This window comes from Rhinatrema bivittatum, chromosome 5 (genome assembly GCF_901001135.1).
Source record: "Rhinatrema bivittatum chromosome 5, aRhiBiv1.1, whole genome shotgun sequence".
Lineage (NCBI taxonomy): Eukaryota > Metazoa > Chordata > Amphibia > Gymnophiona > Rhinatrematidae > Rhinatrema > Rhinatrema bivittatum.
Window position 1 is genome coordinate 56,445,784 of NC_042619.1, and position 72,089 is coordinate 56,517,872.

Genomic DNA, 72,089 nt, shown 5'->3' on the forward strand with positions numbered 1-72,089 from the left:
CTCTGCTCCACAAGTCTCTACAGAACCTGATTTATCCCTCCAGGTAAGAGAGGTCCTCGACGTCCGTCGGCGTCAAGGGAAATGGGAGTACCTCCTAGCCTGGGAGGGTTATGGGGCTGAGAAGAATTCGTGGGAACCTTCCCACAACATCCTTGATAAGGAACTCCTGAAAACCTTTCATAGGACTCACCCTGACAAACCACGGCCGCATAGGGGGAGGCCTAGATGGGGGGATACTATTACGCACAGGCCTGCTCACCTCTCTGGTTCCATGGCAGGTTCCGGGTCGGCCTCCCTAGCGGCAGCTGCAAGCTCTTCCAGGCCTCAGCGTCCTGTGGCGGCAGTCGCCGGGCCTTCCACTGTGCACCAGGCCTCATGCCGGAGCTCGGTGTCCTCGGTGGTGTTGACCACACCCCTACGTGCTCCTCTCCTGTCTGTGGGCACGCCTGACTTCCATCTTTCCAGGAGACCCTGCGAGGCCCACCTAAGTCCAAGTGGCTCACGTCTCTACGGGCTCCTTCTGGGGGGACCTTGGGCTTCCAGTGGTGAAGCTCATCCTAGCCTCTGTCTCCTCCAGTGCTCCGCCCCCTGGGGACAGGTGCTTCCTGGTCCCTACCAGGGAGCCGTTCTCCACTGCTCCAGGACAAGGGTCCACCCTCGAGCGCAACAATATCAGAATTGGGGGGAGATATGATGGCTTTTATATACTGTTTAGAGATGCAAGATGGAATAAATAGGTGAGCAGAAGTGACTTGAAAATAAAAGTTATAACTGAATGCACAGAAATTGGTTCCAACAAAATGACTAGAGTAATGTAAATGAATGAATCATGAGGTAGCATTTGGCATAAGAGAGGTCAAGATCAAGTAATAAGAATGACAATCAAGTATGTGTGATGTAATATAGGAAAAAATAAATGATAGTCTGAAGGCAGCAAGGTGCAGATCAGAGAAGTATGGAGAAAGTGAGATTCTTTTCTTTGTAAATTGAATTGTGTGATGGGAAGCAATTGATTAAATGCATGTAAAGTTGAGGCTGTGGGATTGAACCATGGTGCCAGCAGTATTAGACACAAAACAAAGTATTGTGAAGTACAACATAGTGTAGACTAAGCTCATCGCAATCTTTTTATATATTCTGGTGCAGTGGGGTGATGCCTTATTTTATATTCCTCCATGGTACTCTAGGGATCCATTTTCTATTTCTGCTGGTACTCCTTCATGTAGTCTGCAAGATTTTTCAGGGGCGCAAATTGTGCCATTACAAATTGTGTCACTGCAAAAGCTTCATATATCATTTCCAAATTGTAGCACCTCTATTTTCAAGGAAGTATTAAAATGTTCTCTTTTTTTTTTTTCCTTTTTACAGTCTTCAGTCTTAGTGTAGTAGAGGCAACGTGAGAAGTTTAGAAATGACAGATGACATTAAGTAAGCGGTAAGCTAAAAGTAAATATGAGCAGCCAAAGAGGAAAATGTAATTCTCTGTCTGTGGCTCAGTGGGAGAAAATGACTACAGCACAGTTTAAATGGGTAATAGGGCATGTTTCAGAAGTGCAATGTGAAAGTGTTTATTGAAATGCTGAACTCTGCCTCCCCTCATTAAGTTGATTCATTGAGTCCGTGAACTGGCAGGTGCTCAGCTCCTGACAAGCAGGCACATGCCGCAGATTCATCATTTACAATTTTTGGAATAGAAATTTCTGCCTACCTAGCCTATCATCGCAAAGCTCATTCCATGTTCTCCTTTATGCTAAACTCTTTTCACTACCTGTTTACTCACTTCAGCACAGCGCCATCCACAGCATCCAAGGCTTATTTCATGAAAATGAAAAAAATATATATAAACACACCAAAATATCCCTCTTCGAATGTGCCAAAAACAATTACTTTCTGCTTTGTTAGGGGTGAGGAATGATACATGCTCTGCAGTAAGCATGAAAATGCATTATTAGTGGGTAATATTTTCCTCACATACTGCTGCTATGGTTAATTAGACACTTAAAGACAGGATGTTTCAGTTTTTTACTAGAAGAGTAGCTGAGGAAATTGGGTTTGACTGATTAATGTAGTGAGCTAGCATGGTTCTATCATGACTACAAAAACTGCATCTATTTAATGAGGCCAGGAGCATATATGTTTTATCAGGTAACACTGAACTTTTGAGTTCCCTGTATATTCCTCTTTGCATATATAAAAATCATGTGTGTGTGCGTATGTGTGTATGTATTTTTTAGGTCAATCTTATGCAATGTCAGGAAAGAAGTATATCAGAATAAGAAATACAATGTTAAAATGCCACCAGTTGCAATGTACTGCATAATCTATATCTGACATATACACTTCATAGACCAAATTGTTGGGCAAGTAATGCAAATATGATGTACATTTACTAAAGATGCTTCCTCAAGTAGTCATATTAGCAAAACATATTTTTAGATAATTCAGCTAGAGTTCAGTTCATCCTCAACATCTGCTTGAGGGTCTTGTGAAAGTGTTCCATCAGCTTATCAGTTTGTGGATGATATCATGATAAACTGAGGTCCAAAGAGTTTTTACATCCAGTAAGGCACAAACTTCTTTATCATCATAAATGGAATCCCTTGGACAGTTAATATCTCCTTGGGTAGCCCAAACCAGAAGAAGATCTCCATCAAGGCTGCCTTCATATTCCACAGGGGTACAGCCTCTGGATACCTGGAAGTACAGTCCAGGATAACTCTAAATATTTATTTCCTTGGTCAGATCTTTCCAGGAGTCCTACCAGATCCATGGCAATTCTCTCAAAGTGAGTCTCTATGATGGGCATTGATACCAGGGGAACTGCTCGAACCCGAGCAGGCTGGTCAGCTGAAGTGTAGGGCAGGACTGACAATAATCTTTGTATAAACCAGGCCAGTAGAACTGGGTTAAGATTTTTATCTCAAGTTTTCTTCTCCTAGGTGTCCCCTAGGAGGTAACTGAGTTACCTGCAGCACTTTTTGGTGGTAAGGCCGGTGTACCAAGAGTTGTTCAAAGGTTTTGTTCTCGAGATTCCCTTTTGCTACTTGGTAGTATACTAAGTCATAAGAACATAAGACTTGCCACACTGGGTCAGACCAGAGATCCATCAAGCCCAGTATCCTCTTTCCAACAGTGGCCAATCCAGGTCACAAGTACCTGGCAGGATCCCAAGAGGTAGATAGATTCCAAGCTGCTTAGCTCAAGAATAAGCAGTGGAGTTCTTTAATCCTGCATTAATAATGATTAATGGACTTTTCTTCCAGGAGCTTGTCTAAACCATTTTTAAACACAGCTACACTAATAGTTTTCACCACATTCTCTAGCAACAAATTCCAGAGCTTAATTATGCATTGAGTAAAAAATATTTTCTCTTATTAGTTTTAAATGTATTACCTAGTAACCTCATTGTGTGTCCCCAAATCTTTGTACTTTTCAAAAGAGTAAACAACTGATTAACTTTTACTCATTCCATTCCACTCATTATTTTATAGACTATCATATCTCTCTTCAGTCCTCTTTTCTCCAAGCTGAATAGTCCTAGCCATTCTTCATAAGGGAATTATTCCATCCCCATTATCATTTTGCTCACCTTTCTCTGTACCTTTTCTAATTCTGCTATATATTTTTTGAGATGTGATGACCAGAATTGCACACAATACTGAAGATGAGTTTCCACAATGGAATGATGCAGAGGCATTATGATATTCTATGTTTTATTCTCCATTCGTTTCCTACTAATCCCTAGCATTCTATTTGCTTTCTTGCCTGCTGCTGCACACTGAGCAGAAGATTTTGATGTATTTTCAATGATGATACCTAGATCCTTTTCCTGAGTGGTGACACCTTCTGTGGAACCTTGCATTGTATAACCACAATTTGGGTTACTCTTCCTTAAGTGCATCACTTTGCACTTCATTTTGAAGAAGGGGATGTTGGGTTACTGCCTTGAGTCCCACAGACTAACCCTCCATCTACCATTTGTATACAGTCTCAGGAAAACTTAAGGGTTTCGTTTTCTCTTTGGGCTCATCTAAAGTTACTGGGGTTCCCTTCCCCCTCCCACTCTGGGGGACAAGTATGAGATCCTAATGGGTTTGGTGACTTTCTTCTGACTCAGAGCCCCCCACCCATGGCAGCCACCATGTGCTGAAAATAGTTACTTTTCTCCTGTCAGCATTTTCTATGGGGTTTTGGTACTTTCAAATCTCTAATGAATAAGTCTGTGTTTTCTAATGGGAAGACCTCTGGGAACCTTTGTCATTGTCAGGGCTAGCCAGACCAGTCATAAACTGGCTGCACAGTCCAAAAATCTGCAGTACAATGGGGTAGGGGAGCCAGGGTTTACTCCAACTATTATCTTAATTTGCCCAGCTGGAGTTTTCAACCAGACCTGGCTAGCTGATTGGATAATATTGCTAGGCTCCATCAATACAGGCGAGGGTTACAGCTTTCTCATAATCAATCTGTATTCTTTTGAATAATTCTCTCTGAATTAGCGTTTTTACAATTTCTGAGTCTGCCAAGGCCTGGGTCAGAAAGCCATCCAGCTCTTCTGGAACCACAAAGGTTAAAAACTCTGAGCACAAAATGTCTACAGAATTGCAAAAATGTGGGGTTATCAGATTTATATTCATTGGTTGATCCCCCATGTGGTGACAATTCTGGGCAAAGTGACCTCTTTCTCCACAAATAAAGCAGTGTAATAAGTAATCAGGCCTATCCTGCTCTGAGGACCACCACAAGGGTCCTGCATTCATTACAGTTGTATTGTAAGTTAGACTACAGGTGGTTAACAGATTTAACTTATAACCTTTGATATGAATTCAATAGTTTTTAAGGGAGTACAAGGTTAAACTTTTTATGAGGTAGTCAATCAGTTTTATTTTAGCAGCACAAACATGCAAGATTTAATACAGTAAATCTAGTTTTGTTTTTAAATTTATAAGTTTTATTTATTTATTTATTTATTTATTTTTAATTCTTTTATATACCGGAATTCCTGTATGCAATACAAATCAATCCGGTTTACAAGTAACGAAAAGGTTGCCCTGGTCTGGGAGGTTAGACCTGGATTTTTTTTACATAGAACATTGAACACTGAACAATAAAAATCAACCATTGAACATTATTACAAGGAACATTGAAAGTAACAATAATATTTAACAAATTTAACAAATAACAAATAACCTTATTCATGTATTGAATAGTATGTGTGTGATTTATAGAACAAATCAGTGTCATGGAAAATAAACTCATGCATTATCTCCAAGTCAACCTGCACTTGACAAATGCACAATGCCAAACTAACTGAAAGATTAATTAAGCCAGTTTATCTCACCTTTATTTATTTTATTTTATTTAAAACAATATTATAACCCACAATTCCAACATAGTTCAATGTGGAGAACATATTACACACTCATAATAAAATATGATATGTGATCAAATAAATTTATAACAATTGATTCCTAAATGCCTTATTAAAATACAGAGCTTTCAGCTGTTTTCTAAAAGTTTTAATATTCTTCTCTGCATGGAGTTCTGCTGGCAAGCCATTCCACAAAGTCGGAGCAACAGAAGCAAATGCTCTAGATCTTGTACCATTAAGCTTGTAATTTAATGATAGTAGAAGCCAGTGAACATGGATATTCAGTATTTAGTAACTTAAACACAATAACTAGGATTTTAATCTGAGCACGCCACTTCATAGGGAGCCAGTGGAGACCATACAACACTGGTGTTATATGCTCAGTACGCTTAATGTCAGATAAAATTCTCACAGTGGCATTATGTAACATCTGTAACACCTTTATATGCTTTTGGGGGTAAGCCAACCAATAGACTGATACAATAATCGGTCTGTCAAAGACTATCGATTGAAGGATGGATTGAAACAACTCCTGAGACGGCCAATAAGTTTGGAAAACCCCATTTTCACTGATCTTTTAACATGCATTTTGAAAGTCAACCTCAAATCCAACATAATCCCTAGGTTCCTGGCTTCTCTAACCAAACACAGTGAGATCCCACCATATTTTAAATCAGATACATTTTGTGCAACTTTTTTCTCTTTCCACGGTATGGATGTGTTGCTGATATTCAAAGCTAGAAAATTATCCTTCATCCATAAGGAAATAATATCCATGCAATTGTTAAATTTACTCAAAGGAACTCATTGTTCACACTGGTAAGATAAAACTGTACATCATCAGCATAAAGAAAGAATATTACTCCCGAAGTACTAAGAACATCACACAATGGTCTTAAATAAATATTAAAGAGCACTGATGACAAGGCTGAGCCCTGGGGTATGCCCTTTGTTACTGATCTCCAAGTGGATGATCTACCCCCCCCCCCCAATTGAATGCATTGTTTGTGACCCTTAGCCATTGGTGGGTCACAATCCTGCAGAGGTCCAGGAACTGTCTCATAGCACAGCATGGGGAAATCCAGCAACCCCCTGGCAAACAAATGACAGCTTACATCAGCAGTCTTAAGGAAAATAGAACTCAGGTCTCACAGATGTCTCTGTGAGTGTGTCAGCATGAACAGGATAAAGAAGGGATTGGCTTTCCAATGTTCCAGTAGGGGTAACATTGGCAAGTATGACAAGGCAGCTTCTCCAAGATTAAAGGAGCAGGCTATGCTGAGCAGAGAACTCAGTCTTAAAGCTTGCTAGTTGACAGGCTTCATGAACTGCAACAGTTAAAATTCTGGGCTTGAACAGTTGCTTGCTGTTTCCTTAGAACCCACAGGCTTGAATGACAAAATAGAGTGGTTTACTTTGATTTAAAATCCATTGACCATCATTCCTTCCGCGAGAACTCCAGATTCCTGACGTCATTCAGCTGTCATCATTTGACACGAAGGAATTCCCTTTAAATATGGCGCCGCTGTCAGCGTTTCTCGCGCCCGTTAAAGGTATATCAGTTACTTTACCGTTGTGCGCTGCTCTTCAGTCTGCAGTAAGTATCCTTGGCTTCATACAACGTCACATTGACAATTAGTTTCTGTTAAATATTTTGTTCTACAAGTTAAAACATTTCCTTTCAGCGTCAATGAGTGATTCTATCACCGTTGCCCGAAGCATCCCCAACTGGGAACACATTGGGTCTCTCAGAAAAAGCACCTAACTACAGTGCACAATGCATCAGCTACAGTTTACTTGGAGAAAAACTTCCACTACAGAGCAGTGTTAGCTGCCATGCCACGTAGCAAGTATGTATCAGTCTCCACTCTATGTTTAGCAATAGTTAAGTGTTTTCAATAACTAAGAGGACATTTTCCTTTGCCTCGCATAGATCCACAGTTAACAGAGCCGTGTTATAGAGCTGCTTTTCGCAGCCGGACACCCTGGCAGTCTCAAACCCGTGAAGAAGGAGCGTTTGGTCTCCGAAACGTCTAGATGTCGGCTCCATGATTTTCGCCAGAGTTCACCTCATTTAGTTGAGACCATCGGACAATATAAGATAAGTGGCATACAGTGATACATGAAAAATCATTTTCTCTGCATCATGTGAGTGCAAGCAGATAAGTCAAAATCAATAGTCATATGAGTGAAAAAGTCACCATTTATAAATGATCAAGGTACCTAATGATTTTTGAAGCCTCAGAGTAATTGGCTCACAGACACGATAGCTACAAAATTTTTTTCAGCTACGTATGAAGGTACATACTTGATCTCAGTCAGGATTCTCCTACATAACACGTCTTTTTTCTTGCTTTTTATTTTAGGCACATACAAACTCCAAATAATTATCTACTTTATGCTTGCTTTTTATTTCAGGCACACACAACACCAATTACCTACCTTATGCTTGTGTCATGGTTTTGCCTGCCATGCAACCTCACCATGCCCTGATCCAGCGTACTGTGACTCCTCCCCATCAGCATAGGCCTCCAGTGAGCTCTGTTTTGAGTTCCCCAAGCCATCTACTCACCAACCACCTGACTCAGCCTGTGGTGCAGCCTCCTCTCCACCAGGGCTCTCAGTAAGCCTCACCTCCAGCCTTGCTAAACTCTCCTTATTGCCTGCACCACATCCAAGCTCCAGTCCCATTTAACCCCGCCTTACCAGAACCTAGACACTGTTTCATGGAGGCACTCTTGTCTCTCTGACCTGACTTTTCTCACCTTGCTCTTTGCCTTGTGGCCTATCTAGGCCTTACCTTGCTTTGTGGCTTTGGACCTTCTTGCTCCTTGTCTAGTAGACTTTGGCCCTTCTTGCTCCTTGCCTTGTGACCTTTGGGCCTTTCTGCTCCTTGCATTGCCTTTTGGCATCTGGGCCTTCTTGCTCCTTGCCCTGCCTTGTGGCCTTTGGGCCTGCTCATTACCTAGGGCCTTAGGGTCTATAGCCTAGTAGCATATGGGCCTCCAGCCTTGTTGCCTTTGGGCTTCTATGTTCTCTGTTTTATGTTGCACTTGCCTGCCTTGTCTAAGTATTGCTGAGTCTGCCTTGTTTAGTCCTGTCCTTGTCTGTTTTTGTAATGCCTTGCCCAGACCAGTTCCCAGTATACAGTCCACAGCTCCCTGACTATTCCAGTATCTTTTCCATAGCTTCCTGTGAGTTCTAGTATCCAGTTCACAGCTTCTCACCTGTTTCAGTATCCAGTCTTCAACTCCTTGTCTATTCCAGTTTGTGTCTGCCCTGCCTTGGCCAGCTGATCTAGTCTGTTCAGCTAAGCTGTCCTGGCCCCCACAACCAAAGGGCTCAACCTGCAGGGAAGGGGGATGGATAGGCAGAAGATCAGCCAAGCTTTCCACCAAATTGTTCAGCTGGCATACCCAAGTCTTACTGGCCCCCAGAACATAAGGGCTCAACCTGTGGGGGAGGGGGCTAGCTAGGCAGATAATAGATCCAGCTCCTGCCCTTTGGTCCTGCCCTGATCCTGAGAAGTTATTCCCTGACCCCAGCCCTCATAACAGCAGCTTGCTTTTATTTCAGGCACATACAAACTCTAAACAATGACCTACCTTATATTTGTTTTCTATTCAGGCACACATACTAAAGAGTATATCCCACTATTTCACCTCTTCCCCAACCTTTTTAAGACCTAAAATTTCATAAAGCTATAATCACCATTCCTCTTCAGCCAAAATTTTCTTCTCTTCTCAATACTACAACAGGATTGAGGGTTACTGAGTTCTTCCCTGCAATATATTTTGTGCTTCAAAAGCAAGTTAGTACTACAAAACCCCTTTTCCGATGTACACTTCAGTTAGTTAGCTTGAGTGACCCTCTGCTATTCTTCCTGTTTAACAAATGTTGGCATGTACTCAAATCAATCACACTACTTTAACACCTTTTCAAGGTGATTAACTGACGTTTATCTAGCTTATTACCTAGGCACACACAATGTCCTACATTATGCTTGCCTTTTATTTCAGGCACACACAAACTCAATTTGCTATCTTATGTTTGCTTTTTATTCAGGCACACACACTAAAAAATATACCCCACTATTTCACCTCTTCTTCAAACTTTTTAAATCCTAAAATTTCTCATTGATCCTCTTCAGCCAGCAGCAAAATCTTCTTTGCTTCTCAATACTCTAACAGGCTATACTGCTAAATATCCCTGTTAAAATCTCTAGTTAGCTGGATAAATCTATTCTGGCTAACTTTAGACCAACTGTTTAGCAGATATAATTCAGTCGGCTAAGATAACCAGATACATTTGAATATTGCTACTTATTTGGCTGTGTTAGCCAACAAAGTAGCTCTTCCCTGGAATGCCCATATCCCGCCTACCACTTATCCATGTAACTACTTAGTTGCATATGTAGTTATCCAGTTAAATGGCAGCTGCTGAACAAGATTGGATATTCAGCCACTGCTAGATAAGTTCCTACTTATCCAGCTGAGTAGCGCTGAATATTGGCCTCTGTCTTGTTAGTACAAGGATTTTAATGGTATTTTCAAGGCCAAAAGTCACCATCTTGTGTGGTCCTAGAGGGGAATAGAGATTTCTAGTGAAAGACAGAGATCGATACAAGACAGCCTTCAAGGCAGAGGTGAGAGCAGGAACTCTCTCTCCTAAGAGAAAGCATCTAAGTTTTAAGGGAGAAGCAAGGAAATAACCCTCATTACAGAATCTTCAGAGATTTTGTGGAATTCTAAAGTAGCAGCCAGCAGTGAACCAGAGGACTCAAGGAGAGATTAGATTTCTCTGTTATCTCTGCCTTCTTGGATGGGGTTAAAGCTGGTAAATTCCCCTGGGAGATACAGTAATAAACAGAGTGTTTAGATTCTTCTCCCAAAAGATGCATTGAATGTGAGATCATTATCATTGAAGAAGTTTGTTATCACGGAAGTCTTTCTTTGGAACGCAATACTGGGTGGCATGTGTAATATGGGCATCCAGGACCTCACTCATTCACAACCGCCTACATTACAAAATGACACTACAAAAGATTGGGTAAAACAGGGCCGCAGCTTTATTAACCAGGAGACCCGAGCCTTACAACAGTTAACGCTTAACAATAACTTATCCAAACATCCCCCCATTGACCGCCGCCTTTCAGCCAGGCGGTCAGAACCAGCCAACCGACTCAAACACCCCCCCCCCGGCTCTACACCAAGATCAGACCTCCGCCGCCATTAAGCAAGAGGTTAATCCGGTGGACTCCCGCCGCTGGCGAGCAAGGAATCAGGCCAATGAGGCCCCCGCCTTCTCCTAGCAAGGGGCCTTCTCCCCGGACAACAGCCCCCAGTTGCCCCCCCCTTAAATGACGACCAGCCTTACATAACAATATTGACTTGCATTGGCTCGGGCCATCCGCAAGAACCCCACCCCGCTGCGACGACAAACCCCCAATAAAGTGAACAAACAACAACATAATGAACATAAATAACAGGGAGGGAGGGAGGGAAAACAAAACCTGCCGCTCAGATGCCTAGAGCAACTGAGCTAGCCGGCTCCACACCCGCACTAACCCCTCCCCCGGAAACCCTTGCAGCACATATCCTGCCTGCCAAACTGCTTTGTCCCGCCCCCCACCCCCAGCCAATTAAACTCCCCTGCCTCCCGGACCGAGCGCACGCGCGCTGGTGCGCACGTGCGCTCACACGCGGCCCGTGCGCACGTGCGCTCGCACGCGGCCCGTGCCCCTACCCCCCGCCTAGCTGGCGCCGCCTCGCGACCTCCTCGCTGACCCTCCCCCCCCCCCCCCCCCCCCCCCCCCCCCCCCCCCCCCCCCCCCCCCCCCCCCCCCCCCCCCCCCGCATCCTGGCCTCTCGGTGCCCACTGGGCACTCTGACTCGGCCAGGACCCGCCTTAATTCGTGGGCCTGGGCCCACATTACCCCGGCCGACCGGACACTGCGATCCGGTAGGCCTTTCATAATATGGGCATCCAGGACCTCACTCATTCACAACCGCCTACATTACAAAATGACACTACAAAAGATTGGGTAAAACAGGGCCGCAGCTTTATTAACCAGGAGACCCGAGCCTTACAACAGTTAACGCTTAACAATAACTTATCCAAACATCCCCCCATTGACCGCCGCCTTTCAGCCAGGCGGTCAGAACCAGCCAACCGACTCAAACACCCCCCCCCCGGCTCTACACCAAGATCAGACCTCCGCCGCCATTAAGCAAGAGGTTAATCCGGTGGACTCCCGCCGCTGGCGAGCAAGGAATCAGGCCAATGAGGCCCCCACCTTCTCCTAGCAAGGGGCCTTCTCCCCGGACAACAGCCCCCAGTTGCCCCCCCCTTAAATGACGACCAGCCTTACATAACAATATTGACTTGCATTGGCTCGGGCCATCCGCCATAGACACGGGTAAAACAAACCCGTGACCCCCCAAAGATGCGGACCCAATCACCGGGGAAAGATGTCCTCCAAGGCTTCCTGTATGGAATTCAAAAAGAGATCCATGCCAAGAAATGACAAGTGCACCCCGTCTTTACCAAAAAGACCGGAGGAGGAACCCCAAGACCATTCGTAACGAATGTGCCTGCCCCCCACCCTTTCCAACCAGGACCCGATCTGTTGGTTGGCCTTAGCCCTACTCCTCCGCCAAATGACCCGAGGAGCCTCAGCGGGTCGCAGGATGATATCCGACCACAAAAGAACCGTGGACGGCAACAAAAGAGACACAGCCATCAAATCGCTATGCACCATACCAATAAACTGCCTGCTGGACATCTTTCCCCAATCATTCCCTCCAAGGTGAATTACCACCGCTTGCGGAGGTCCCAATCGATCCCGCTCCCGCCGCACACACACAATCAAGTCACCCCAAACCATACCCCTCCTCCCCAGCCAAAACACCGTCACCCCCCTGCGATGTAACTCCAGATGGGGCCCATACGGACGTCCGCACGCATGTTTATGCGCCCAGTGGGTATACGAGTGGCCGATGATCCACGCGGAATTTCCAGCAGGCACCGCACCTGAAAAGAAAACAAAGGTAACTACTGCTCACAGCTTGGGCGGCCTGGAACGCACATAACCCCTGTACGCCCTGGAACACCACCTGCCAATCCTACAGATGACTCCCTCCGGCAACCCCGCCTCCGAAGCAGCCGTAGCCGCCCCAATACGGAAGGAATGCGTCCCAAAGGACCGAGCGTCGAGCCCCACGGCAGATAAGGCGGAACGAAGAACCATCTCAAACTGATACGTCGTCAGCGGCCGCATATCGGCATGAACCAAAAAGTGGACTGCACCCCAAGCTCTAACAAGGCAGTACTGCGCTGCATTGGCCACTGGGCAAGTACGCAAACCCGGTACCGCCTGTAACACCACCGAAGAACCGCGGCCCCGTTGATCCGTCTTGGACCTTGCTATGCGAATGGCAACCGAGGAAGTGGTGACCACCATATGCGCAGCCAAGAGGCCGGGGAATTCCACACTGGACGCCAACCGGGCTACCAACTCACTCACACGGAAAGCGCCGAAAAAGGCCCAGACGAATGCCGTCCGAAACAGAACGGTTTCATAAGGAGAAGAACAGACCCCCGCCAACGACTCCCAGAGCAGCAACAAGATAGCATGCGTAATCGGCCACCGCCTATCCACCGGCCTCTCCGCACCGCGGGACCACCCCAACAACAAACGCCGCACCAGGAACCGCCCAGCAGGGAATCCCCACCCATGCGCCCGCATGAAGAAGGAGAACCCGGCCAACTGCCGAGTCACAGCCGCCCTGGAACCACCCAGCCGCCTGGCCTCCTCCAAGAAAAGCAAAACCAAGCCATCCGAGACCGGGCCCCCCGCCCAACCAACAGAAGAAAGAAATTCGACCACCTTGTGCGCCCCACCCACGTAAGCGGACCACGTGGAGGGGGCCAGCGAAGACCTCAGCAACATCCAGGCTTCCGGGAACCAAATTTCCAAAGGAAAGACGGCACCAAAGTCCCGCGAGGATCCGCATCCGGGGCCAATTCGCGGAACAAGTCCCACTTAAAACGAGAAAGAGAGTCAGCGATATTGTTAGCAACTCCAGGAACATGCCGGGCCCAAACAGTCACATTTAGAGACATGCAACGTAACACTAACTCCCGCAAGAGATCCGACACCAACAGGCACTTAGCGGACCTCCGATTGATCACCTCCACCACCCCCAGATTGTCGCACCAAAATACAACCCTCTTCCCCGTCAACCTCTCACCCCAGATATGAAGGGCCACCACAATAGGAAAGAGTTCCAGAAAGGTGATGTTCCTCGTTACCCCAGACTGAGCCCAGGCGTCCGGCCATGCCGCAGCACACCAAGACCCCTGAAAATACTCCCCAAACCCCGCCGACCCCGCCGTATCGGTGTACAGCTCCAAAGCAAAATTGGATGTGGGGTCAGTCTGCCAGAATTCCGACCCATTGAAATCCACCAGAAAGCCGTCCCACACGCGCAAGTCCGCGCGCATAGGCGCTGTCACCCGAATCCTATGATGCCGACGGGTCACCCCAGCCATCGCCGCAGACAGCCGTCGCAAGAAGACCCGGCCCATGGGGATCACCCTGCACGCGAAGTTAAGGCTCCCTACCAAAGACTGCAACTCTACAAGGGACAACTTAGGCCACCCCACCGCCCTCCGCACCAGCTCCCGCAGCCGCCGCACCTTGTCATCTGGCAAACGCGAACGCATGGCTACGGAATCCAACTCGATGCCCAGGAAGACCAGACGAGAGCACGGGCCTTCCGTCTTACCAGATGCCAGCGGCAGACCAAAATCGCTCGCTACCGCCTGGAAACACCGCAACAAGATGTCACAGTCCAATGTACCGGCTCGCCCCACAAAGAGGAAATCATCCAAGTAATGCACAATACCTTGCGACCCCGACCGGACCTCCACGACCCAGTGAAGGAAGGAACTAAAAGCCTCAAAATACGCACAGGCGATGGAACAGCCCATGGGCATACACTTGTCAAAATAAAACCGATGATCAAAACGAAAACCCAAGAGACGAAAACACCCCGGGTGAACAGGCAACAGCCGAAAAGCGGACTCCACATCCACCTTGGCCATCAAGGCCCCCCCTCCACACCTCCGAACCCTGCGCACGGCCGAATCAAATGAAGCGTAGCGAACAGCACACAACGCACGGGGAATGCAATCATTAACCGACCCTCCAGCCGGGAACGATAGATTATGTATGAGGCGGTATTTGCCCGCTTCACGCTTCGGAACAATTGCCAAGGGAGACCAAATCATATCGGGCAACGGGGGCTCCTCAAAGGGGCCCGCTATCCTACCCAGCTCAATCTCCGATTGCAACTTGGCCGTCACCACCGGCAACAACCGAGTCACCGTAGGACAAGTAATCCCCCCACCCACCAACCCCTGCTCCAAACACGGAATATGAAATCCCCCAGAAAACCCGTCAAACAGAAGCCGGGCCACCTCAGGCTTGGGGTAAGCCCGCAACCAAGGAACTAACGCCTCAACCCTGATCGGAGTGGCCGCCCTAGCAAAAATGTTACTTACCAGGGACTTTGGAGCCCGGGGGAGCCCCCCCTCCCTCCCCCTGTCGCCGTCCGCAGCGAGAGGAGGGGTGACCAGCCCCACAGGAGGCGCACACGTGCCGGAACTTACAATCCGGGAAAAGACAGGACGACCTATTAAACCGCCAGCAGACATCACTGGTCCCGACAGTCTGCCGCCCCGCTCCGGCTGCGGGAGGCCCCGAACGAAAAGGCCGACCAGAACTACCGCCCTGCAATCCCGAACCAACCGGAGTCTTGGACGCCATCTGCGTCAAAGAAAAGGCCCACATCCTGCGTACCCCAAGTCATGAACTTGTTGCCCTCCATCCGATCCCGGAACCGCTCGTCGTAGTTCAACCACGACCAACCCTCATACGTCTTGCTGGCGGCCAGAATGGCGTCACCGTACGCCAGCAAGGGACCATACTGCGTGGGGTCCCGGTGCCCAATGACGCTGGCCAAACGCATAAAAGCCCGCATCCAATTATGGACATTTCTGGCCACCAGAGGATGCGCCCTGGGAAAACGATCACCGGTCTTCCTCTTCTTCTTCCCCTTCCTCCGACCCCTACGACCCTCCAGGAGCCGGAAAATATCAATAAACTTTCTGCCGTAAATTTTCTTCCGAAGGCTCCGGGGAACCTCCTCCCATAACTCCGTAAGGGCCACCAAAGCAGGCGGGTTCCTATCAGAGGCCGCGCCCGGCGCCCCAGCGCCCGTGGACTGACCCGAATCAGAGGAGTCCGACGAGGAGGAGGAGGAAGACGAGGTAGACGCAGACGAACTCGAGCGCCCTCGCCTCTTCCTCCCTTTTCCCTTTTTGCGCCCCGCAGCCACGCCCACATCGTCCCCCCCCTCCGACTTGCGCCACCCCCACGGCACCTAACGCCCCCACCCCCCCAACCCCCAAGGCACCCGCCGGCACCCTCTCCCCATCCCGAGGAAAGATAACCAACTCACCATGAGGCCGCTCCTCTACCGCTGCACCAACAGTCCCCTCTGGCACCCGAGGCACTCTGCGCTCAGCCGACACCGCTGCTGTCCGCCACGCCTCCCGCTGCGAAGGGCCAGGAGCATCCCACTGGCCCTCGTCCCACTCCTCCTGCGGAGAAAGAATACCAGACACCAGCGGAGATACCCCTCCGGGAGCGAGACCCAGGGCATCGACAGCAACGCCCCCGCCCTCCACCGAGGCAGCCCAGGCCCCCCCCAACCCCGGCGGTCCACCCAAGCCAGCCCCAAAATCCCGACCAAGCGGACCCGTCCTCCCCCGCCCCCGAGGCAACTCCACAAGGCCAGAACTCTCCACACCACTCTCATCAGACCCCGACGCCCCACAAGGCACAACCCAAAGCGCACCCCTCTGAGGCCGGGAAGGCATCCCCAACGCACCCCCCCTCTCGCCCACAGAAACCCCGCGCCCCTGGACCGCAGCCCCCGCAACTGGAGCCCTCCACCCCCTATCCGCCCCACGAAGGGAACCACTACCAAAACCCGGCAAACGAACACGCCGGGACCGCCCCCTGCCCGACCGGGACACAGGCCTACCAGGATCCCCCGGGAAAAGGACCCCCGGAACCCCCGGCGGACCCACCAGACCAGGCTCGGGAAGCCCCCCCTCAACGCTCCCCCGGCCACTAGACCCTGCCCCAACCCCATCCCCACCCAAAGGCCCAGCCCCCCCCACAAAAGCCAGAGCACCCATCCTGCCCTGGGGACGGGATCGGGAAGCCCGTGCCCCCCTACCCCTACTCAGCCCCCTGCCCAACACAGGAAAGGCAGACACCAAAGACCCCACCGCATCCGCGGACTCCGCACCAGGAAGGAAAGGAGGGACGGTTGGAAACCCCCCCCCCCCCTGTCACCTCGGACCCCACAAAACCCCCGAGCACTCACCCGACTGACCCCAGACCCGGCAGCAGGCCGGCCCGGCATCGGGATAGGCAGAGAGAAGTCCTCCTCGTCTCCAGGGACCCAGGCAGCCTCCTCCGACTCCATAGGGACGACCAACGAGGCAGTCCAGCGCCCAGAACACAACACACCAGCCGGCAGCCCCCCGGCTCCCCAGAAACCTGCTCCTCTGGATCACCTACCAACCAGCACACCCGACAGCAGACCACTCGAACCCAGCGCTGAGGGAGCGAGGCGAGCACTAATCGCACCCAGCCGACCGAGGACCAAGCCCGCCCAGCACAAGCCCGCCTAGCACCAAAAACCCCCCGCGCTGCTCCAAAACAAAACCTGCCGCTCAGATGCCTAGAGCAACTGAGCTAGCCGGCTCCACACCCGCACTAACCCCTCCCCCGGAAACCCTTGCAGCACCAATCCCTGCCTGCCAAACTGCTTTGTCCCGCCCCCCCCAGCCAATTAAACTCCCCTGCCTCCCGGACCGAGCTCACACGCGGCCCGTGCGCACGTGCGCCCGCACGCAGCCCGTGCCCCTACCCCCCGCCTAGCTGGCGCCGCCTCGCAACCTCCTGCTGACCCTCCCCCCCCCCCCCCCCCCCCCCCCCGCATCCTGGCCTCTCGGTGCCCACCGGGCACTCTGACTCGGCCAGGACCCGCCTTAATTCGTGGGCCTGGGCCCACATTACCCCGGCCGACCGGACACTGCGATCCGGTCGGCCTTTCATTACCTCTGCAGTGATAACCTGGTTCCTAATAGTAGTAGGCCCTGAAGTTTAGCTTCACTCTAATAGGAAAGAACTTCCAATCCCAACTCCACACACATACATACATTCTTCTAGAATGGAGAGAGGAGGAGGAAGGGGCTACACACATATTTTGATATCCAAATAAATAGCAATAGCTTCATTGCCTAGGGTTTAACCTTCTTAAACTGAGCTGCTCTCATTTTCCACCTTTCCTCCCCACTTTCCCTTCCTAACTTTGTTTCTCTTTTTGCTTTCCTTATTTCTTTCGTTGTGCCTGTCTCTTCCACTCAAAGTCTCAGTAGTCTGCTCGATCGCACTTCTTTATTTCCTTATATTACTACTCTCGGCAGAATTTGTAATCCACATTTTTTAACATATCCATAACTGCTATTTTAGCATTACTGCTGCTGCACAAATACTGACCACATTTCTTAGTTTGTCACATATTGATTTTTTTAAACTGCCTACTTTCAATCTCTTTAATTTTATTTGCGCCTTTCATCTAATTTTTCATGCCTCTCGATTCTTCTGCCTACCCTCTTCTCCATATCCTTCAAAGGCTTTAAATCTATCTCTGAATTAAATTTAAAGCGTTTTTTAAATGCTAAATCCATATCACCTCCTAGCTTATCTGTCCATTCCATATGAACTGTTGACATTGTCTTTCTTTTGCATCTCTTCCCTGCACTCCCTATGACATTTTTTTTTCCTCCCTGGACCCTGGGCTACAGCATCCCATTAAATGTTTCCTTTCTCTTTCTCTTTACTTCTTCATAGCACCCTTCAAAATCCACCTCTTTCATTATCACAAGAAATCCTTTGCAGCAGCCCTACCAAATTCGTCTACTAAAGAATTGGTTGGGTATGTCAGGAATGCTAACTTTGGAAGTTTGACAAAGTCACTCATGAAAGGCTCAACGGGAAGCTAAAGAGTCATGAGATAGGAAACAATGTGCTGCTGTGGATTGGTTACTGTTTACAAGATAGGAAGAAGAGAGTGGACTGAATGGTCATTTCTCTCAGTGGAGGAAGATGAATAGTGGAGTTCCCCAGCGATCTGTGTGCTTTTTTTTTAATATAATTATAAATGATCTAGAAAAGGGATTATTAAGTGAGGTTAACAAATTTTGAGATGAAATTCAGCTGTGTGAACTTATCTTTTGCAAAGGTTGCTACATCCATTTGACCCCTTTTTTGAAGTCACTGTATTGGCACCTTATCTACTCCTGCATACAATTCAAGATCCTCTTTTTCACCTACAAGTGCCTACACTCTGCAGTTCCTCACTACTTCTCTCTCTTATTTCTCTCTACATCCCTTCTCGTGCACTCTGCTCATTTATTATTTATTTATTTAGATATTTTTTATATTCCACTTTTCAGGCACTTCACCCATCAAGTCACTCCTATCTATGCCTGTAATGCCCCTCATCTCTTGTCTGAAGCACCTACAGATTCATGCTATATCCAAAGAACATGGCTGAACTTCCTGCAGTTCCTGAGCCCTTTTATAGGGCCTGCTGGCTGAATTTTCTGTGACACGCACAGGTGACATCACATCCTGTCTAGTATAAAAGGAAGCTCAGAGTCATCTTCCAGTGCCTTCACACATATCTCCTGCTTGAGCAGTGCTAGTTGCTTCAGTGTAGTTCTGCCTTGTTCTTGGTTTGTTTCTCCCTTGTTCCTGCCTTTGTTTCTGTGTGTTTCTGCCTTGTTCCTGGTTTTGTGTGCTCTTGCCCTGCCTTGTTCCAGCCTTGCCCAGTCTTGTCTGTTCTGTTGTGTTTTACCCCCCTGGTTTGACTTCTTGTTGCCCTCACCTCAGCCTGGACCTTAATGTTGCTTTGGTCTCTGCATGTCTTGACCTCAGCCTGTACCTTGATGTACCCCACCACTTTTGGGTAGTGAATCTCCCATTATAGTGGCTAAGGTGACTATTAAGGTATGGGGTTTCTGGTGTTACTCTGGGAGCCACTAGGTCCACAAAAGAGGGGCTACAAGAGGAATATTTTGCTCTCCTTCCTGTTGGGTCTTTCAAATCCAGGAAACAAGGGACTGAAACTCACCCAACCAGTCTCCTAGGGGTAGAGAGGGAAGGCAGAGCCTTTGAAAGTATAATACTCAGAAAAATTGAATGCAAACATAAAGGAAACAGTTTAACAGTTTGTCTACCAATAAAATAAAGTAAGTCAGTAGTTCCAATTCTTGTGAGTTTACAAAAGAAACATTTAAAGCAGAAAATATGTTTTACAATAGAAAATAGTATTAAATAACTCTTTTGTTTCCTATATCAGCTTTCTTCTTAGGATTCTTATTCCCTGTCTGGTACCAGTAGGGATGTGAATCGTTTTCCATATCGTCTTAACGATAGAAATCGTGTGGCAGGGCAAGAAAATCGTCTTAGGCACGATTTTTTAGTTAAAAAATCGTTAAAAATCGTTTTTTCCGATTAGTGCGCACTAACTCGAGTTAGTGCGCACTAACTGAAAATGATACAATTTGACACTTTTCAGGTCAGTTAAGGTCAGTTTAGGAATGAATATGTATTCCTATTGGCTGCCCTCTTATTTATTCATGTTACCAAGTTTCCTACTGACAGTATATGGGGGATGGGAAATGGAAACAGTTGGTAGCTTGACAAAACAAGTAATGTGATCAGTCAATGTGACTAGAACTTGTGCCCTAACCCTGATACCAGGGGTATTGTGATCTTCCTGCACACAGTGCCCTATCCCTATTAATACCAGGAGTGTTGTGATCTTCCTGCACACAGTGCCCTATCCCTAATACCAGGGGTGTTGTGATCTTCCTGCACACAGTGCCCTATTCCTGATACCGGGGGTGTTGTGATCTTCCTGCACACAGTGCCCTATTCCTGATACCGGGGGTGTTGTGATCTTCTTGCACACATCCCGGTATCAGGGATAGGGCACTGCATGCAGGAAGATCACAACACTCCTGGTATTAATAGGGATAGGGCACTGTATGCAGGAAGATCACAACACTCCTGGTATTAATAGGGATAGGGCACTGCATGCAGGAAGATCACAACACCCCTGGTATCAGGGATAGGGCACTGTGTGCAGGAAGATCACAATACCCCGGAGGAGTGAGGGTCAGGCAGCTCCCCCCTGTCTGTGAAGCCAGCCTCTCACTAGTAATGCAGGGAGGGAGCTGTCTCAGACTTCACCATCCTCCCCCCCCCTCACCCACACACCATTCACTAGCTGGGACATGGGGGAAGTCAGGAGTGAGGGTCAGGCAGCTCCCCCCTGTCTGTGAAGCCAGCCTCTCACTAGTAATGCAGGGAGGGAGCTGTCTCAGACTTCACCATCCTCCCCCCCCCCTCACCCACACACCATTCACTAGCTGGGACATGGGGGAAGTCAGGAGTGAGGGTCAGGCAGCTCCCCCCTGTCTGTGAAGCCAGCCTCTCACTAGTAATGCAGGGAGGGAGCTGTCTCAGACTTCACCATCCTCCCCCCCCCCCTCACCCACACACCATTCACTAGCTGGGACATGGGGGAAGTCAGGAGTGAGGGTCAGGCAGCTCCCCCCTGTCTGTGAAGCCAGCCTCTCACTAGTAATGCAGGGAGGGAGCTGTCTCAGACTTCACCATCCTCCCCCCCCCCCCTCACCCACACACCATTCACTAGCTGGGACATGGGGGAAGTCAGGAGTGAGGGTCAGGCAGCTCCCCCCTGTCTGTGAAGCCAGCCTCTCACTAGTAATGCAGGGAGGGAGCTGTCTCAGACTTCACCATCCTCCCCCCCCCCCTCACCCACACACCATTCACTAGCTGGGACATGGGGGAAGTCAGGAGTGAGGGTCAGGCAGCTCCCCCCTGTCTGTGAAGCCAGCCTCTCACTAGTAATGCAGGGAGGGAGCTGTCTCAGACTTCACCATCCTCCCCCCCCCCCTCACCCACACACCATTCACTAGCTGGGACATGGGGGAAGTCAGGAGTGAGGGTCAGGCAGCTCCCCCCTGTCTGTGAAGCCAGCCTCTCACTAGTAATGCAGGGAGGGAGCTGTCTCAGACTTCACCATCCTCCCCCCCCCCCCTCACCCACACACCATTCACTAGCTGGGACATGGGGGAAGTCAGGAGTGAGGGTCAGGCAGCTCCCCCCTGTCTGTGAAGCCAGCCTCTCACTAGTAATGCAGGGAGGGAGCTGTCTCAGACTGGTATCAGGGTTAGGGCACTGTGTGCAGGAAGATCACAACACTCCTGGTATTAATAGGGATAGGGCACTGTAAGAGATGACTGTAGTAGATTGAATAAAGATCTGATGTTTCTGCTCTCCTCACACCAAACAAAAACAACACACAAGCAGAGAAGCCCTTCTTACAAAGCTGAGCTAGTGAGTTAAGTAGGAGGAAAAGTAAACATACTTGTGCCAGTGTGGCTACTTAAAAAATACACTTACCAACAATCAATTACATATATTTGAACTGTGTACAGTTCCAGCCAGGACCACCTTTCTAAAATGCACAGTGATTGGCAAATTCAACATGCACTAGCATTTCAGGTGCCTGCTAACAAAAATAATAAACAAACAAGTTCTAGTCACGTGAGTGCTGATCATTACATTACTTTTTTTGTCAAGCTTCCAACTGTTTCCATTTCACATCCCCCCAACCATTACCTCAGTATTAGCCTTGGTAACATCAATAGATAAGAGCACAGCCAGCCAATAGCAATACATACATACATATTCATTCCTAAGTGACCTTTACTGACCTGGGAAGTGTGAACACTTTGTTTCATTTTCTGTTGGTGTTCGTTAGTTTCCAGTTCCATTTCCCATCCCCCCAACCATCACCTCAGTGGTAACCTTGGTAACATCAATAGATAAGAGGGCAGCCAGCCAATAGGAACACATATTCATTCCTAACTGACCTTCAGTGACCTGGAAAGTGTTTATTTGTATCATTTTCAGTTAGTGCGCACTAAATCGAGTTAGTGCGCACTAACGGGGAGTTAGTGCGCACTAACTCGAGTTAGTGCGCACTAACACGATTTAACGATTTTTAACGATAAATCGTTAGAATTTCTATTGTATCGTGTTCTATAACGATTTAAGACGATATAAACATTATCGGACGATAATTTTAATCGTTGAAAAACGATTCACATCCCTAGGTACCAGTATCTGATAATAGGGAACTCTTATCAGGTAAGTATTATTGAGATATTATGAGTTAACTCAATACATTATTCTGTCCCGGGTGTGTGTGTGTGTGTGTGTGTGTGTGACTGTTTCCAAAGTTAATTGTAAAAGAAAATGATCCTTTAAAAACTTTCTTTCCTCAGGTGTGATGCAAGAAAGAAAGTAAATACGTTTGTTATCAGTAGTAGCACAGTTTCATTATTTTCACTCCTATGCAATTTATATATGTAAGTTTCTCAAATTATTACTATATTGTGTTGGCCAACAATTTTGTGGTGCACGATGCTTTCACTTAGCTGTCCTGTAATCCTTCCAGCCTGATTCCTGTTTTCCTCACTGCAGCTGGCTTTTCCAGGTGCTGGATGCAGATGGCTGAACAAGATCTGTCTCTTCTACTCTTCTCTCCATCTCCAGGTGCAGGTGTTTGAAGTCCTACCTATCTTTAAATAAATACAAGCATATGATCCCTGATTACACTATCCATGACCCGATCTTCCAAAGATGTGTTTAAATAATGTTTCTAAATGTGGTGTCTCCGATGTCTTATTGAATGTAATCCACTTTGAAGTGCTGAAAAAAAGTGCAAAAAGTGGAATATAAAAATAAATAAATAAAAAAATAGAAAAAACTGGTCTAACTTAGGGGCAGATTTTCAAAGGGGTACGCGCGTAAGATAGGTAGGTTAAAAAATCTTTTCACGCACACACTGGCACATCCAGGGCTCTTAAGTGAAAAACAGCTTAAACTTACTTATAAGAACATAAGAATAGTTCCTCTCCTCTGATATATTACTGTTCCCAGAGGTTTTGAATTAAATCTGTCCCAGAAATATCTAGTCCTGTTTCATATGAAACACTGATTAGTCACTTAAATTGCACAGTCACTCTCAGACCAGAATCTGCGTTAAGTATTTGTGCTGTAGAACTTCAAAAGCCCATTAACTCTCTGGTTCTATCCATTTATGCAGCAAAAGTTCACAGTGAGGCCAGTCTGAAAGTTTATTTACACTTTTCAATTAACAAGTAAAAAGAATATTTACACAGCATTTTTATACACCACAATTTCTCATTCTCGGTAAATTTTCTCACTACAGCAGTCTAACTGAACTAAGCCAATGAAAATTTCTGCATCTTGGCTATAATTTTAAGTAACTGACTGTTACTATATTTATGCTGCCACAATTCTTCCCTGGATTGCTCTAATATGAACACAATTTTTAAATCTTAGGGCCTCATTTTCTAAAGTATCGCAGGCCTGCGATACTTTAGAAGATGAGGGGCGGGGGGCTGAAACGGGGGGCGGGCCTGCGCTAGCCGGCAGCGATCGCACCGTCGCAGTGTGATTGCTGCCGGTTTTGCACCCAATAGCGCCACCATAGGAGGTGTAGCTATTGGGAGCGAAATAGGCAGCGAAAAGGCACCTACCTTTTCGCTGTGCGCACCGCCGTCGCGGAGTCGGCCCCGGTGACGCCCCGACTCCTCCTCTTCCGGGGCCGACTCCGCCCCGACTCCGTCCCTATCCTGGTATCGCGTGCGAGCGGCTTGGAAAATGAGGCCCTTAGTGTCTTTATATCTAACAACTATTAATACATGGCTTTCACACAACCGGTTAAAATTAAATCCAGCAAAAACAGAAATTGTCCATCTCACTTCCATTTCAGAATCGTCTATGTCCCTTTAAGGCTCTTCCCTATAGGAGTGCCCTCAAAGGTTCAGTTTTTGGTTTTATGTAATGGTTCCAGAGAAAGTTCTAGGGAAAGATTTTAAGGGAAGTGAAGGAGGAGGATTTGATGCTAGAGAACACTCTCCTCTTGTTTCTCTGCCTGCAGTGGTTTGTAGGCGGTTGAACACAGGTTGTCCATGTGGAAGTACACTTGGCAATCAACTAACTTTTTTGTTTCTGTTGGAATATCTGGAGTAGAAAGTTTTCCAGTGTCGATGGGAGCACATCTCCACACTCTTGAGTTTGACTCCGAGGAAAGTAAACCCCAGATCAAATTTTCAGTCAGAACTGAGACCTGAAGAAGTGAGAAAGGAACTTGCAGATTGAATTCATCATTCAGACTAAAAAGTATTGTTGAAAAGCCCTTGTAGAATATTATTTCTTTTATTTATCATTCCTTACCCCATGCCCCAAGGATATAAACATTGGTTTATAAAGTTCTAATCCCTCCTGCCTAGATCAGGTTACTTTGTTTCTGTAGCAGGAACCAATGTGCTATTCAGGCATTAAAACTTAAAGAATAGTTGAAGGAGTATTTTTCAAGATGCCAACAGAGAGAGAGAGAGAGAGAGAGAGAGGAGAGAATAACAGATCAAGATTTTAAGGCATTGAGGTAGAGGGGATATCAAAGAAAATAGGAACTCACCAGTCACAACCAAAATAATCTCTGATGCTTGAAATTCATCACCCAGAGATCCTAATACTTTGTATAATAGGGTTTTCAATTGCATTTATGGATGCTACAAGTAAGTGTGTACTTTACCAATTTAATCACAATTAAAGATATTTTGTATCAGTAAATTTGGTTTTGATTTGGAACATCAAAGGCCTGTGTGGCATCCAGTTATTGAGAGAAGTGGAGCATCACAAATGTCCAAAGGACCCTCGAGCTTTGCTTCCCTCACCAAAGGAATCCAAAGAACTGCATTGGGATGCATCAGGTCCCCACAGCTCCCCAGGTTCCCTATCTGCCAAATAAAGATGAAGGAATGGGATTACACTAGAACTGACATGTAACTTCATCTATCAGCAGGATTTTCATGGTCAATTGTCAAAGAAACACAAGCTGATCGGTATAAAGCGGCCTTTATTGGAATAAGCCCGACTCTGGCCGAGTTTCGCTCCCGCAGGAGCTGCCTCAGGGGCTGTTGAGGGCAAGAAATACATATATCTCTTAGCATTTAATTAAAATACACATACATAAGTCACATGAATAGGTGTAAATAAAACCAAAATGATAAAACAAACATGTACACAAATTGCTGACAACAATGACACAATTGTACATATATAGTGAATCAATAAACATATATTGTGTACATATATAGATAACATGCATGATTGCATAGGCGGATAGTATTGTTAGGTAAGAAAATCATTTATGAGTTTGGGAAGAAGTGTGAATGAGTTTGTATGTGTATTTATTTAGATACAATGGACTAAGACTCTAATTAGTAAATAATAAGGGAGTAGAATACATGTACGTGCTATGCACAACAGACACTAGTGCGCAGTGAAGGTAGCTGATGGTCAGAAAACAAATTGAAAGTACCTATTGTTGGTCAGTGTCTTCAATGTTAAAGGATAAATAGACAATCAACAAAATCATACAATCCAGGCTGAGCAACTTGGTGTTGTAATCTATTGAAAGTAAAAAAGTAAAAAATAAGTAATAAATCTATATAAATAAAAATGTTAAATAGTTTGGACAAAATCGCTAATCTTAGAAACCACTGAACCGATTGCTTTCAAATTTGGACACAACCTTCATTTCGCATACAGGAATGTTCTTCTGTACTTACATTACAGATATGTCACACCTGTGACAGGTAAAATAGGTTTAAAATTTTTTTTGAGAAATCAGCGACATCTGCTGGACGTAAGCGCCATCTGTTACACCTTACACTAACACACGCTACACTAATCATTTCGCCAGTCCAGGTCCACGTTTCACTTCCATTTTAACACATTCGTGCACTTTTTTCACCAGAAGATAACTATTTCCTTTACAGATAAAATACACCCACCACCCTCCTCACACCCCTCACACCCCCCACACACATGCCAAATTGATTTACTTCCCACAGCCTCCCAACACACACAAAACCACCCTCCTCACACCCCCCACACACATGCCAAATTTATTTACTTCCCAGGCCCTCATAACACACACAAAACCAGTGGGAGGCAAGGACCGGTCCGGGACACATCTCCTGCACTACGGCCATCGGCTGCCAGCAATCAACATGGCGCCGACGGCCCTTTCCCTTACTATGCCACTCGGGGACACCAATGGCGGCAGTAGCCCATGTGACATAGTAAGGGCGAGGGCCCCTCAGTGCCAATTTCAGGACTGGCAGCCAGCGGACCTTTGCCCTTACTATGTCAGAGGACCTACCACTGCCATTGCTCCATCCCACTAACATAGTAAGGGCAAAGGGCTGTCGGAACCCGTTTCAGTGCTCACAGCCGACGGACCAACGCCAATACATCGCTCCAGGACCACTCCTGAATGCCCGCTCCACCAACAGACATTTTTATCAGGTCTCGGGGGGTCTGGAGGGTGGGGGGGTGGTAATGAATTTATTGCGAACATCTTGGGGAGGGGTCACGAGGGGGGGCAGGTTTCATTCATTCAGCAACTCTGGGGGGGCAGGTGGTGGGCTACTGTTTTTCGCAGGGCTAGGGGAGGGGGGCAGGAGAGTGTGGGGTGGTTAGTTTAAGAGAACTTTTCTCATAGGGTTGTTTTTTGGGGGAAGGGGGAGGTTCACACACAAAACATACATTAAACTTGCACGATCTTGGGAATGCATCAAAATAGCCCTCCCCAGACCACAAAACAAATTTGGAAGTGAAAATTTGGTTAGGCACTCCCCTATTTGGCTACATAACGCGCACAGACACCCAGGGACAGACCACATGTAGCACCAACAATTTTAATTTCCCAGGTCTTTGGAGGGGGCAGGAGGGTGGGGGATTATTATTTGATTTAAAGGGTTGGGATTGGGGTTTTTTTTGGGGGTGGGGTTCCCACAGAAATAGAAAGACAAAGGTTTTCTGATCTGAAGGGTAGGCAGTAGGCGGGGGGAGGTGACAGTGGGGGAGGGAGAATGAGGAGGGAGGTGAGTGTCAGGGGAGGGAGAATGAGGGGAGAGGTGAGTGTGAGGGGAGAGAGTTGGAGTGGGGACAGGGGAGGGAAGGGGGGGGGTGAGTGACCAAGGGGGAGGAGGATGAATGACTGAGGTAAATGAGCAAGGGGAAGGGGGAGGGAGGGTACAGAACCCGACTCTGCCATTGCAACGCGTGGCCGGGTATCGCTAGTAAAAAAATAAAAACATGTATCAATCAATTCTATGTTCGAAATGGATGGGGATAAAAAAAAACAATAAATAAAAACATAAAATGGAAATAAAATGAAAATAATAATAAAAAATATTAAAATTTAAAGCCTCGGTGAACCTTAAATATAAAAAGACCGGAATGAAGAGAGTCTTAAATATATGAATTATAATGAATGGAGCCAATCGGTGAGTGACATAAATGGTTACAAGTTGTGAGATTTATGAAGGCAACAAACTTTACTGTTAATTAGGGATGTGCAGAGCAAAAGTTTAAGTTCATATGTCCATATGTCCAAAGGGGGTCCCATTTGCGGTCAATATGGACATAAACAGAATTCAATGAGTTGAGTATATGTCCATATGTGCAAATGAAAATTTAAACCCCTCACCCTCCTTAATCCCCCCCCCCCCCAAGACTTACCACAACTCCCTGGTGGTCCAGTGGGGTCAGGACGCCATTTCTGACCAACTTTGCAAGGAGCACGTGACGTCGGCGTCACATCGGAGTGACGCGGCGTCACGTGATTCCCCGCGGGTTCGCGCCCGAACGCTCGTTCGGCCCAAAAGTTCCTTTTGGGCCGAACGAGGGTGCCGGAGGGAACTCGCGGGGAATCACGTGACGCCGCGTCACTGCGACGTGGCGCCGACGTCACGTGATTCCCCACGGGATCGCTTCCGGGATCCTCGTTCGGCCCAAAAGGAACTTTTGGCCAGCTTGGGGGTGTCAGGAGGCCCCCCCAAGCTGGCCAAAAGTTCCTTTTGGGCCGAACGAGGATCCCGGAAGCGACCCCGCAGGGAATCACGTGACGTCGGCGTGACGCGGCGTCACGTGATTCCCCGCGAGTTCCCTCCGGCACCCTCGTTCGGCCCAAAAGGAACTTTTGGCCAGCTTGGGGGGGCCTCCTGAACCCCCCAAGCTGGCCAAAAGTTCCTTTTGGGCCGAACGAGCGTTCCGGCGCGAACCCGCGGGGAATCACGTGACGCCGCGTCACTCTGACGTGGCGCCGACGTCATGTGCTCCTCGGAAAGGCTTTCAGAAATGGCGTCCTCACTCCTCGCTGGATCACCAGGGAGTTGTGGTAAGTCTTTGGGGGGGGATTAAGGAAGGTGAGGGGTTTAAATTTTTATTTTGGATCAACGATCGGATTTCCAACTTATTCAACATAGCTATGTTGAATAAGTCTCATCACTATGTTGAATATGTCTCATCACTTTTTTAAGTTAAAAAAAAAAAAAAGTAGCGTTTTACATTTATGTTCAATACGAATGCACACCCCTACTGTTAATGTACCTTCAACATGTGTTATAAACACATGATAAGCTGGATGCTCTTTCCATGTATTTTTTAACAAACTGGTGCAATACAATCCTTATGCAGCCACGGTGAGAACACACATTGAGTGTATTTAAAGTCTGCTAAGGTAAACAAAATCGGTACATGTAGTTATCAATAAATATACAACAATCAATTTTGAGGTAGATAAATGATGTCTAACCGGGCTAGCAATAGAAATATTAAAAAACGCTACTAGAAAGGATATATCTAAAGGATAAAAGGCAATTACTGTTCCGTATTAAAATGACATTTGAAAGCTAAAACTGGGAGGCGATATATATAAAAAATTATTGATACTGGCCACTAATAAGAGTTCACTTGGTCAACAAATATTGAACCAATATTAAAGGTAAAAATACAAAGTCAACCTGAACAGGCAATGGAATCCCTACTATAAACTACGGATGTAGAGCGATTACTATCCCGTATTAAAATTATATTTAAAAGCTTGTAAAAGTGAGCTGAACTGAAATGCGATGCTTCTAAAAAGTTATTGATAACAGCCATGGACAAGAGCTTACCTTTGGCATGTCTTTGAGTAGAAAAATCGATCTGACTCTGTTTGGGGTATTTAAATATCTGCCCATAGCGTTCCTCCCAAAAGCCCGCCAAAACTAATTAAGCGCTCCTACTGTGCAGCCGTTGTAAAAAATCGCTAGGTGTATATTAAGTATACTATTCAGCATTATTAAAATATTTCTCAATACATGGTTAAACCACCGATTGGTATCTAAAAGGGACTAGTTAAAAATTACAAATTGAAAATTAAAATCAAAAAGTATTTGGGTCTAAGTGTCATCAAATACAGGATAGAAGCTTAAAGGATAACTTTTTGTGTTAGTATCCTAGCAACTGAAAGGTAGATTTTAAAAGAAACGCATGGGCATCCATGTTCATGCAGTTCCCGGTGCGTGCACATGGACGCACCGATTTTATGACATGCGTGAGCTGACACACGCATGTTATAAAATCCGCTACCCACATGCGTGCCCAAGTTCCAACTCGCACGTGCCAGGAGGGGTGTGATTTTAAAAAATGCACACAGCTACGAATTGGGCCTTTCCCTAGTTCCCTCCCTGTCTGTTTCTTTATTGAACTTCCTACACCCCCTGCCTATCCTTGCTGCCTTTCCCCCTCTCCTCCCTGACCTCTAAATCCCCTCTACTAAGTTTTTTTTTTTTCCTATACTTACCTGTTCTCCAGAGCAGTAGGAAGTAGCACGTGCTGGCCTAATAGCACTATCGTGGCCGGCCCCCACCCTGCCCATGCACCGTCCCAGCCCGCCCCTTTTTAAAAAAAATCTTTGTTGTGCGCGTACTGGGAGATATGCGTGTTGCTGCGAGCATTTGAAAATGTGCGCGGCGTGCACGCGGCCCAACCACACGCATATCTCCCCTTTTTGGGGCACAACGGGCTTTAAATATTAGCCTGTAAGTTCATCATTTTTCATCTAGATTTTTGGTATGTTTTATTAATGTAGATAATAGTTGAAAATCTCTATATAAAATCAATGAAGTTTCCTCTCTAGAAAGACTCACCATGGAATGATCTTTCTGTCATTTAATCTTTGGTAAACTTTACAAACTGGAGTAGAAGAACATGGAATTAATAATGATTTGCATGAAAAAATGACACTTGGATGAACAGTATGGAGGCAATTTTAAAAGGAATTACATATATAACTGTAATATACTATCATACGGGCTGATTCAGTAAAGTCCGCGGGAGAGTGGATGAACGCCCGTTCTCCCGGCACGCGCACAGGCCACTTGCCTGTGCGCGCGATACGGTATTTAAATTAGGTGGTGCGGTAGAAACGGGCAAAAGGAGGCGCTAGGGACACTAATGAGTCCCTAGCACCTCCTTTTGATCCGGAGCGGCAGCTGTCAGTGGGTTTGACAGCCGACGCTCAATTTTGCCGGAGTCGGTTCTCGAGCCCGCTGAGAGCCACGGGCTCGGAAACCAGACGCCGGCAAAATTGAGCATCCGGTTTTCGGCCCGACAGCCGCCGGCCCATTTTAAATTTTTTTTCTTTTTTTTTTAAACTTTTTTTACTCTTCGGGACCTCCAACTTAATATCGCCATGATATTAAGTCAGAGGGTGCACAGAAAAGCAGTTTTTACTGCTTTTCTGTGCACTTTCCCGGTGCCAGCAGAAACTAGCGCCTACCTTTGGGTAGGCGCTAATTTCTTAAAGTTAAATGTGCAGCTTGACTGCACATTTTACTTACTGTATCGCGCGGGCATACCTAATAGGGCCATCAACATGCATTTGCATGTTGAGGGTGCTATTAGGTGCCGCGGGTTGGACGCGCGTTTTCCTCCCCTTACTGAATAAGGGGTAAGGGAAAATGCGCGTCCAAGGGCAGGTTAACAGTGCGCTCCGTCAGCCTGATAGAAATTTTCAAAATGCATTATACATTAATGCACTTGAAGTAAACTTATATGTGAAAATCATATGGACAATTCAATGGCATATATTGTATCAATTTTCAAATGCCCATTTACATGGGTAGAGTGCATTTACACTGGTAAAACCCTGTTTTAGGCATGTAAATCCTTTTAAAAATTATCCCCTATCTGTGCTAGATGGTGAACAAAGAAAATTTCTGGAAATCTTTCAGTAAGGTTGGCAAAGATAGGAATAAAAATGAAACGAGAGCAGGTTTTCTGATAGAGTATATTAGAGTATTTTAATATAGTTTCTGAAAGACTTTGATGAAGTGAAAAGGAAGAAAAAAAAATCTAAATGAAGTCACCTTCTATTCTTCAAAAGTTAATAGCACAGTTGATTACAGTATGTGAAAATAGAAATTTATAATAGGACCAAATGTGTAGTAGGTTTTCAAGATATTAAGAGGTCTGACAGTGATTAGATTAATCTTGAAAGATCAATTTCTTTAGCTGAGGCTGAACATGTATAAAGCTTCCCCAATGGATATTGGAAGGGAACATGAAATTGTGGATACTAATGAAAGAAAAATTGACTCTATTGTATAAGATATTAAATAAGATTTTTTGTAAAGATACAGATTCTGAATCACTTTAATATAGGAGAAAGTCTAGCTTTATGGCTATAGAAAAAAATCTTTCCTAAAGCCAATCCATTGTTTTTAGTGGTAATAAGCTTGAAAAAGGAAAAGTCTAATAAAGGAAAGAAGTCATACAGACCAGTAAGCCTGCCAGGAAAAATAGTTGAAAGCTATTATAAAGAACAAAATTATTGAACATATAGATAGACATAGTTTAATGGGAGAAAGCCAACATGGATTTAGCCAAGAGAAGTCTTGGCTCATGAATCTGCTACATTTTTTTGAAGGTGTGAATAAATGTAGATAATTCTGAGCCAGCTGATATAGTGTATCTGGATTTTCAGAAAATGTTAACAAAGTACTACATGAGAAAATTAAAAAAAAAAAAAAAATCATGGGATAGGAGGCAAGTTCTGTTGTAGACTGAGAAGTGGTTAAAAGATAGAAAACAGAGAGTGGGGCTAGTCAATTTTCCCAATGGAGAAAGATGAATAGTGGAATGCCCCAGGGATCTGTACTGAGACCACTGCTTTTTAATATATTTATAAATGACCTAGAGATGAGAACAATGAGTGAGGTGATCAAATATATATAAGGCAAACTTATTCAAAGTTCTTAAATCACAAGAGGATTGTGAGAAATTGCAAGAGGACCTTGTGAGCCTGGGTGACTGGGCATCTAAATGGCAGATGACATTTATTGTGGACAAATGCAGTGATGCACATAGGGGAGAGCAACCCAAATTATAACAGCCCAATGCAAGGTTCCACATTGGGAGTCACAAACCAGGAAAAGGATCTGGGTGTCATTGTGGAGATAATATGTTGAAATCCTCTGCTCAGTATGCAGTAGCAGCCAAGAAAGCAAATAGAATGCTAGAAATGATTAGGAAAGAAATTGAGAATAAAGCAGAGAATATAATAATCTACCTTATAAATGGGCTCTGACAGACGGCCCGCAAATGCGCAGTAGAGAGCAGCTCTACCGCGCATGCGCGGGCGAGCACGTCGGTCAGAGCCGAGCGTGCCCGAAAAAAAAAATGGCGCTGGGGCAGCAGGAGCGGTGGCGGCGGCGAGAAGCAGGAGTGGGAGGAGCATTAGCGGCGGCAGCGGCGACGAGCAGGAGCGGCAGCGGCGACGAGCAGGAGCGGCGCCGCACGTGCGGGAGGGACACCCCTTCTCCCCCCCCGGAGATCTTCTGTCTGCGGATGAGCTGAAAGGGGAGGGCATTGGGGGAGGGAGGAGAGAGTGAGGGGAGGGAGAATAGAGGGTGAGAGAGAGGGAGAATAGAGGGGGAGGGAGATTAAGGGAGAATAGAGGGAGGGGGGAAGGTGAGAGGGAGGGAGAATAGAGGGGAGAGGGAGGGAGAAGGGGAGAGGGAGGGAGAGGGTGAGAGGGAGGGAGAATAGAGGGGGAGGGAGAATAGAGGGGGAGGGAGAATGGAGGGGGGAAGTGAGAGGGAGGGGGAAGGTGAGAGGGAGGGAGAATAGAGGAGGGAGGGGGGAAGGTGAGAGGGAGGGAGAATAGAGGAGGAGGGAGAGGGAGGGAGAATAGAGGTGGAGGGAGATGGAGGGAGAATAGAGGGGGAGGGGGGAGAATGAGGGGGAGGGGGTGGGAAGGGGTGGGAAGGGAATGGACCGAAAATTTTTTTTTTAAATGTAGCCCGTTGTTACGGGCTTAACGGCTAGTACATTTATATTGCTCCATGGTGAGACAGCACTTTGAGTTTTATGTGCAATTCTGGTCACTGATTCTCAAAAAGGATATAGTGAAATAAAGGGGAGGGAACGGGGAAAGCCATCGGGGCTCCCCTAGGGCTCGGCGCGCGCAAGGTGCACCAGTGTGCACCTTGCGCGCGCCGACCCCGGATTTTATAACATGCGCGGGGCTGCGCACAGCAGCATTAGCCAAGCATAGTTACTTAGGTAACTCTATTTATTTGAACTTGATTACTACCTCGAAGTCACAATCTCAAAGTGGGTACAATTAAATAAATCAATGACATTTAATATCTGATAAAAAAAAAATTAATATTTGTAATAATACAATATAATAAACAAATAAAATATTAAATCTTAAAAACTATTCAGACACCTGTGCACACCCCATATGTGTGTGTATATGGGCATTCAAAAATGTACCCCTGTATTTTATAACCTGCACGTATATGATGTACGCAGGTTATAAGATACACACAAATGTACCTTGCAACATGAGCACATATGTAAAAGAAACACACGAATGCATATTGCACTTATCTGGAAAAGTTCAGATTTATCCGACTAACACTTAGCCAGATAAGCCTAAAAGTGCCACTTACCAATCTAACAGGGTCATTCATCAAAACGCGATAATGCTGTAATGGTTGAGATAACGGCCTATCGCAAAATGCATATGCAAATGAAAAAATTAAATATTCAAGTGGAAGGAGTTGGGGCTGGGTAAATATAAAGTAGGGGATGGTAGCGCGGTGAGTGATATGTATCGCATATTATCTGGGTCAGTACCGAGGCTAATAGCTACACCTTTTTTCTGGGCGGTATAGTCGGATTACGGGTAGTATCGTGGTCTACGGTTTTATCGTGGTGCATATTTCACGCGATAAACACTGCAATCAATACACACACCACCCAAGCATTCCTGGACCAATAAAAATGGCTGTTTTTAGCAGGTCAAGCTTTCTAACAGCTTTTGGTGAGTGGTGAGTGGCAAGTATACTTGTACATGCATTAGTCATGCCTCAGCAGCCTCACCGCATGCAATGACACGTGGAAGATAAACAACCTGAACAGGACCCAATGCCACTTTCAAAACGTCCAAAGGAAGTACTGGCAGCACAGGCAGAGGGTCCACTGCCACAGGCTACCATGGGCTGGAAGATGCAAGGAACGTATCTTTCCTCCACGAACATCCTTGCTGGGCATGCCTGAAGTCTTTGTGGTTAGCTTGTATCATCTCAGCTTTCGGGCAATCCTGGAATTATATGAAGACATTCGAGGGGATCTGGATCCCGTCATGGCAAGGTCCCGCGCTGTCCCTGGTCTCACCAAACTGTTGGCCGCCCTCCTTCCAAACCACAGTAGGGGCGGTGGGGTAATGTCCCAAACCACATTCTCACGCTGTCTCGACCAGGTCATTGCAGCTGTAACTGACCGGCGACCGCATTAATCGATACATAAAATTTCCTGTGACAGGCAGGACTTGATGAACTTGAAAAGAGGTTTCTATGCCTTTGCACACTTTCTCAATGTCATTGGAGCTATTGACTGCACTCACATGGTCATTGTTCCACCCCTTCAGAGGGAGAAAATGTACCACAAGAGAAAGTTCTTCCACTCCATCAGCGTGCAAATGGTTTGCAATGCTCGAATGTGAATCCTGGACTTGGTGGCCAGGTACCATGGAGCCACACACAATTTCTTTATACTTATGTAATCGGGCCTCTTTGACAATTTTGAGGCTGGCCTGCACAGTGACACTTGATTTGTAGGTAAGTCACACTTTTCTTTCTCATTTCCATCAATGCTTATGGGTATGTGGCTTTTGCCATCTAAATTGGGGGGGGCGGGGGGGGAGCTGTGGGGAAGAACATGATTGGTGACATAACACTTGGGTTCTCCAGTTCTGTAAGCAGGTCATTGCCCAAGGGTATGCCTTTCTCCACCCATGTTTCAGAGGCCTGCCAAATTAGTGCAGGCAAATAAGGCTCGGGACCTAAAGTCAAAAGAAATCTAAAAGGCCCCGTTCCTATCCTCCCCTTGGGAGCTGTTACAATGTGTCATGTGCATCCGAATCATGCACTGTACACACACTACTGGCACAGCACCTTCACCTGTGGGCCGTTACTGATCCGTCAGGAACATTGTCACCTACACTTTCTGTACTGCCTCACACACCTGTACCATGAGCAGTCTGCAGTGCATGTTGCCGGCCTGCCATATTTCCTGTGTGTGGGCTCATTAATGGGTTTCAATGCAGGAGAGACTGGAGTACAGTGATGAGGTACGCCATTTGCAGGTAGCACAGGTTTCTCTCCTCTTACGTATGTCTTGAACATTGGCAGGCAGCTACACACCATTACCCTTTGCTGGGTTGTGAAGACCTGTCATGCAATATTTTCAATTGTTACATCAGATGCTGTAGTAATGAACAGATCAGCTCCTTTTGTCTACAGCTTGCTTGCACATCTAGGGGCCAACAACAACCGTTAAATGATCTCAGGCAAAACTAGTCAGGTTTGATGGCTCAGCAAAGGTACTGGCCACCTTATATAGTCTTACTAGATGTTGTGGTTAGCCAGTCACATCTGCCAGTAACAATGCAAATATTCATGCCTTTCTTCTGTCATTGTGGTAGGAGACTCAGAGTATGATTGTAAGTTATGGCTTCTCATCCATACACATGCCAAGCACGCCAGTAGAGACAAGATACAATGAAGCCTTAAGTGCTACTTGCTGCGTCATAGAATGCACCTTCAACCTTCTGAAAAGTTGCTTTAACTATTTGGACAAGATGGGTGGAGCTTTAATGTATGCCCCACCCAAAGTAACAAAGATTGTCTTGCTGTGCTGCGTTTTCCATAATGTGGCTATACGCCACGGACCACCAATGGGCATATGTCAGCTGCATGTACATAGAATTCCAGGCGCATGGCTTTCTGTGTCTGTGTGTGTGTGTGTGGGGGGGGGGGGGGGGGGCATAGCTCTTGGCAGTCTTGATTCCTCACATGGGCATTGGGAACATCCTATTACTGAGTCCCATTTTTGTGTCAGTGTTGTCTGTTCACATCTCTCAGTATGATATATCATGCATAGTTGATATAGAGGTAGGCACAACAGACCTCCTTTTTTATCACTCCCTCTGGGGCCGATGCAATAAATTCGTGTAGAAAGCGGGTGCTGAACAGTCAGCACACGCTTTCTTAATGTGCCCCAGGCACCATGCAATATTTAAATTAGGGGTCACGTTAGCAAGGAGGCACTAGGGTCTTGCACGACCCTAGCACATCCTTGCTAACGAGAACCCGATCGGTTTTTGTGACTCGGCCATCCGCCAGCAAGGAAAACAGGCACCGAGTTTATCGGCGTCAGTTTTCCTGACTGGTGGACGGCAGTCACGAAAACCGATGCTGGGTTTATTAGCATCGGTTTTCATGACTCAGCTGGCCACCGGTCAGGAAAACTGATGCCGAGGGTTCAGGAAGCAAATGCTTGTCAGTCGAGCATCCGTTTCCTGAACCTGACTATCTATTTTTTTTTTAAACTTTTTTTGTTTCTTGAATTTTTCATCCTACTTAATATCACAACGATACTACTTAATATCACAACGATAATATCACAACGATATCACAACGATATTAAGTAGGAGGCAGTACAGAAAAGCAGTTTTTTCTGCTTTTCTGTACTTGTTTTAGATATGATCAGCTATTAACGCCTGCTCCAGGTAGGCGTTAATAGATGACAGTTAAATATGAGTCTGAGACGCGCATTTTTTTTTTTTTTGTATCGGGAGTGAATGCCTAATAGCCTCATTCACATGCATTTGCATGTGATGAGTGCTATTAGATTCACTCCGCGTTGGACACGTGTTAAATATGCACTAATCCCCTTATTGCATTAGGGGATTGATTAGTGCCTATTCTACCCACGTCCAACTGAGGGTTAACAGTGCGCTCGGCTGAGCACACTGCAGTGCATCGGCTCCTCTGTGCTGTGTACACGCAGAAAGAGTACGCCTGCTGTCTATCACCCATATAAAAACAATATCTTTTCTGTGCCAACCTACATGTTTTCCACCTATATCTACCTACAAAGTTATGGCCCACTGTTTCTTAAACACTGTAGGAGCTTTACTTGTTCAGTATCCAAATGTTGTGCTCCACAATGCTGTGTACTTGGTGAATCACGCAACACAGTCTCAGCTGCTGTGTGACAAGTAGGGAGGAGGAGTGAGTGAGTACTGTGTGGTACACCATCTGCAGAGGTGCAGAGCACAGGATGAGGAGGTGTGCTCCTGGGGGCTGTGCACCAGGCAGACTTCCGCAGACTGGCTGCCATGCCTGTACTGTCCTGCCTTGAGGGTCAGTATATTATGTGCAAGGTAAGGCTCACTTTAAACATTGCATCCAAATCCCAAAGGCAGCCCAGTATCAGGGTGTCACCCAGAGTGTGGAAGGCAGCCTGATCCCCAGCAGGTACAACACCATTCTAGGGCCTCTGCTGGTTGCCCATGCCCATTGTACACTCATCATCCCTACTTTTGAGCCAGCAGCTGAGAGTGTATACCAAGACTAAGGCCTGGATTTTCTAAAATCGCACGGCTTTCTGAATCCCGCGGTAACAGGGGATGGGGGGGGGCCAAAGCGGGGGGCGGGCCTGCGAATGCCGGCAGTGCTTGCACCGCCGCGGTGTTATCACTGCCAGCTTTCGCACACAATAGCGCCACCGTGAAATGTGGTGCTATTGGGCGCGCTACTGGCGGCGATAGCAGGTCTTACCTTATCGCCGCCAGCGAGGTACCTCCGCGTCCACCCCGATGCCGCCCCAACTCCTCCTCTTCCGGTCCTGATTCCGCCCCGACTCCGCTCCTATCTAGCTATCGCATACGATATCGATAGAAAATGACCCCCTAAGTAAGCACCACTAAGGATGTAGAAGAAGGTAAAATCACACCATATATAAATTAATAAGAAGGCATGGGGTGTATAGTGAAAGGTTCAGAGGTTTGGAGATTCTTATAGGCAATATTGATAGCAAGGTGTGTATAAATTCTATGCACAAATTTAATAAATACTATTGGCAATAAATTGACTATTTGCATTTGTTTTGACAATTCCTGGTTTTCCTCCCATAGCACAGTGTTTTGCCGTGGCTTCATCAAAAAGAAGTATGCATGCTGTTATGTGTCATTTGATAAGACACATAGCAGCATGCATGCATGCATAAGGGCCTGTGGAGCATGGCTATTGGGTGGCTGGTCCCAGGAGCATCCCGGCTGGTCCCTGGGCATTCCTGGCACGGACTGACAGGTTCCTGCTTGAGAGCTGTGGGAAGAGAGAAGAAAAAAAACACAAGTACATATGCTAGCAAGTATTGGGGGTTTTTTTGCTATCAGAGGTGCACTTTAGTTTTTTACAAAGTGATCATCTAATGCCAATTTCTGGGGCCTTTTTATTAAAGGGTTTTTGCAATTCTTGGTCAATGTGAAAAATGCCCAGTAAAAAAAAAACCCCTATGTCTGCAGCCATTGCTGTCTGGCTATTTATGAGTGAGGTTAATTTACCGGTGGTGGCTTGTGTGGTGTCTAGCCACTAATCCATGCCCTTGAACATGTCTGGTCTCAGCCTTTCAATCAGTCCTTGCTCCATTTCTGTGATGACAATTGGACAGGGGGCCAAATCTACATGCATAAATTGCTTACACAATGTCAACTTTAATGCGAAAATGTTGGCCTGCTCTGGAATGCCCCTGACCTATTCCTTTTACATACATGCAAATTTACTTGTGAACCCTTACCTGTACGTGTATTTTGAGGTTGATAAAATAGCATATAGTTGAGTATATGCTATTTTCACACATAGGCTGATTTTTAGGCATACAACTTTTGAAATTCATGAAACTTTAAAAAGTTTGCTCAAAAATCTCTCTTTTTTTTTTTTTTTTTTTTAAATAATGTTTTTATTCCAGAGATAACAAATATAAACAATCCACAACAGTAAGTATACAGCAATAATGATGAAAATTTTAACATGGACTAAGACCATATCTGAATATACATGTCTTTTGGGTTTTAAATAATCAACCACAATAACAAAGAAAAAATAAAATCCTCAAACTTACCACAGATTCACACCCGCTTGTCAGTGCAGACTCACATAACATTCATTCCCTGACAGGATAAAAAGCAAAGGTGATTAAACATTTTCCAAAACGTGGTAACAGCAATCTGAACCTCTGCAGGCATTACAAATCTGAGACCATAAATGCAAAGATCTTTTCGCTTTTGCAGACTTCAGTTTCCTCAAATGTAGAAAGTCATTATAAAAATAATGTACCATAAATTGTTCCCAATACAATATACTAGGAGGAGAATCTCTCACCTAGTGCTTCAAAGCAACTTTTTTTACCCAATAAAGTAGCTAGATACAAAAAGCGCTTTTCTTCAGCAGTGTGGTTATCACCTAAATCACGCCCCAGCGTGACAATTGCTGGGGTTTGATTTAGGTGATAACACACACCTGGCCTGGCCTGGCCGGAGAGGTGTTTGGAGTATCAAGGGCTATGAGTTTAAATCCAGCTTTGGGAAACAGAGAGGGAAGTTGAAAGTGGGTACTAGTCAGACTTTTTTCAGCTTGGAGAAGAGACGGCTGAGGGGGGATATGATAGAGGTGTTTAAAATCATGAGAGGTCTAGAATGGGTAGATGTGAATTGGTTATTTAGTCTTTCAGATAATAGAAAGACTAAGGGGCACTCCATGAAGTTAGCATGTGGCACATTTAAAACTAATCAGAGAAAGTTCTTCTTCACTCAATGCACAATTAAACTCTGGAATTTGTTGCCAGAGGATGTGGTTAGTTCAGTTAGTATAGCTGTGTTTATAAAAGGATTGGATAAGTTCTTGGAAGAGAAGTCCATTACCTGCTATTAATTAAGTTGACTTAGAAAATAGCCACTGCTATTACTAGACTTAGTTTTTGGGTACTTGCCAGGTTCTTATGGCCTGGATTGGCCACTGTTGGAAACAGGATGCTGGGCTTGATGGACCCATTGTCTGACCCAGTATGGCATTTTCTTATGTTCTTGTGTTCTTATGTTCTTATTGTCAACTGGATAGATTTCCCCACAATCCTTTCCAATCTACTGTGGATTTCTAACCAGAAAGGCTGCAACTTTATGCAGCATACAAACATATGTAAAGACGTACCCGATTCAATGTGACATCAGAGACAAAGATCTGTATCAGAGACCAAATCTGCATCCTCTGCTTCCATCCAGAAAAGCCCTATGAATTAATTTAAATTGTGTTTCTCTGGTATAAAATATCAGAGTTAAGCAGGTATATAGAAGAGAAATAATCAGAGATATCATCATTTGAGATATCTCTGATTGAATATTGAGGTATTCCTAAATCGCCAGACCACTTTTCAACTAATGTTACCAAAAAAGAAGCTTCAGCATGATTCCTGAGTATTTTATACCACCACCCTATCTTTCTGTCTTTAAGACAGCGATCAAATTTACCCACAAGAGATTTAATTGTAAACTGCTTACAGAGTGAGGTAATAAAATGCCTCACCTGTAATAACCATAAAATTGAGAATTCTGGATATTCCATCTGTCCTGTAAATTTTTAAAAGTATCCAGTTCAGTCATTTCAGCACTGACTAAATCCCACACCCTAGTTAATCCATTCTCCTTCCAAAGATGAAAGACAATAATTCATGGAAAAGGATTTGCAGAAAAGGCAACACATAAGGGGATAATTTGAAGTAATTGCGTATCCCCTCCATGCCTTATGCAGGGAGCAGAACAAATGCGAATCCCTCTCCAGAGAGGCTGTAGGCATTTTCCTGCCATGCAACAGGTTACTTAATGAAATATCAGCGCTGGCAGGCTGCAACAGAGATTCCACTGCATATTTATTATACCCCATCAATATATCAGCAATCAATCTCATTTGGCACGCTACACTATACCATCTCAAATCAGGTAAAAACAGGCCACCTTGGTATCTATCATGCAACAATTAGATATAGCTGATTCATGCAGGTTTGCCTTGCCATATGAAGTGTATGATTGCAGACTTAAAAACATGAATGTCCTTTCAATTAACCCAACAAGGGACCATTTGCATAGGGTATAACACTTTCGACAATACTATCATTGCCTACCACACAGAGATAATGGCAGCTCATGCCATTGAGCTAAGAGTTTCTTTACTTTATCTACTACATCTCTTATATTCAGGTTATAAATGGTGGCATAATTGTGAGACAACTGAATTCCCAAATAGGTAAACTTTTCTAATTCCCTTGTGAAGGGAAAGGGACCAGACCATCTGTTCGGTAAAGCTTTAGCCAATGGAAAGTCTATAGATTTAGAACAGTTGATAGTCCTGAAAATTGCACAAAATGTGAAATGGTATTAACAATATAGGAAATAGCTGCTTGAGGATTAAAAATAGCACACCATCTGCAAATAGGCTAAGTTTAAACTCATGCCCCTTATAAGAGCTTCTTTGAACATAAGAACATAAGAAATTGCCATACTGGGTCAGACCAAGGATCCATCAAGCCCAGCATCCTGTTCCAACAGAGGCCAAATCAGGCTACAAGTACCTGGCAAGTACCCAAATACTAAGTAGATCTCATGATACCATTGCCAGCAATAGCAGTGGTTATTCCTCAATCAACCCGATCAATAGCAGTCAATAGACCTCTCCTCCAAGAACCTATCCAAACCTTTTTAAACCCAGCTACACTAACTGCACTAACCACATCCTTTGGCAACAAATTCCAGAGCTTAATTATGCGTTGAGGTGAAAAATAATTTTCTCCAATTAGTTTTGAATGTACTACTTGCTAACTTCATGGAGTGCCCCCTAGTCCTTCTATTATCCAAAAGAATAAATAACCAATTTACATCTACACATTCTAGACTTCTCATGATTTTAAAGACTTCTATCATATCTCTCCTCACCCGTCTCGTCTTCAAGCTGAACAGCCCTAACCTCTTTAGCCTTTCCTCATAGAGGAGCTGTTTCATCCCCTTTATCATTTTGGTCACCCTTCTCTGTACTTTCTCCAGTGCAACTATATCTTTTTTGAGATGCGGCAACCAGAATTGTACACAGAATTCAAGGTGCGGTCTCACCATGGAGCGATATAGAGGCATTATGACATTTTCTGTTTTATTCTCCATTCCCTTCCTAATAATTCCTAACATTCTATTTGCTTTTTTGACTGCTGCAGCACACTTTTTCACCTAATTCTCTTATAGCTGGATTTATCAAATTGCTGTAAATACCACATGCAGTAGAAAAAGGTGCGAGTTTTATGTTATTTCCTAATTTTTGCAATATGCGCTACGTTAGCACTTCGCATAGGTATTACCGCAAAGTGCATTAACTTTTTGCACATTGTAGTAATACCTAGATAATTGCAATTTCGTAGCTGCAAAGTGCCCATTTCACCACTGGGGGGGGGCGGGGGGGGGGAAGGAGAGTGAGAGAGAGAGAGAGAGCCTATCTATAAGGCTCTCTCAGCCTTGGGTGCCATCTTATGTAAAAAAAAAACCTGATCCACTGCATCCATATCATCCCGCCACAGAGAAATGACTCCATGCATTCTACATAGTGACATATTATTCATTATAAACCTTTATTTTAATATAAAAAAATATTACAATAGAAAACCTTTTCAAATCCTCTTTTTTGCTTCAAATACACAAAGGGAATACATGTATAAAGCTAACATTAACTACTAAAAAAATATTCATACTCCCATCCACACATACATATTAAAAACACATTTATAATTTTTTCTTCCATATTAAATTCTCCATCTCCATTGTTACCAGCAAATAACATTCTCTTTTCTTTTCAATAATATTCTCAAAATCATTTATAATTTTCTCTTGCGTAGTGAAATTTCTTTCTCCGTTGTTACCAACGATGACAATATCTTCTCTTTCCTGTGCTTATATGGTATATTTGATTGATGGTGTGATATATTATTAATTGCTAGTATATTCTTATCCATGGATTCTACAGCATATAACTGGCGTATAACAGCAACACAGACTCAGTGGCTTCCTCTGCTCCGGGCGCCATCAAAGGGCCAGAAAACACAATAAAAGAAGCAAAAAACCAAAACCAAAAAGAAGCAAAAAATGAAACAGACAGGCAAATGCAATATCAGCAGTAATATTTCACAAGAGAAGCAACCAAAAGGAGAACTCTGCCATGAAGAAATTAGGTCAGTTATGCCATGTAAGCTTCAATTTACTTCTTGACTTGCAGAATCTTAATAATGCCATTATGGGTAACATGAAGCTTAGCAGGGAATTGTAACTGAAAATGAATTCCCTTTTGATACAGCAGAGTGCAGTAGGGATGTGAATCGTATCCTCGATCGTCTTAACGATCGATTTCGGCTGGGAGGGGGAGGGAATCGTATTGTTGCCGTTTGGGGGGGTAAAATATCGTGAAAAATCGTGAAAAATCGTGAAAAATCTAAAAATCTAAAAATCGCAAAACCGGCACATTAAAACCCCCTAAAACCCACCCCCGACCCTTTAAATTAAATCCCCCACCCTCCCGAACCCCCCCCCAAATGAGTTAAATAACCTGCGGGTCCAGCGGCGGTCCGGAACGGCAGCGGTCCGGAACGGGCTCCTGCTCCTGAATCTTGTTGTCTTCAGCCGGCGCCATTTTCCAAAATGGCGCCGAAAAATGGTGGCGGCCATAGACGAACACGATTGGACGGCAGGAGGTCCTTCCGGACCCCCGCTGGACTTTTGGCAAGTCTCGTGGGGGTCAGGAGGCCCCCCACAAGCTGGCCAAAAGTTCCTGGAGGTCCAGCGGGGGTCAGGGAGCGATTTCCCGCCGCGAATCGTTTTCGTACGGAAAATGGCGCCGGCAGGAGATCGACTGCAGGAGGTCATTCAGCGAGGGTTCCGGCGCCTCGCTGAACGACCTCCTGCAGTCGATCTCCTGCCGGCGCCATTTTCCGTACGAAAACGATTCGCGGCGGGAAATCGCTCCCTGACCCCCGCTGGACCTCCAGGAACTTTTGGCCAGCTTGTGGGGGGCCTCCTGACCCCCACGAGACTTGCCAAAAGTCCAGCGGGGGTCCGGAAGGACCTCCTGCCGTCCAATCGTGTTCGTCTATGGCCGCCGCCATTTTTCGGCGCCATTTTGGAAAATGGCGCCGGCTGAAGACAACAAGATTCAGGAGCAGGAGCCCGTTCCGGACCGCTGCCGTTCCGGACCGCCGCTGGACCCGCAGGTTATTTAACTCATTTGGGGGGGTTCGGGAGGGTGGGGGATTTAATTTAAAGGGTCGGGGGTGGGTTTTAGGGGGTTTTAGTGTGCCGGCTCACGATTCTAACGATTTATAACGATAAATCGTTAGAATCTCTATTGTATTGTGTTCCATAACGGTTTAAGACGATATTAAAATTATCGGACGATAATTTTAATCGTCCTAAAACGATTCACATCCCTAGAGTGCAGTGCAGTGAGAGTTCTCTATGCTTCACAGCAACTTTTGCTGAGAAAACTGACAATAGTAACACTCTATATCCCCCATAAGATAAATCTTTCTGCTTGCAGTATGCCACCATTATGTTAGCTTAGTCAGCATAATTGAGAACTTTTGTGATCATTGGATGCAACTTAAGGGAGTCCATCAGTAAGCCCACAAGCCTGTGTGCCCTCTCGATTGGATCATTTTTTGTTCCCCCAGAAGACCTAATTGTTCAGGCAACCAGCACCCATATAAATGACACAGCTCCGAGTCCTGTACCAATTCCAGGATGCTAATCAACCGGATAATACTAAGGATGTGCATTCGTTTGCAACGAAATAGGGAATAAAGATGATATTTCCTATTTCGTTGCATTTCGGGGGTCTGACAAAATGAAAGGAAAACCCACGAAATGTCATGTTGTTTTCCAATCATTTTTTTGGGGGGGGGGGAAGAAAGGGTACATTTAAAAAACAAAACAACCCCAAACCCACCCCAACCCTTCAAATTTAATTAACTGCAACCCCCCCCACTCTCCCAACCCCCCAAGACTTGCCAAAAGTCTCTGGTGGTCCAGCAGGGGGCCCTGTGCCATTTTTTTAAGATGGTGCTGGCCATCCATTGCTCTTACCATGTGACAGAGGCCAGCCAATGGCTCCAATAGCCCCTGTCACATGGTAAGGGAAAAGGCCACCGGTGCCATTTTGATTACTGGCAGCCAATGGCCCGAGAGGGGGAGATTGCTCCTGGGACCCCTGCTAGACCAACAGGGACTTTTGGCAAGTCTTGGGGGGGGGGGGAGGTTATAGTTAATTAAACTTTTTGGGTAGCCGAAAAAAATTGGCCCGGAACCGCGGGAAAACGAAATTTCCTGCGGCGGGCCGATAATGAAGGCCGAACCAAAATCTTTGACCAAATCACATCTCTAGATATTACTCTTGCGAGACTGGTTCTCCAAGTCCTTTAGATTGTTGGAAAGTTGCTCATTCAACTGCAGGAGCTGAGAAACCTGAGCTGTAGGTCTGTGAATTGGTCTTCTTGCTGAGAAATCCGGGATTCCACTGACAGAATCTAAGCCTCATGCAAATCCACCCATTCTGTAAGGCCCTCCAGAAAGATTTGCATTTTTGAAAGCTGGTCTTCTAAAATATCAGTGACTGATTTAGAAACTGTTTTTGAAATTTCCACAGACATTTCCTGAATAAGTTCTGTAGGAAAGGAAATTTCAGTAGCAGATACTTTCTGCATAGATTTACTCTTGTCGGCCATGACTTTCCTTAGTTTGGTAGACAGGTGACTCCCAAATAACAAATTTGTCCATACAATCACTCCAACTGAACACCAACAATAGATGAAAAATAAAATAAAATCAGTAGAAAAAGCAAAAAACCAGCAGCCAAGGTAAGATGTAAGAGGGGGCTGCCTAGGAGCTCCAAGAGAGATGTCCAATCCATTCCCTTAGCAGGTCATCATGTGACTCCAAAAACATTCAAGTCTTAATCTTCTTCCAAAAATACAGACATGAGACTTGACATTGGTATTCTTCAGTCAACAAATTCCAAAGAAATGGGACCATTTAGCTAAAAGCCATTTTCTTGATCCCTTGAAGCTTTACTTGTGCAAGAGAAGGCACCTGTAGAAGACTTTGTTAAGCATAGCATCAATTCCTTGATGGAGTGTAACACAACAATAGCTGCTGAAGATTTGCAAGTGCAGTATTCAACAAACATTTGAATACCATCTTCAAAAATTTTTGAATACCATCTTCAAAAATTTTTAATGTACTCCTCCAATTAAATAGCAACCAGTGCAATTACCTTAAAATAGGAGTCACATGATCCTTAGCTCATGCTCCCTTTAGTATCTTACCTGCTGTAGTTTGTATGAGCTCTAGTTGTTGAGAATAAATCTCATTGGAAGACATAATTAAGGGAATTGCAATAGTCCAGTCTACTAGTAATTAAAGTATGCATAACAGAAGCTAGTTTTCTTGATAGATATGGATAGAGACATCTAATTTTACGCAAGCTGAAGTACATTTTGATTCCTGAAGCAATTTGTGATTCCATGGTCAGCTCATTATTCATTAGTACCCTTAAATTATGTACTATCCTTTTTAGGACCAATTCTATCCCTTCCATAAACACATGACAAGTCTTCTCTCTATAGAACTGGCTAAACCAAAGCATTTGTGATGTATTAGGATTAAGCTTCAGATTGTAACATTTCAACCATATGAACATTTCTTCTAAACAGGAATTTAGACCATAAATAGTCTCAGCCTGTTCTTGAGATACTGACGTACAACTGAATATCCTCAATATAAAGATAAAATTGAACTCCGTGTCAACATAAAATTCCAATCAAAGGAGTCATAAAAATATTAAATAGAATAAAAGATAGAATAGATCCCTGCTCCACTAAATAGCAGACCTAAAGTTATCTGGATAACTAAGAGAAAAAGTAGCAGGCTAGCAATACTCTGATCCCTTTTCCTCACTTCACAAGTTAAAAAATGCTCTTAACACAGGTAAAACCTATGGACAATTCAATAGCATAGATTGTTGCTATTTTCCAAAGCCATTTAACAAGTGCATTTACAAATGTAAAACCTACTTCAGGCCTTCACTTGGAAATGAGGAGTAATGTGGGACATTGTGATAATAGAAAGATATATTCTCCAAAGATATATTTGGATGACCAGTATAAACATATCTCTTCTCAGATTTAACTGCTAAGAGATTCACAACATCAAGCCTTATTGTGGCACCTACTTTGATCCCATTCATTTGCACAACAAATGTATCTTTTTAGATAAATAGCTATTTCCTAAGGGTCCTGTATACTAAACCGTATTAACACATTATTCACTAAACTGTGGTATATAATAAATACCCTAATTTAGTTTTTACATGCATGGATGTTGTCAGTGGTAAGAATAAATATGCATTCCTGCCAATGGTAATGGATCAGCATTACTAGCCACAATAAGCCTAGCCTCCTTCCACTTTACTTAATGGTCAGTGGTGGCTTGAAGTAACATTTTCTGGAGCAGACTCAGAGTCCCCACCTAGCAAAAGCTTACTGTATGCCACCTCTGAAGAACATTTAACATCCTTTCTCACCTATCAGAAGCACTTTACTTCAGCAATCTTAGGACCAGATTCATCATTTAGCTATAAATATACTGCTTGTGGTAAAAAAAAAAAAAAAGGGGCATGGTCAGGGTAATTTTCCTGATACTGCATTGCAGTTTTACTAAAATACCTGTTAACTTTATCATACTTTGTGATAGTAATATGTGTTTGCGTGTGTGTGAGAGAGAGGGAGCGACTCTTTATAAGGTCTTCATATAAGTTAGCTATTTATACCACTATAAGAGGGGCCACTAGTAATTCGAGGTCAGGTTTTGGTGGTGGGCTAGGTTTTGGGGGGCAGTTTTACATGTACAGTCAGAAGTACGAACAGCACAGAAGACATCAATGAAGATTTTATGTGATTTGGAGTGATGAAAGGTACACAGATGAGATTTGCACATTGTACTCTTGACCTAGTGTAATAACAGCTAGGTAGAGAGTGTATCAAGCTAGGTAGAGAGTACATTGTACAAATCTCATCTTTTTATACCTTTCATCACGCCAAATCACATAAAATCTTCACTGATGGTATCTGCGCTGTTTGTATTTCTGATTGCGCATGTAAAACTGCTCCCCCCCGAAAATGTAGCACACCGCCAAAACCTCACCCCAAGTTTAGAATGCCCTCTCTTACAGTGGTATAAAAAGTTGACTAATATATGTGGCTCTCCTTCTCCCTCTCCCCCTCCCCTCTCCCCTCTCCAAAACAGGATTTGTGGTAAATATTGCACATCCCATTTCAGCAGCGACACACAGCTATTGCAGGCATAACACCAGGAAAAAAGGTGTAGTTATTTCCAGCATTAAATCCTACAATATCATGCATTACATTATCGTATACAACATTAAGCGATAAACTCCTCCCAATTGACTAAATTTTTAAAAATTTGCATACACATCTCATGATGTGTTATTAATTGCTTGCGTTAAGGCCCTAAGGCAATTTGATGAATAACCCCCTTATATTGTGAAGTATCAAGGTCATTTATCAACTCGCATTATGGCATTTTCGCATGCGTTAAGGCAATTTTGCTTGTGAAAAATGCCTTAACGCATGCGATAAGCACCATAATGCATGGTGCGATGCAAATTTTTAAAAGGGGAGGGATTGGGGGTGTAATTTCTGCAAAAGTGAGCTGGCTTTATGAAGCCATAATACATGATATTGCAGAGCACCACTGAGGGTAGCACCATAGTAAGCAGCTATTTATGCTACAATAGGAGGCCCACCTAGTAACTCGAGGTGAGGTTTAGGTAGTAGTGTAGGAGTCAGGGGCCACTTTTACATGCAGAGTGAAATATATGAACAGAACAGTGCACTCTTGTGAAGATTTGATGTCCTTCGGAGTGAGGAAACTCACAGAAAGATGAGATTTGTACAATGTTCTCTCAACCTAGCTTGATGTTACCTAGGTAGTGAGTCCAGGGTGGGGCAATTTGGTTAGGATGCTCATTCGCTGCTCATTCAGAATTCACTAACCTAGGCAAATAAAATTAAGCCTTTAAAATGCCTGTCAGAAAAGGAATTCCATTAACATGCTTTTAAATAATTTTGTACAGTCAGTCACAGTTCCATCGATAAGGACTTCCAAAGTGATGGTGCTGCCACAGAAAATGCTCTGTCCCTAGTATTCACCAATCATGCATGCCGCACTGAAGGAATGTCTAATAGATCCCCCATTGTGAGGATGCAATGACCTTGTAGTGCTTAAATCCAGTGCCCAACTGTGACTTAGAAGAGGAGTCTGCAGCCCAATTCCTCAGCCAGAGGAGACGTCTGGCTGACACCACTGAGACCATGGCTCTAGCTTGCATCCTGAGGAGATCGTAGAGAGCGTCATCTCCATAAGCCACCGCAGCTTCCAGCCATTCCGCCTGTTCCGCCTCTGCAGATGGGAGGTCCTGGGTGCTGAGTAATTGCTGAACCCACCTGAGACTTGCCCGCTGCATGAAACTGTTGCCCTAACTCCTAGAGCCAGAACTTCAAAGATACACTTGAGATGAAGCTCCAGCTTCCGATCCTGAAGATCCTTTAATGCCATGGTCCCTACCACCAGGATGGTGGTGCATTTGGTGACTGCAGACACAGAAGCATCAACTTTAGGTACCTTAAGCATCTCCAGACATTGGTCTGGCAGAGGGTAAAGCTTGTCCATCACCCTGCCCACATGGAGGCCTGACTCGGGAGACTCCCACTCCTGAAGCAGGAGCTGCATAAGCATGGGGTGGAATGGAAAAGTTCGCGGTGGAGCCCTCAGTCCTGCCAAGACCGGGTCCATGGTGCATGAAGTTGAGGCAGCGGGGGGCTCTTCCGGAGGAACCTCAATGCCAAGTTCATCCAAAACAAAAGGAATGAGTGGGTCAAGTTCCTCTCGTTAAAACAGTCACAGAACCTGGGGATCATCCCCATTGGCAGGCGGATTCGGAAGGGCCAAATCTGTGTCTGGATCCGGATCCGGCAGAGGAGAGGGTTGAGGAGGGTCTGGAGGATCCGGTATGCCCGGTACGGTCCTGACCCTATTTGTGCCCGGTAGATCTGGGGCCCTAGGGCCCTTTCCGGTGGCCACCCGAGAGATCTTAGCCAGGGGGGGGGGACCCGGGGAGGGATCATTCTGCTCCTCTAAACTAGCCAGAAAGGATTTGTGCATTAAAAGAACAAATTATGTTGAAAAATGATGCTGAACCTTCCCAGGCAAGGGCGGGGGGAGGAGTCTCGTGGGAGGGGTCAGGAACTGCAGCCGGGGAATTCACGGGGTTTAAATCAGGCAGTGAAGGGTTAAAAACCGGCTCTGTTACTCTCTCAGGTCCTGTATCAGCAGGAAGATCCGGGGATAAAATGGCTGTCATTCCCGCAGTTTTTTGCGAGGGAGCCGGCTTTGCAACTTGCTTCATGGCCCAACCTGGACCGCCGATTTAGCCGCTACCACGGAAGGTCCCTCCCCTCCAAGCAGACACAAAGAGCAGAGCCCATCGCGGGAGAGCTGAGGAGCAGGATCCCTGCAGGCTAGACAGGCCGAGGAATGCCATTAACCACGTTACAGATGATTATCGTACCTGCACTGAACTGGCTGTGCCTGGCTGAAAATGAGCCGAAGCAAGAGCCCAAGCCCTGCTACGCTCCTTCCCCTGTAAGTGCCACTGAAATGTGCTGCCGTTGGCTTTTTTCTTTTTTTATTTTTAAGAAAAGCAGAGGAATGAAAACCTCCCTGCTATGGAACCCGAAGCAGTGAGCCTCTCCAGGGTCACACTAGGCAAAGAAGGGGAAGTGGCTGGACCACCAGTATCACCCCATGCAACCAGGCTGATGGTCACTGGGAAAAGTGGGTCCCAGGCTGAATACTCAAGGGGAAAAATCCCCCCTGGGACCCAGTAAGAGCTAGGAGACAAATCTGTCTCATTTTGTCACAAAGTCTGATTTCCCTCTTTTTTTTTTTTAATTGAATAAACAATACTTGCTTGATCCTGTAATCAACCCAGAGGGAAGAAGAGCAAAGAAATCACCACAGAGAAAGAAAGGTAGATAATGCTAGGGAACCACAGGTTCAACTGCCTGCATCTGCTGGAGACAGAGAAATACTGAAGGGAAGCAGGGTGAGCACTGTCCTGATATAGGATACCCTTTCAGTTTTTCTCTGTCTCCATCTGCTGGACAGGAGGCTCAACCCACTGTCTGGACTGATCCGGGTACGTACAGGGAAAATAATTTTCACCGAAATTGGATTAGCAGGGGCTATCCTTTCAACCTGGGACAGAGATTGTTAGTGAATCTAGGAAGGAATTTTTTTGTTTTCAGATTTAGAAGGTCTAAACTTTTCTCCCCTGCACTAGGTTTATTTTTGTCCACATTTCAATTTTTTTGCTATATTTCATTTTCAGGGTTAACATATGTTTTATATGGCTGGTATTGGATATGTGAGAAAGTTGCCTTCAGTTCCACAGAGCTGTTGGTTCAGCTTTCTACATCACATGGTTCTAGCTGTCATCAGCAGTTGTTCCGCGTTTAGTTTTCTAATGAAAATTTTCAGATATGAGCTTGCAGGCAAATTGTCCCCAGCTTAAATATCTTGTATGGTGCAGCTGCTTTGACACTAATAAATTTTATTAACTCAGTTTTGCGGACAACATTATTTTGTCTATATTATGTATATAAGTTATGAAGCAAAACTTCTTCAGTTCCCAGAGATCTGTCAATTCATGAAATGTACATAGCATGCCCAGTGTTACTCTTGCTGTCCTTGGCCGATTTCTCATTTTTTTCCTTATTAAATCCTTCAGATGTGAGCGAGCATGCACAGTGTTTCCAATCTCAAAGTTAAGCATCCTGTGTAGTGCAGCCATTTTGGTGTGATGTAGTTTTATGGGAAAATGTTTTTGTATGGTGTGTTTTTGAATCTTGATATTGTGTGGCACTATGTATTTTTATGGGTATATTTGTTATTTAAAGATGAGGAGCATGTCCTATTAGATTTTTGATAATTAACTTCATTAGAAAATAGTAAAAAATCTGTAGTAAATACTTTGTAAGAGATTTTTTATTTTTATTTTTCCCTTTTTCTCATATTTTTTGAACTACTTTAGTGAGTGACACCTTTGTATTTCTAGTGACAATGTGTCCACTGTTTGATGTGAATTACTTTCTAAGGAGAATAGGCATGAAAAGATTAGTTTGTGCTCTGGATGCTGTAGTAATAGTGTATGAAGCTCTGGGGCATAACTTATTTGCATGTATTATGTTCATTACACATTTTGGAGCTCCAAGGATTACAGATCAAGATTGGAGTGACCTTGTTTAGATTTCTGAAGAAAATTAGAAAGGTAAAAGTCATCCACGGGCAGTGCCGCACTAGAAAGTGAGGGCGTTAGATATCAGCATTCGCTGCTTGCTCTGAGAACAAGGGTAACAACGGAGTAAGCCTGGGAGCCCCTTAGCATAAATTATGGGGATTCACATATTTAAATTGTTCTATAGGTTCTGTGGAGAGCTTTAAAGTTTGTTACAGGCAAATTGTCCCCTTCTGTCTTCCAGGAAAGTATCTTGTTAATGGTCTCTGAATAGCTGCAAGGCTTACTTGAGGTGTCATTTCTGAGCTGGCTAGAGTTAAATGACTTTAAAGATGGATATCTAAGGGATAAATGAATTTAGGTTTCACTGACCTTTCTTCTCCTGTATTCCTTTATGATATGGTCCCTGTTTCATGGAGTAGAAAGAACAGAGCAGGTGCAGGCAGAATTTAAAACAAAAAAACAAAACTATTTGCCTTGTATTAAACAGTGATCAAAATAATTTGAAAGTATAATTGTCCTGGATGTTGGACAGAAAATCAGAACAGAGACATTTCTGTTTCAGCACAGATGCAAAATCCCCTGGAGAATTCATGGGCCATTTTCAAAGGCATTTCTGCAGGAAAAAAACAGTGCTGTACCTGAGAAAAGGACCTGTTCTAAAATTAACCATCGGATAAACTTATGTGCATAATATAGCCTGTATGACTATGTGCTTACTCAGTGGAAGCATTCCCAGGGGCAGGATTAGGGAGGGATTTGTACTAATGTACATACTTTTGCCTTTTCAAATGCAGGCAAATAAAATGTCCCCCAAAAGTTTCTGCCCACATAACAGCGGGTGTGCATGGGTAGTTTTGGCGGGATATTTGTGTGCATATTTTCCCATTTAATTTATGCGGACCGTTACAAACTTACCCCTTAAAGTTTCAGAATATTCTGCGCTTTCAGCTTTTCTGCCTTGCCTCCTCCTTCTTTCCCTGTGCATTTTTTCACCCCTGTATATTTATTTACCCTACACTTCTCGCTCCACTTTTCCAGTTCTTTCATGTTCTTTTACTTTCAAGCCTACTCTTCCCTGTGACTCCTACCCATGTCTAACACCTGGGGGGGTCTGTTTCCCCATGCTTCTCCCCATGAGTACTTCTCTCCTCTCTGCTTTGCTTTGCTCTGCTCTGGTTCTTTCCTGTGTGCCTCATTCCTCTCTGCATTTCCCCCATGCCTATTTCCCCTTTATGCCTCCTTACCCTTTCTCCAAAGGGTTCTGGAATCCTCTGATGATCTGGAAAAGGGAACAATGAATGAGGTGATTAAATCTGCAGATGACACAAAATTAAATCAACATAGTGAAAACATGAGCAGCGTGAGGAACTTCAGGATGACCCTGAAAGACCGCAAAACTGGGTAGCTACAATGAATGTCAGATGAAATTTAATGTGGGATAAGAAGGGCTGTTTTTCGGGGAGTACTCTCCCCAGTACTGAATATCGACAATTTTTCCTCAACCTGCTTGATTTGCCCTGTGGTAACTCAAGAAAAAAAGCATGCATCCTGCATATGAATACCAGCACCATTTTTTTTTCCAGAAAGGAAGAACTGTGGATAAGTGGAAAGTGATGCACACAGGGAAAAATAATCCTAATGAAGGAAGAAGAGAGATTTTCAAACTGAATGTTTTGGCAGAAAATCCATGGATACTTTTTATCCTTGTACTTTTCACCAAGTTTCAAAGAGAAAGCAAGTGCATTCTTTGGATTTGATTAATTGCCTTTTCCAAATCCAAACTTGTCAAGTTACAATGCAGGCTCAGGAGGTATTTCCCTGCCCAAGAGAGCTTCCCATCTAAGTTGTTCTTGAGGTACTGGTTGTTGAAGTGACTGGCCCAAGGTCATAAAGAGGATCTGTGAAAGAAGCAGGATTTGAGCGCTGGCTTCCCTGGCTTTCAGGCTGCTGCAATAACCAGTAGGCTACTATCCCACATCCGTTGGAAACATCACTTGGGTATGTTACAGACCCCCCTGGTCCACCGCCAAATGGCCCTAGATCATTTATCAAGAAACCCAGCTTAGTGAGACTTCCATTCCCTTTCAGCCCCTCCCATCCTGGAAGGGCTGTTATTGGTTATCTCAGGGTACTTAGTGAAGTAATTGGTAAAAACAGTGTGGTCATTTTCCTTTAGCCTCTGAAGAGGCAAGAGCTCTTTTGGATCCCCTTTTTAAGTTAGGCCCTCTGCAGGAGGCTTCCCTCAGTACACTTCCTATCTGAGAGGTCCTGCCTAAATCTGGAAGAAAGATGTAGCTAGATTCCTTTTTGGATTGTCATTCTGTGGAAAACTTTGGTCACCCAATCTTGGGACCTGGGGCTGAAGAGCTGAGAGCCATCCCTCTTCTCCGTAGGGGAGACAAGCGCCAGTGACAGCCCTACCCAACATAGGATTTTAGATGGCTACAACTTATCCGGTTTTTGAGATTTGGAGTGCTGTTTAAACTTTGAACCCTTTTGGAGAAGGTAACCCTCCAGATCCAAAGGACAAGGCCTGGGAGACCTGTGAGCCTTTTTCTACTCCCTAGAGGAGGCAAGCAACAGTGACAGCATAACATCAGCCACAGAGAGATTTTTGAAACAAAGGAAGTATTCCAGTTGCGTTTGTGTGGAGCTTTTTTGATCCACCCCTCTTCACATAGGAGCTAGGCTGGTATAACTGGTTTCCTGTTCTATAGACTTATCCTTTTGAGAAGTGAACTCTACTGACCAAGATCGTGGAGACCCCTCATAGCATTTGCGCCCCAAGGGAGAAAGACACGGGCTGGGTGACCAGGAGTGAACATCTGCAACCAAGGTAGGATTTTTTCCCATGACAATTGGGATCCCACCCCTTGTAGGATTTCCCTAAAGTGCTGGGACAGTTTATACACTTAGAGTAAAAGTGGTAAGCTAAAACCCCAGGAGTAAGAGTGAAAGGACACCTTCCCAGAAAAGAGAGGCATCTGTAAATATCACAGCTGTACGTTCACCTCTTGGATGAATTGGACTTTGATTTACCTTTAAAGAATCAGTTTTTAATTTAACTCCCAGTACTTTGCCCTGCCTGTTTGTCCTAGGAACAGCATTAAAATTGATAAGGAAGAAGGAGCAATAAACACACCACCACTTGGGCCATAAGCTTAAGCCCTCCCCCACAGAAAGGACTCACCCCTTGGGGATGAAGAGAGAAAGGGAAAGCGCTAGACAGAGCAGCCCCAGAGGTAAAATCAGTTTCTGTACCTTTGGGAAGTAGAACCCTCCCACCAAAAGGTCACATGTCAAATGGACCTGTGAACTTCTGCACATGCTTTTTTTTTTGTGTGGACTGATTTTCTACAGAAAATACAATCTGTCACAGATCAAAAATACAAGCCATTGAGTAAATTTTTAAAGGGGTCTCATGTGAAAAAATACTGTACACATGCATAAATATCATGTATTCATGTACATGCTATTTTATAAGTATTGGAAGTTTGCACGTATTTCAGTACATTTTACAGGCACAACAAGGGGCAGTCTGGGACAGGGTCAAGAAGTATTCATGAAAGTTGCTATTCAATATCGATTTGGCCCGTATTTGTAAGCTGCTGGCTGGCCTTTGTGAGGGCTTTTGCATGTATGCTGATGATATACAGTTCTATATTCCCATGGCTTCTTCCTGATCTGAGACAACAACTTTGATTTCTCTCTGTTTGCCTAGATTAGGGCGCTGGTTGACACTTAATAAACTATCCCTCAATTTGCTCAAAACTAAGGGGCGGATTTTAAAACCCCTGCGCGCGTAAATCCAGAAGGATTTACGCGCGCAGGGCCCTCACGCGCCGGCGCGCCTATTTTTCATAGGCCGCTGGCGCACGCAGAGCCCCGGGACGCGCGTAAGTCCCGGTGCTTCCTGTCGGGGGCGTGGCGGGGGGCGTGGCGGGATGATGCGGCATTTAGGGGGTGGGGTGTGGCGTTTCGGGGGCGGCGATGTGGGCGTGGTTTCGGCCCGGGGGTGTTCCGGGGGCGTGGCCGCGGCCTCCAGAACAGCCCCCGGGACCGGACCACGGAGCGTGGCAGCCGGCCGATGCGCGCAAAGTTAAGGGGGAGGTTTAGATAGGGCCGGGGGGGTGGGTTAGGTAGGGGAAGGTGGGGGGGAGGGCGAAGGAAAGTTCCCTCCGAGGCCACTCTGAAATCGGAGCGGCCTCGGAGGGAACAGGCAGCGCACGCTGGGCTCGGCGCGCGCAGGTTGCACAAATGTGCACCCCCTTGTGCGCGCCGATCCCAGATTTTATAAGATCCAGCGTACTTTTGTTCGCGCCTGCTGCACGAACAAAAGTACGAGCTCACGCAAGTATTTAAAATCTGCCCCTAAGGTTGTTGTAATTCAATACAGGGAGTCATTATTAATTTCCCCCCAGTATTAAGGCTGACAATGACATCTTGAAACTTGCTCCCCATGCAAGGAGTTTGGGGGTGCTCATTGACTCGAAGCTGACGCTTATGCCTCAAGTTAAATCCGTAGGTAAACTGGGTTTCTATAAACTACGGTTATTGCGCAACCTTGAACGGAGCCTACAGACTTTCATCCTGTAGTGCAGGCTATTGTACTCCCTGTGTTGGATTATTGCAACTCATTTTATCTGGGACTGCCAACTTCAACAATTAAGGATTTGCAATTGCTGCAGGTTGATCTCTGGCTGCATATTTCCCCTGTTCCTGGCAATCTTCGCTGGCTCCCAGTACGGTCAAGGATTAAAGAAGTCTGAAAGGGCATATTTATTTTGGAATGTAGAGACATTTGCTGGACATTAGAAACAACTGAGAGATGTTGTTAATATATGTATTTATTTCATAGCATTTTTCTCTTTGCTGCTATTTAAAAATTGTATGTGAGAGATGTGGTATGCCTGTGTAATTGGAGTGTGATGTGGTGTTATGGAAAAATGTTTTTGCATGGTGTGTTTTAGAATCTTGATATTATGTGGTGCTCATGTACTGTATTTTTATGGGTATATTTGATATTTAAAGATATGGAACATGCCTTTTTTGATTTTTGATAATTAACTTCATTTGAAAATAGTAAAAAACTGTAATAAAGACTTTGTAAACAAATTTTTATATTTTTCTCTTTTTTCATATTTTTTGGATTACTTATTTTTTAAAGAAATTTTGTCTTATCTTTCTTTTTTATTCACTAAAGTTGGACAAACGGCGAAGGAAACTTTCAAACTGGCGCTTGGGTGCACTTTGGCACATGTATGCTGGTGCATGCTCAGGTACGTGACCATTTTAGAACTTGCGCACATGCACACAATTTTAAGTGTGTGCATGCCCAGGTGCATAAATTGGGTTTCCACTGTGTAGGTCACGGTATTTTAAAACTGGTGCACATCCACGCCATAACCAGTTTCACCAGTTCGTCTACCATTTCAACCAGTTTTGAGCTACATCCTCCAAACCCCCTGGTTTAATAGCCTGCACTCCCCCCCCCCCCCCACACACAGTTACCCCAGATCCTTTAAACTCTTCTAAAATGGCTTTTTTTTTTTTTTTACAGTTACACCTCCTCCACAGCAGAAGTAAAGTTAGGCGGCAGAGGACCTGGGTGCGCACCGAGGCGCATAAGTCTTTTCGTGTACATCTCCTGGCATACCCCAAAATGCCCACACTGCACCCAGACTCTGCCCCTTTTTGAAATCAATTGAGATGTGCATGCAGTGGGAGGCACTCACGCATCTGGATGGCTTTTAAAATTTGGTCTGCATGCACAAGCCTGACTTGTGTGCGCATCCCCTCGCAGATGTGAGCGCTGGGCTTTTAAAACCTACCTGAAAGTTTTCAAGCTTTCCTCTTACAGTCCCTATGTATGTACACAGACACACATGCAGTACATAATAAATTGGATTAAAAGGCAGAAATAAAATAGAAAGAAGAGAAAGACAACTATTATGAATACTTTCTATCCCCACCTAACTCTTATAAACATAAAATACAGAGAAGAATTTTTCTCCTGAAAGTATAAATTGTCTGGGTGTACTTGGATTTCAGCAAAGCTTTTGATAATGTTACACATAAGAATATAAGAAATACCATGCTGGGTCCGACCAAGGTCCATTAAGGCCTTCATCTTGTCTTTGACGGTGGCCAGTCCAGGTCAAAAGAAACCAGCAGATCCCAAAAGGTAGCTCTATTTCTTGTTACTCCCATGTATATCAATATCTTTCTAGAGTCTACCTGGATATTAATGTTTTATGAATTTTTCCTCCAGGAACTTGTCCAAGTCTCTTTTAAACCTCGCTATTCTAGTTGCCTCTGGCAACAGAAGACATGGTCAAGATAAATTGTTTTAATGCTATGATTTGTTTTAAAGCTGTTCATTAGGAATGTGCATTGATTTGAAATAAATGGATAAAATACAATGAATGAGTCCATTTGTGTTTCATTTGTGGACCTCTGAAATGATTAGAGTGTGCCCATGAATTTAAATGAAAATTTTCATCTCATTTGTTATGTTTCCCATTCAAGTCTATGGCTGTGCTGTGAGCACTGAACAAATATGTGCAGGAAACTATAACAACCAACTTTTGCCTGTGTGACATCACATCCTCTTGTGAGCCAAGGCAGTATAATTTGGCCAGGAGACCAGACAGAGGACAAATCACAGTAAAGCATCTTTTTAACTTGCCTATGCCTGCCATCTGCAATTAGCAGTTGAAAGAGAAGTTTCTGTTTATGAGAAGCTCCCTGAGAGTTCAAAAAAAAGCTTTTAAAAGTTGGATTTGACACTGATAAAGGTCTGTTTATGATCTCTGCTGCAGTGGTCTCACTCACTGTAAGAGAATGACAGAGGTAGTGGTACTGTACCTACTCTGTGCACTGGTGGAGGGTAAGAGTGTGGAGATTGATGCTGTGCTTTTGACTCTGTCTGAGAGTCTAGTGCAGTGTAGTGCAGTAATATTATCAGACTGACAAGTGAATATTAAGAAGAGACTTACCAGGCTTCCAGCCTTGTTAGCTCTGTTTAATTTTCTAATATGATTTTAGTCTGTGGAATTGGCGTCATTCAGCAGCTCACTCCACAGCACACATATGCATATACAGTAGAGTATAATTATGAGTGGTGGTACAATATCAATCAAATTCCATTAGAAAAGGCAGAGGAGGGAATGGCAACCTTGGCAAAGGTAGAGGATTGTTGCAAACCCAGCCTAGCCTAGCAGCAGTCCTGCCCCTAAACTGTAAAGAGAATTTTCAACCACAGAATGGTAGGCGTGGAAGGCAGATCAAGGCAAACTTTGAGAGCATGGGCCACTACTGCCTGTTCCTTTCCCTCTTGTTTTGGAGCAGAGGGAAAAGGCAGGAGAGCCACCCAAGGCTTGAAGTAGCATGGCAGGAGAATGGACTGGGGAAGCAGTTCAACAGTCAAAACCTGCAAAACACTTATCTAAATTGGATACTGCTTCCAAGGCAATGGAGGTTCTACTTTCAATAACTGATTCTAAGGAAGAATCTTTTCTGGGATTCCCATAATCAGAAATTGAAGAGCTGTTGCAAGCGCAGTTGTACAGTCACTTGCTAGAGAGAACTTGAGCCATTGGATCACAGTACAACAAAAGGGCAAAGCTCCAAGCTAGGCACCATGGGAGGTGAGCCTATCCAGGCATGGGCTGGACTTGGAACATAGCTTGGACTTGGAACAACACTCTCATATCTCTGCTGAACCTATACGCTGGTCTCTAGGGTAGCCCTCTGACCACTCGATAGCCCTTTTGGACCTATCGCTTGGAATGGCAAATCCGTCAGGACAGACAAAGGCTGAGGACAGGAAATGGCATGACAAGAAAATTGGACGAAGACATTGAAGGCATGGCACTTGAATAAAAACTAGGAACTTGGACGAAGACTTGAATCCGAAGAACATGGACAAAGGCTCTTGAGATGAGGAACATGGATGAAGGCTCAGGTTCAGGTAAGAGTTCAGCTTCCCAAGGCACTGCACCTCAGCACGCCCTACACAGCCTGCCATGGGCTGGTTGCGGACTTTGCTGTCCTGCTGTGTTCCCTACACAATCTGCCACAGGTTGGTCGCAGAACACGCCGAGAGCGAGACAGGTTCAGGACTGAGACTGGGATGAGGACGGGAGCCAGGACATCCCTTGGAATGAGGAATCATAGCATGGAATGAGGAATCATGGCTTGAAGCTAAGATCATGGCTTAGAATGAAGATCATGGCTTGGAATGAGGAACAAGGATATCCGGTGACTGGACAAGCTCTATGGGCCCTGGAACTAGGAACATGACTAGGAACTCGAGACTTGAACTTAGAACTCTAAAAACACAGAGGGACTCTGAGGACTTGATCCAGTGAAGATGGACTTGGGGACAGACCCTGTGCCAGGAAGTGCTCTACACAGCCTCCCATAGGCTGGTCATGGACCACAACACTGGCACGCCTAGAGGAAGAATGAGGGAAAATCTAGAAGGCTGACCTTGGACCACAGAACTTGATGGAAGATTCAGATAAAGTGAAGATTCAGAAGACATGGATGAGGCACCGACAAAAGACCAGGAACACGGAACATAGAACATGAAAGATCTCCCACGAAGAACAAGGTGACCAGAAACATGGAACAGGAACAAGAAGACCAGGAACATCCAATGAAGAACACAAAGACTATCAAGACAAGGAGATGAACATGGGAGGCCTTGCAGGAAGAACAGCCATAGACAATCATGAAGATCCCTTGTGAAGGCCCCCAGGAAGTGGCAGAAAACCTTTTGATAGGGCTGCTGGACTGATGAGGTGATGACATCAACAGCAAGGGCTGCAGGGCTTTTCCCACCATGGGCCATTTAAATTCACAGGAGAGGCATATGCTCATGCCTAGGAGGATACCGTCAGGTGCACGAGATGGTGGATGGCCTAGCCATGAAAAGGCCATGTTGGTGGTGCATCCAGCCGCTAAGAGAATGGCAGCAGTGGAGACTCTCATCTGCACTGAGGAGGCAGAACATAAGAACATAATAAATTGCCATACTGGGTCAAACCAAAGGTCCATCAAGCCCAGCATCCTGTTTCCAACAGTGGCCAATCCAGGCTACAGTACCTGGCAAGTACCCAAACACTAAGCAGATCCCATGCTACTGATGCCAGTAATAGCAGTGGCTTTTCTCTAAGATAACTTGTTTAATAGCAGTTAATAGACTTCTCCATGAACTTATCCAAACCTTTTTTAAACCCAGGTACACAAACTGCACTCACCAAATCCTCTGGCAACCGATTATAGAGCTTAATTGTGTGTTGAACGAAAAATAATTTTCTATGATTAATTTTAAATATGCTACTTGCTAACTTCATGGAATGCCCCCTAGTCCTTCTATTATCCGAAAGAATAAATAACCAATTCACATTTTCCCATTCTAGACCTCTCATGATTTTAAAGTCATCTATCATATCCCCCCACAGCCATCTCTTCTCCAAGCTGAATAGCCCTAACCTCTTTAGCCTTACCTCATAGGGGAGCTGTTCAATCCCCTTTATCATTTTGGTCACAGGTCTCTGTTACTTCTCCATCGAGATGTGGCAGCTATAATTGTACACAATACTCATGGAGTGATAAAGAGTCATTACATTTTCTGTTTTATTCTTCATTCCCTTCCTAATAATTCCTAAGATTCTGTTTGCTTTTTTGACTGCTGCAGCACACTGAGCTGACGATTTCAATATATTATCCACTATGATGCCTAGATCTTTTTCCTGAGTGGTAGCTCCTAATGTGGAACCTAACATTGTGTAACTACAGCATAAATTATTTTTCCCTATATGCATCACCATGCACGTCCACATTAAATTTCATCTGCCATTTGAATGCCCAATCTTCCAGTCTCGCAAGGTCCTCCTGCAATTTATCACAATTCGCTTGTGATTTAACTACTCTGAATAATTTTGTATCATTTGCAAATTTGATTACCTCACTCATCATATTCCTTTCCATATCATTTATAAATATATTGAAAAGCACTGGTCCAAGTACAGATCACTGAGGCACTCCACTGTTTACCCTTTTCCACTGAGAAAATTGACCATTTAATCCTACTCTCTTCATTCAACCAGTTTGTAATCCACGAAAAGACACTGCCTCCTATCCATGACTTTTTAGTTTCCTTAGAAGCCTCTCATGAGAGAATTTGTCAAACACCTTCTGAAAATCTAAATACACTACATCTATTGGCTCACCTTTATCCACATGTTTATTAACCCCTTCAAAAAAATGAAGCAGATTTGTGAGGCAAGACTTACCTTGGGTAAATCCATGCTGACTGTGTTCCATTAAACCATGTCTTTCTATATGCTCTATGATTTTGATCTTTAGAATAGTTTCCACTATTTTTCCTGGCACTGAAGTCAGAATTACTGGCCTATAGTTTCCTGAATTGCCCTGGAGCCCTTTTTAAATATTGGGGTTACATTGGCCACCCTCCAGTCTTCAGGTACAATGGATGATTTTAATGATACATACAAATTGTAACTAATAGAACTGAAATTTCATTTTTGAGTTCCTTCAGAACCCTGGGCTGTATACCATCCGGTGATCTGCTACTCTTATCTTGTCGATCTGGCCTACTACATCTTTAGTAGGCAGTAGAAGCATATAGAAAGACATGGTTTAATGGAACACAGACAGCATGGATTTACCCAAGGGAAGTCTTGCCTCACAAATCTGCCCAGCAAGCTTATGCCAAGATCTGCTGCACTGTGCAGGTTACCCCCATGCTTATCAGTTTCCCAGACCATAAAATTCAGGGCCCCCTGATGCTGTTTCAATCTATTTTCCTTTAACCATTGCTGTGAAAGCAGAAAGCAATGTTTGAGTTGCATCAAAAGTATCAGGCTTAATGATTAAGGATAGTAAGCGCCACATCATCTAGTTACCCCCGTGTTTATTTGTTCCCCAAACCGTAAAAGTTGGGGCCCTCAGTGGTTGCTGCCTCAATCCAATTCCCGTTTTCCCACTGCCATTGAAGCAGAGAGCAATGATGGAGTTGCATTAACAGTATCAAGGCTTTTTGTTACGGTTAGCAACTGGCACACCAGCAAGTTACCACCAGTTACTCCCTTGCACTCTTTTCTTTATTTCCACCCTCGAGCCTTTAGGGAACCACAGTGTTTATTCCATGCCCCTTTGAATTCCTTCACTGATTTCATCTTCACCACCTCTTCCGGAAGGGCATTCCAGGCATTCACCACCCTCTTTGTGAATGAATATTTCCTGATATTGGTTCTGAGTCATCCTTCCTGGAGTTTCATGTCATGACCCCTAGTTCTATTGATTTCTTTCCAGTGGAAAAAGTTTGACGATTGTGCATCATTAAAACCTTTCAGATATCTGAAGGTCTGTATCATATCCCCCCTGCACCTCCTCTCTATTCAGATCCTTCAGCCTCTCCTCATAAGTCTTCCAATGCTGACCCCTCACCATTTTGATCACTCTTCTTTGGACCACCTCTTTCCTGCCTTTAATCTTTTTGAGATACAGGCACCAGTATTGAATGCAGAATTCCAGGTGAGGCTTCACCAAGGGCATTATCACCTCTTTTTTCATATTGGTTATTCCTCTCTTTATGCAGCCCAGCATTCTTTTGGCTTTAGCTATCACCTTGTCACATTGCTTCGCTGCCTTCAGATCATCAGACACTATCACACCAAGGTCCCTCTCCCAGTCTGTGCGCATTAGTCTTTCACCACCCATCACACCGTGAAGTGTTAGGCCCGCGCAACCCATTTTACTGTATAGAGCGCCTATACAGTATTCTGGGTGCTCTGGCCTAACGCTTCATGGACATGCTGGTATCTGTCATTTCAAATGACATTTGAAATGACATTTGAAATGACAGGTATCAGGAAGTGGACGGTTCTCCTATGCTCGGGATTGCCAGTCCTCTCTCCCCTCCTCCCGAAGCAAGGCACAGGGAGGGGGGAGAGAGGACTGGTGAAACGACATGTAAAGTGTAAAGCAACGAAGCGACTTACTTTTCTTGCAGCCCTTCTCCGGAGACAGACCGTGGCTCCCCTGCCTCCCGGGGGGCAGCCGGCGGCGAAAGCGGCCCCGCCGGCGAAGATGGATGCCTGCACGGGCAAAAGCAGCCCCTGTGCATGCAATTTGGCCACTCAAGACGTGACGTCACATGCCGTGACACCAAACGTCATGACGTCACGCCTTGAGCGGCCAAATTGCACGCATAGGGGCCGCTTTCGCCCGTGCAGGCATCCATCTTCGCCGGCAGCTGCCTCCGGGAGGCAGGGGAGCCGCGGTCCGTCTCCGGAGGAGGGCTGCAAGAAAAGTAAGTCGCTTCGTTGCTACTTTTTTTTTTTTTTCGCTTTTTCGATTTTTCCGCTTTCTTTGCTTCTGGAGGAGGGTAGAGAGGACTGGGCTGCCCCGGAGACCGGCACCCATGGACGCGGCCAGGGCAGGTGAGCGAGGGCTGGGGGAAAGTTTGCCGCCTAACCTTACTCCTGCCTCTAACGCAGGGGTAAGGGTAGGCGGTAAGTTAGCAGGTTAAACGCGCGGCAAAACTGCAGGTTAAAAAAGCGATAGTCGGGGCACGCGTTACTGTATGGGAGGGAATAGCTAATTCGATCATTTACATCTAATATACATGCCGCGGGCTGAAGGGGTTACCCGGTGATTTAAAGAGGCGGTAAGAATGGGTTAAAGGGGATAGTGTAACGCGGGTTGGACTAACGCGGCCGAAAAGTGAGTAGAAAGCGGGTTAGAAGCAGGGTAACCGCGGCCGCACTTTACTGTATTGACCTGAAAGATATTGAAAAGAATCAGTCCCAAAACCAATCCTTGTGGTACTCCACTTAAAACCATTCTTTCTTCAGAGTAGGTTCCATTTACCATTACATGGCACGCTGTCTCCTATCAGTCAACCAGTTTGCAATCCATGCTACTACCTTGGCACCTGCTCCCAAGCTTCTCATTTTGCTCACGAGTCTCCTTTGTGGCACCATATCAAAAGCTTTACTAAAATCCAAGTAAATCACATTGAGCACTCTTCCTTGATCCAATTCTCTATTCACCCAATCAAAAAAATCACCAGGTTTGTCTGACAAGACAGAATTCATGCTGCCTCAGGTTGAGCAACCCACAGGATTGTAGATAGTTTGCTATCCTTTCCTTCAGCAGAGTTTCCATTAAATTTCCCACCACCGAGGTGAGGCTAACCAGTTTGTAGTTTCCAGCCTTCTCTATGCTCCCATTCTTGAGAAGCAGGACCACCACCGCTGTTCTCCAGTCTTGTAAAACCACTCCCGTTTCCAGGGATTTATTGAATAGGTCCTTCAGTAGACCCACCAGCACATCTCTGAGCTCCCTCACTATCCTGGGACTTACTTCATCAGGCCCTATGGCCTTGTTCACTTTCAGTTTTCCTAGCTCTTCCCATACATTCTCTTCTGTAAACGAAATTTCATCTGCTCCATCCCCATCCACAGTCTTGTCAACTAGTGACAGTCCTTCAGGGTCTTCTTTAATAAACATCGAACTGAAGTATTTGTTTAATATTTAGGCCATTTTTTTGTCTCTTTCCACACATTGATCTTTGTCACTTTTCCATTTCACTATACCACTTTGCACCTTTCTCTGATATATCTGAAAACTGTTTTGTCACTTCTCTTTACCTCTGGCAATCCTTTCTTCCGCCTGACTTTTTACTTTCTTGATTTATTTCTTTGTCTCCCTCAGTTTCATCAAATATTCTTCCTGCTTCTGCAGGAACCTGCCAGGTTCCTGCTGAGGGCATGCAATAGCAGCACTCTGCCATGCGGCTGAGGCTGGAGGCTGGTAAGTTGAGTGGCTAAAGGAGAGCCGCTGGGAACCACAAGCTCTAACCCAGACATCTGGGGCATCATGATTGGGTAGTCATGAGGTAGCTGATACAAATCTTGAAGCCCTTCAAGAATGCCACAGAGGATCTGAGTTCCAGAAGTACCACTCTAGGTGGGGACATCGGTATAGTAAATATTCTGGAGGAAAGGACAGAGAGTTTCTGTGAGCAAGAGCAAGTATTGCAGTTTGGGGACTCCTTGCAGCAGCAGGTACAAGTGAGACTAAAACTTCTGACAGAAAACAAGACATACATGCTTCCTACACTTTGTGATCCATGGATGAAAGGGAGTCTTACCCTCCATTCCCAGTATCACATATACATGAAGAAGAAATTGGCAGGAATGCCAGAGGTAGAGGCACAGTGGGAATGTAGCACATGAAAGAGAGTAATGCAAACACAAGCAGCATTCTGTCAGCTAGCACTTCCACATTTCAGTACACCAAAGCCACATTGCCCCCACAGAATCTTCTTTCCTGACACAGGCCATAACTAAAACAGCTGGCAAGAGAGACTCTCGCTACATCCCAGCAGAGATTTCTGTGATATGCTATCTAACAGAGCCCACTGCGGACAAGGACATAGATGCACTGGCATATTGGGCACACAAGTCCATGGTCTGGCCACACCCGGCCAAGGTGGCTTAGCATTATCTTTGCTGCCTGCAAATCAGTGGGCCTAGCAAACATGTTTTATCAATGGCAGGGTACATCGTGAGCTCTCATCATTTAAGGCTGGCACCAGATTTGAAAGAAAAGCTGGCCTTTTAAAAAGTTAATCTGTCATTGCTGGGCTTTCCAGAATTTCCATGTAAGTGCAAGATAATTGAAAACACCTTGGAGGTCATTCTGCCACTATGCCTAGCTGCCATGCCCCAGATTTGGAGAAATCCAAATTTGTGTTCAGACCTGTGGGATAGGTAGTGCACAGGCGATGAATCCATGGCTGCTCTTGCTGGAAAAGAAACAGAATACGGATGAGGATGCTGGAGCTCAAAAGCCTGTATAAAAAATGCTAGGTTCACAGCACCTTTTTGTTTCACATTGTATAGGACACAGCACAAGTTCAATGAACTACAGTTTTGTGTTACTGAACATTCTTCTCTGGGGTGGCAAGGAGCGAATAATTCTCTGTTTCTTTTGCAGAAAGAACAGCGATGGATTCATTGCCTTTGCACTAGCCATTCTGCAGGTCTGAACACAGATTTGGATTTGTCAGTACTTTTATAATTTTATAATCTTGAGTTGTTAAAACAGTTCTGAGAGCAGCAAATGGTGGTCTTTTCTTGTTTTACATGTTAGTATTTTTCAAGATAAATATTTATTATACCATTTTATTTTTGTTTTGGCTTGTGAGATATCCAGGGTTGCCAACCGGCTCCAGATTTTCAGGACAGGTTGACCCAGTCCTGGTTTTACCCCATTGCATGCTGGGACTTATTCTGATTTACCTATTGCATTCCCTCAGAAAATCAAGACTCTAAATACCTGCATGCAGGGGAGTAAAACCAGGACTGGATCAACCTGTCCTGAAAATATGGAGCTGGTTGGCAACCCTAATGATACCATCAATTTAATGTCTATTGGATAAAGTTGTTTTCATTCAAGAAATGACAAGGCCGGAAGTTCATTCCAAGGTATGGTTTCATGGATCAGCATTCTCTCTAATCAGTGGATCCGTTTTTAAAAAGTAGGTGAGATGGGTACATCTGAACGGAAGCATGCTGACATAACTTTCACTTTAAACTAGTCCCCAAGATGCAGGAACATACCGAAACATTGGCTGATGGGTTTTTGATATATAGCGTTTATGTGTTTTAATGAACATTTCTTTGACTTAATCCAGTGCTACATGTTTTAAGTGGAATTTAAAAAAAACTCTTAAAAAATATCTCCTTTCATGGTAGCACTTTCCTGTCTGGGATGAAGGATTGATAAGACCAAGTTGTCTACTCCAGTTCATATCTTGACTTAAGAGCTATACTCCCAGCTTGCTGACATCCCTCATAATAATTTTGATACATTTTGTGCTTGCTAGTGGGTTCATGTTGCTATCTATTTTGATTGATCATTCTAATTGAGATAGGCTTTGGCTCTCTTTCCATTATTGTTTGCCCTACTTTCAATTGTGCCAGGACCTTGATCACTACCTTCTGTTCTCACCAAATGGTAATGTGTTCACCCCTTTTGCCTTTTGTCTATCATCTTTTCCTTCTAATGTGAATACCGATCAAGAGTTTCAAGATATCTGCTTTTCTCTGATCCTCCCCATTAGTAACTTGTTCTCCCATTTTACTCTTACTAATTCTCTTTTAGCATTCCTCTTTTCACTGATGTATCACTGACTAGTCCTTGTTTGGAGCCTTTGCCAGCCTGACTGCCCTCTGCCTCCCATTGCTTCTTCCAGCAATTTTACGCATCTTCTTCCTTCTGTATCTGTTTAAACCTTCTGAATGCTCTTTTATGCCATCAAAAAATAAAAACAGAAGAGAAAGAAATACATAAATGTGGTCACTTTATGATCCAGATATACTATGGACCTCTACAACATTTATGGCAATGCATTCCACAGATTAACTGCATATCATGCAAATAAGCATTTCCAATTGCTTCTGTTAATCTTGGCACCTGAAATTTTCAGTGAATATTCTTTAGTTTTTTTAATTTAGAGATACAGTAAATAAGATACTACATATTTAGTTTTTGTGTTTCTTCCTTTGCTACCAAACAAATCAAACATATGCATTCAGCTGCAGCATCATGAACCATGGAGATAGTTACTCTGTAGAATGAGGACTATCATGCTGTTCAAACTGACAGTTTATAGTGATTATTTTCACCATATCCAGTCAGGTATTCAGTGATTCCTAACTTTATAATAAAACCTGTCATGTATCACTAATTTGAACATATACTTCAGTTGATTAAGCTGCAGCTGAAACAGAGATGGGTGAGATTTTAATCATTCCAGCTAAAAAGATTAAAATATGAAATTAAAAAAAAAATCAATTTTGAACTAGCAGAACTTGTGTGAGTCAGTACTGGAAACTCCTGGAGGATTTGTTCACATTTTGTATTTCTCTTGAAGGAGTTATCAGTCATTGGAGACATCACTTCACATCAGATAAGTGACTGGCATTTTTGCCTATATTTTAATATATTTTGAAAAATAGAAAAAATATATATTTTAGTATGTGGATGATTATAACGAGTGTGCCGGAATGCTAAAGTGCTTTATTAATGACTATTGAAAGCACCGTTGTGTATGACACCACATTTATAAAGTATGTTGTATTTTTGTATTTATTGTGATAATTACTTATCTCTAGAATTTAGCCGAATATGTCGGGGACATTCTTGGGGAGAGGAGTAGGTATTCCAGAGAGGACTGGAGTTAGCCAGAGACCCTAACTGGCTAACTCTGGCCACACTAAAGGCATGTCTAAAGTTAGCAGGATATTCCTAACCTAACTTTTAAGTAGTCAGGATAGGTACTGCCACACCGTTGAATATCCTGGTTTACTTAGCTGGATAGGTATATATGGATAACTTATCTAGCCGTTGAGTGGCTGTATATGGACCCCTTAATGTCTAACTGGCTATTACTTTAAAACAATCCTATGGCCCGACCAGAGTTAGCTGGTTAACTTATGCGGCTAACTCCGCTACTCCCCAGAACACCTCTTGCCAGCCCCTGGAGTACCCCCTTCTTATCCAGCTAAATTCTAGCCAGCCAGAATTTAGCCAGATAAGGGCTAAAAATATTTGAGTAAGTCATTTAGACAGATAAGTATTATGTTATCCGTCTAAATGGCTTTTGAATATGGACCTCTAATAACATGTATAACTCAACACATATAGGCATATGTAGGTGAGCTTGAATTTATGACTGTATTTTATAAACTGTGTAGTGGGAGCTGCATATGTTATACAATACCATGTATTACTGCACTGAAAGTATGCACATGTGTTTCAGTATGTGCACATTTTTTTAGTGCAGGGATCTGCATATCTTATGCACTAATTGACCTAAACCAGGGATAGGCAACTGCAATCCTGGAGTGCCACAAACAGGTCTGATTTTCAGGATATCCACAATGAATATGCCTGAGGTATATTTACATGCACTGCCTTCATTGTATGCAAATATATCTTATGCATATTCATTGTGGATGCCCTGAAAATCAGATCTGTTTGTGGTACTCTAGGACTGGAGTTGCCTACCCCTGACCTAGCCCTTCACCAATTCATCCACACCTTCCACCAGTTTGCCCATATCTTCCACCTCTAGCTCCAGACCTTACCCTCAAAACCTGCAGATAAAGGAGAAGTTAGGTTTAATTTTTGTGACTTGATTAGCAGTGGTAAAAGCAAGCAAACATATTAGTGCATGTACTTGCAAACCCTAGTCTGGAACATCCTGGAAATGCCCTCTTTGTACGCGTGTACATTTCTGTGCAGCAACAGTACAACCAGCTCCTACCCTTCTGAACGTTAACTTACTGCACATAGAGACTACCTGCCAGGGCCTACAGCTATGGTGATAATCCATACACAACCTCATGTAAGTCTTTGAAAATTACCCTGTATTACCTATTAATCTGAGACTATTTTCACCTGTTACTATATAACATTATATACTTCTCAGATACTACAAACAAGGAGAAGAAAATAAAATAACGCTGTCCTTGGTTAACCCCCCTCCCAGTTCATCTTCCCTTGTTAACATGTACTTTCAAACCTTTTTGTTCGAATGTAAACCGGTATGATGTCCCCACTAATACCGGTATATAAAAGTTTCTAAATAAATAAAATATATTATACTTATATATCTGTTTAA